General features: G+C 39.2%; 1 protein-coding gene, 1 long non-coding RNA gene and 1 other non-coding gene across 3 annotated transcripts; 2 read left to right on the forward strand and 1 right to left on the reverse strand.

Moving 5' to 3' along the window:
- The first annotated feature begins 9,276 nt into the window (after positions 1-9,276).
- LOC120108778 (small nucleolar RNA R71) lies at positions 9,277-9,383 on the forward strand. The gene has a single exon (XR_005511859.3). It is a non-coding gene; the product is annotated as a small nucleolar RNA R71 (small nucleolar RNA).
- A 19,914-nt stretch (positions 9,384-29,297) lies between these two features.
- Positions 29,298-37,787, reverse strand: LOC149751551 (uncharacterized). Its single transcript, XR_016398130.1, has 5 exons — positions 37,763-37,787; positions 37,589-37,645; positions 31,328-31,514; positions 30,923-31,031; positions 29,298-29,437 (listed from the first exon to the last, which is right to left on the reverse strand). It is a non-coding gene; the product is annotated as an uncharacterized LOC149751551 (long non-coding RNA).
- A 20,618-nt stretch (positions 37,788-58,405) lies between these two features.
- On the forward strand, positions 58,406-59,559 carry LOC103724103 (uncharacterized). Its single transcript, XM_008815259.5, has one exon. The coding sequence runs from the start codon at positions 58,529-58,531 to the stop codon at positions 59,465-59,467; it is 939 nt and encodes a 312-aa protein (XP_008813481.3). The 5' UTR covers positions 58,406-58,528; the 3' UTR covers positions 59,468-59,559.
- Positions 59,560-68,502: the final 8,943 nt, after the last annotated feature.

Here is a 68,502-nt window from a genome sequence, read left to right on the forward strand (position 1 = left end):
ACATTCACTAGGGCCTCCTCGCTCAGGAGGTCGTTCAGAAGAATGTCTCCCCCGAGGCCATGAAGATTATCGACGATCCTCTACTCGTCCGCCGAAAGTGTGGGGAGCTTGTTAATGGCCCTGAGCCGGGGATGCCCCCATCTTGGGTCAAATCCACGAGCGCTCGGAGGAAAGAAAGAAAAATTTTCCCTTCTACCCACGAATGGAGGAAGAGGCACCTCGGAGGAACGGTCTACCACGCCGAAGGGCGAAGTAGAGCCATTCCCCGTCCACCGGGCTGGACTTCAGCATGAAGCACCAGCGGAAGATATTCACCGAGGTCGGTATCCCGTGTGCGAGGCAAAGGGATAGGAACCCGATGATGGTTCTCCACGAGTTCGGAGCAAGTTGTGCTGGGATGAGCTGATACGTCACCAAGAGCTCATTCATGAACTCGTATAAGGGGAACCGCAGGCCGGCCCAGAGTGTCTCAATGTACACCCCAATCCGACCTGGAGGAGGTCTCGTCACCCATTCCTCCAACCCCACGGGCTCAAGATGAAATTCGCTCTGAGGGAAGAACCGGGAGCGGATCAATTCCAACTCCTCCTCGGTCAAGCTGGATCCAACTTCGTCCGGGCCGTGACCCATCCCCAAGAGAAAAATGAAGAAGAAAGAAGAAGAGGAAGAAGCAGAAAAACAAAAACCCTCCGAGTAAACGTGGGTAGAAGACCTACTATGGTTGCACCGAAAATGCCGCCGACCACAAATAAGAGACCAAAACAACCGCCGGAAATCACATTGGAGCATCGCCAGGGGAGACTAAGCAGTGATCAGAAGAAAGAAGAGAAAAAGAATAGAGGAAAGAGAAGGCAATAGCAACGGCGGCCAAATCAGGATTTTTAGGGCCAAGTCTGGGGTTTATATAGACCCTCCCGACGGCCCAGATCGGCAGGACCAGATCTCACCTTCCGTCCAGATCGCGCAATGTGTCAGCTCCAAAAATTGAAGCGGCGTATCAACCTAGATCGACGCTTTAAAAGCAGAATCGAGGCGGCATCCCATCGGATCCCGAAGCCTCATCATAAGCCCACGGCCCGGAGCAACCTCGAGAAGTAGAAGGGCGTCGCCCCGTCGTCTCTCATTAAAGACGTCCCGAAGCACGCAGAATGGCGGAATGATTTAAAGCTGCCTGGCCCCACCAGCATAATGAAGGCAACTACTTCATTCGCCCAAGCTCGTAAGCGGCTCGAACTCGGAAGTCGGGGGTAGTGTTGGAGGAAAAACGGATTGCCCCGAAACACGTGGACGCATCGCCAGCATGTGATGGCAGGCACCTCGACAACAACCCTCGGATGTGCCTGACCTCCAGGCGCTCGACCTCCAAGCGCCCGACCCTGAAGCAGACCTCGAGGCGCCCGACCTTCAAGCGCCCAACCTCGGCATCTCTGCTACGATTTTAATCTTGCTCTTTTAAAAAGGGAAATTAAACGTAGGATACCCCAAGTATAGGGTGTAGCAAAGTAATATTCTCGGTAAGTCCGAGATCGAATCCACAGGGATTTGATAGTGAACAAAAAACTAAAGGCTAAATAATATTCAGATTGTCAAAATATAATTAAGGCATCAGGATTCAGCCTAGCACTTCATCATGTTTTTTCTAAAATCATCTATTATCTCAGTTAAATAGATTTAGTTTTATGGGCAGCATTACAGTAATTCTATTTTAAACTACAGGGATTTCTAAGCATCTGTTATACCCGGGGGAAATAACAAATCAAAGAAAATATATAAGTTTGAAATAATTTCTATAAATTTCCTGCACCATAAATTAAATCAAAAACATTAAAATCCCATTGATGATTAAATGAAATACATGAAGAAAATACTAGGCTTTTCCCTAGCCTTAGCTAGAGGAGATTTAGCTACTCATATGAAATGGGAACATTTTATAAAAGGGATTTGCATAGAATAAATAAAATAAACATAAACCCCTTTTTTTATCTTTCTTCTATCAAGGAAACAGAGCACTCTGTTTTCCTTGAATCTTCTCCCGTGGCCTCTCCTCCTTCGTCGCACGGCTAAGAGGAAAGATCGGAAGAGGGAGCTTTGCTGGTAGATCCTCCTGTGGCCTCTTCCTCCTTCCTCCCTCTCTCGCTCGAACTTGGATGGATCCGTCCGGCTAGCTGGTTTGTTCCGTCCGGCTGGGAATAATGCCGATAGATCCTCCTCCTCTTCTTCTCCCGTGTAGGAATGAATCCCCCCCCCCCTCTCTTCTTTCCGTCGGCTGCTGCTCCTCTTATAGCATGTTCTTGAGATGCGGGATGAAGTTGAATCGCTTGAGACTCTTCAGCTGGGAACGTTGCAGAAATTTGAGAATTGATGAGCCATGGGGTGGAATGATCCGTTTGGAAGATGAATGCTGGGACGTTGCAGACGTTTGGGAAGCTCCAGATGTTGACGTTGGGAAATTAAGAAGACTCGGCTTGGGACTCTTCTCCTCCGATGGCTGCTGGCCTCCTCCTCTTCCGTCGCACGCTCCATCGGATGGCTCCTCCTCTTCCGTCGCACGCTCCATGCTGAGCTGGGAAGAAAATAGGGGAAATGGAAAGATGATGAGATGCCGCTTGGAATTGAAGAGCTGGTTTAGCTTAGGTCCCTTGGGTCTGATTTAGGTCCCTTGGATTTGGTTTAGGTCCCTTGGATGAGATGCCATGATGCTTGGAATTAAAAAGTCCGTTTCCACGGTCGGTTGGAAAATTAGAAAATTTCAAAGCCCCCATGCTGTGGATGTTTGGAAAATTTATTGAGCTTGGGCTGCCAGGCATTGGGCTCAAATCCAGAGTTACTGGGTCTCTTGGATGAATTTCACTCAAACACAAATAAAACATTAATTAATTAATTTTATTAATAAAAATTAACTATAATACTAATTAAGATAATATGAAAATTTCACTTTTGTACTCTCATCACACCCCCCAACTAGCTTATTGCTAGTCTCTAGCAATTTAGTGTGAAAATGATAGAATGAGAGTGCAAAAGTATTATTTATTTTTATTAATATATATCAATATGCATGAATTAAAATAAATACTCACTTTCGTAGAGCATTACGATTGCACTTAGCATGTGCAACAAGCCGTTAAACCCCTAGGTTACCCTAGTGGACGAGTGTTGTCTCGTGAGGGTTTGCAGTGATGTTACCCACAAACATCATTTTTTTTTTTTTTTTTTTTTTTTGAAATCAAAAAGATACTTTAAAACATAGCAATCCTTAAGGCAAATGTAAATGTGATGTTTCAGAATACCTATACCTCCACCACAATTGGGTACCCCTTGAGTTCTAGGTGCACTACTCAAATTCACAAGTGTTAACTACCATTTGTTAGCTTCCGACCCACTAAATTTTCCGAATATCACATGTTATTTATCCAGAATGGTTCGCATATAAAAAATGAAGCTATCAATCCCAACTAGACATCCCAAGTACACAGAGTTCTAAAACAATGGAGTCAAACCAGTCATCCACATGTCACTTGGTTTAAGTTTAACTAACTCACTCATGTTTAAAATATTATTATTTTTTCTTCTTTTTTTTTTTTTTTTGAAATATATGACTACAACAGTCCAACTCCATTAGGCTCTAGTAAGGTCCATGTAACGAGCTTTGGGTCAATGACTCTTGATCCAGTTGGCTCAAGGCATTAAGTGAAATACCCCTCGGACTTAATTACTCGAACCAGACTACGCCACGAGGCCAGACTAATCACTTATTTCAGTTATTTTCACCTTTTTACGCGAACACTCGCTGCTTTGTAGGCAAGAGGCCCGGTTACTCAGTGAAGACAAACTGTATTATTTCTCTCTCTCTCTCTCTCTCTCTCTCTCTCTTTATATACATATGTAACGTGACTGTATTGTGACTATAGGTCAACCAAGGTCAGAACATAAGGCACCCAGGTAATCTAGCCGGGAATTTCAAACTCAATCTTTATGTGAAAACCAAAACATGGACTTTAAGACAAGGACACTCGTACTTCTTTTGCGAATAAGGTCAACAAACAAATAGGTAACACAAGTGAACTTCTGAGGCTTTCCTATTGTTATTGAATACTTGTGTGGGGATCTAATAATAGGTCTCTAATAAGTCATAATATGCTCCTTGCCTTAATAGCTACACATGTTTATTTCTGAAAAATATAGTGGTAATTAAATGCAACAAAATATATGTTTGTTATTATTATTACTATTATTATATTTTTGTATTATTTTATATATATATATATATATTTAAATAGAGATTTTTTTTTTGAAATATATGACAATTGGTATGATATATAGAAAAATATAGTAATCTCTCCCCCCAACTTAAATTCAACATTGTCCCCAATGTTTCAACATGAATGCATTAAATATGATAGTATGAAGGATAATAAGGCTGAAGGTTAGAATTTACCTGATAAAATGACTGCACACTGTTGTTGCTCACCAATTGTCATATGAAAGAAAGAAAAATTATGTACAAACAAAGGATCTCTAGCAGATATAGAGATCAATCCTGATAAACAGGATCTCCCAGATTGGTCGATTCAACTTCTGGGGTAAAGTTGTCCAAAAATAACTTCAAACGTTGGCCATTTACTTTAAAAATATTACCGGTGTTTGGATTCTCTATCTCAACGGTTCCATACGGATAAACAGTTTTAACTATAAATGGACCAGTCCACCTAGATCTCAATTTTTCTGAAAATAAATGAAGTCTTGAATTATACAATAGAACTTTCTGGGAAGGCTCAAATGTTTTTCTCATAATATTTCTATCATGAAAGACTTTCATTTTATTCTTATAAATTCGAGCATTCTCATATGCTTCATTCCTGATTTCCTCTAGTTCATTAAGTTGAAGTTTGCGTAGTGAACTAGCCTTATCCATATCAAAATTAAATCTCTTAATAGCCCAGTAGGCTCTATGCTCCAATTCCACAGGCAAGTGACACGGTTTACCAAAAATAAGACGGTACGGAGACATACCAATCGGAGTTTTAAAAGCAGTACGATAAGCCCAAAGTGCATCAGTTAAACGCAAAGACCAGTCTTTGCGATTTGGGTTAACCGTTTTTTCCAGAATATTCTTAATTAATCGATTTGATACTTCAACTTGTCCACTTGTTTGTGGATGATAAGGGGTGGCGACTTTATGGGTGATCCCATATTTTCGCATTAAAGCCTCAAAAGGCTTATTACAGAAGTGTGAACCCCCATCACTGATGATGGCTCGAGGCGTTCCAAATCTGGAAAGAATGTTTTCTTTTAAAAATTTTAAAACAGTTTTGTGGTCATTATGTTTGCAAGGAATTGCCTCAATCCATTTGGAGACATAATCTACAGCTACTAAGATGTACAAATTTCCGAATGAAGGAGGAAATGGACCCATAAAATCTATTCCCCAACAATCAAATATTTCGATAATTAAAATTGGGTTAAGAGGCATCATATTCCTACGAGTTATCCCATCTAACTTTTGACAACGCTCGCAAGCTTTGCAAAAGTTATGGGAATCTTTAAACAAGGTGGGCCAATAGAAACCGCACTGTAAAATTTTTGCAGCCGTTTTCTTAGCAGTGAAATGACCACCGCAAGCTTCAGAATGACAAAAGGAAATGACACTAATAAATTCGTCATTAGGTACACATCTCCTAATAATTTGATCTGGGCAGTATTTGAAAAGATAAGGATCATCCCAAAAAAAATTTTTTATTTCAGTCAAAAATTTTCTTTTGTCTTGTTTATTCCAATGACTTGGTAGTTCACCTGTGACTAGAAAATTTGCAATGTCTGCAAACCAGGGTGAAGATGTGATCTCAAACAGTTGCTCGTCAGGGAAAGTGTCTTTTATGGGTGAATTGTCTAAGGAATCTGGAAGAGTGAGACGGGATAAGTGATCAGCTACTACATTTTCTACCCCCTTTTTATCTCTTATTTCTAGAAAAAATTCTTGGAGCAGAAGGATCCACCTAAGCAAACGCGCCTTAGCATCATTTTTTGAAAGAAGGTACTTAAGGGCAGCGTGGTCAGTGTAGATAATGATTTTGGATCCAATCAAGTAAGACCTAAATTTGTTTAGTGCAAATACTACGGCGAGTAGTTCTTTTTCCGTAGTTGTGTAATTCATTTGTGCACTATTTAAAGTCTTACTTGCATAGTAGATAACATAAGGCTTTCTTTCTTTTCTTTGCCCTAGAACTACCCCAACTGCATATTCACTAGCATCACACATAATTTCAAAAGGAAGTGACCAGTCAGGTGGTTGCATGATGGGAGCAGAGGTCAGCAAGCTTTTAAGTTTATCAAAAGCTTTTTGACATTCTTCAGACCGCACAAATATGGTTTCCTTTTGAAGGAGATTACATAAGGGTTTAGATATTGAACTAAAATCTTTAATGAATCTCCTATAAAATCCTGCATGACCCAAAAATGAGCGTATATCTTTGATAGTTTTTGGGTTGGGTAAGTTAGCAATTAAGTCAATTTTAGCCTTGTCTACTTCAATTCCTTCAGATGAAATGACATGCCCGAGAACAATTCCCCTAGTTACCATGAAATGGCACTTTTCCCAGTTTAAGATTAGATTCTTCTCCTCACACCGAATTAAGACTAGCCTTAAATGGTCTATACAGTTTTCAAAAGAGGAGCCGAAAACAGAGAAATCATCCATGAAGACTTCCAAAAAACGCTCAACCATGTCAGAGAAAATACTGAGCATGCATCTTTGGAAGGTTGCAGGAGCATTACATAATCCAAAAGGCATTCTCTTGTAAGCAAATGTGCCAAAAGGACATGTAAAAGTGGTCTTTTCCTGATCTTCAGGATCAATTGCAATTTGGTTGTAACCTGAATAGCCATCTAGGAAGCAATAAAATTTGTGGCCTGCCAACCTTTCTAAGATTTGATCAATAAAAGGTAGAGGAAAATGATCCTTCCTAGTGACAAAATTAAGTTTTCTGTAGTCAATGCATACACGCCAACTAGTGGGGACCCTAGTTGGAACTAATTCATTGTCGGCATTTTTGACTACAGTAACACCAGATTTTTTCGGGACCACTTGGGTTGGACTTACCCATTTACTATCTGAAATTGGGTAGATCATACCCGCATCCAGAAGTTTCAGAACTTCTGCTCTAACCACATCCTTCATGTTTGGGTTTAATCGACGTTGAGGTTGACGAGAAGGTTTGGCATCAGCTTCTAGGTAGATTCTATGAGTGCAAATTGAGGGACTAATTCCCTTGATATCAGCAATTGTCCACCCTATTGCTCCCTTATGTTCCTTGAGAATTTCTAACAATTTTAATTCCTGATTTTGTTCGAGTTGGGATGATATGATCACAGGAAAAGTCTCTTCTTGACCAAGATATGCGTACTTGAGCTCAGATGGCAAAGGCTTTAGCTCAAGTTTAGGTGCTTGAACACTAGATGGTAGAGGACTATTGTTGCGTGTGGGCAATTCTTCAAAACGAGATTTCCACCTATCTGTATCCAACAAAGAAGCTGAATCTAATATAGCACTGATTTCTCTAAAGTTTTGATTGATATCTGTATTTCCGAAATGAGTTAGGCATGTTTCTAAAGGATCAGAAGAAAGAGATGGGACAAGAGCATCTTCTACAATGGAGTCGATCAGATTAACTCCATGAATTTCATCATTTTCGTTATCATTATCGGGTTGTTTACAAATGTTAAATATATTAAAATCTATAGTCATATTCCCGAATGACATTTTCATTATTCCATTTCGACAGTTGATCAAAGCATTAGAAGTAGCTAGAAATGGGCGGCCTAGAATGACAGGTATTGGAGTGGTACAGTTCATGACAGGCTGGGTATCTAATACTATGAAGTCGACTGGAAAAATAGAATTTATCAATTTGGACAAGTACATCCTCGACTACTCCTCTTGGTATCTTTATAGATCGATCGGCAAGTTGGAGAGTAACCTTGGTGGGTTTTAGTTCACCAAGTCCTAATTGTTCATAAACTGAATAGGGCAGTAAGTTAACACTAGCACCTAAATCCAGAAGGGCTCGTTGTATCCTGAAGTTTCCTATGATGCAAGATATGGTAGGACAACCAGGATCTTTATATTTAGGTGGGGTGTTGTGTTTGAGAATAGCACTCACCTGTTCAGTTAGAAAAGCTTTCTTTTGTACGTAAAGCTTTCGCTTTATGGTACAAAGATCTTTTAAAATTTTTGCATAAGATGGAATCTGCTTAATGGCATCTAATAGAGGAATGTTAATCTTTACTTGTTTAAAGATATCCAAAATTTCTTGATCAGGTACTCCTTTTTTAGCTGCAAGCAAGCGCTGAGGGAATGGAGCAACTATTTTATGATGAGGTATTGGATCATCTTGTTCGGTATTATTTTCATTCCTTTTCTCAATGGATTTTTCAGGTCTGTCATCCTTCGTTGGAATTTCTTTGTTAATTATTTTTTCGCTACGGAGGGTTGTGACAGACTTAACTTGTTCAAATTTAGGTTGGGATGAACTTGCTTCATGGACCTCATGTTGACCCTTTGGGTTAGATTGAGGTTGGGCTGGAAATGTCCCTTTTTTCCTAACATTGAGTTGAGCCTCAATTCTACCTACAGAATTTTTAAGTTCTTGAAGTGACTGCATGGTATTCTGATTTATCTAGGTCTGCCCTTGCATGAATGCCTGCAAAGTATCCTCAAGAGATCTCTTATGGGGTGGCACATAGGGTATGGAATTCCCTTGAGATTCATTGGCAGTGGGTCCATGTCTCCAACTAAAGTTAGGATGGTTTCGCCAGTTAGGATTATATGTTTCAGGAAATGGTCTCTTATAAGCATTTGTAAAATTCGCTTGATCATGCAATACTTCTTGGAAGGCGGGGATTGTAGGACAATCCTTGGTTAAGTGTGCATTACTCTCACAGATTTCACAAATACTTTCATCTATAGTAGGTGCCTTTCCTGTATGGGCTCTGCTTAATTCAATGGCTTCAACCTTCCTAGTTAGATTAGCAATCTTTAAATTTACATCATTTTCTTCTTTAACATGATACATTCCTCCTTTAGTATTAGTCGATTTTTGAGGTTTCTCGTTCTTATCTATTGTATCCCAGGCTTGTGCATTTTCTGCCAACAGATCAAAATAGTCCAAGGCTTCCTCTGGTTCCTTATTCATAAATTCACCATTACACATCATTTCCACAAATTGTCTCATATTGGAGGTCAAACCATCATAAAAGAAACTGATGATTCTCCAAATTTCGTATCCATGATGTGGGCAAGCAAGGAGAAGGTCCTTAAATCTTTCCCAACACTGAAAAAATGTTTCTCCATCTTTTTGTGCAAAGTTCATGATATTTCTTCTAAGTGTGTTTGTTTTATGTGTTGGGAAGAATTTCTTTAAAAATTCTCTTGTCATTTCTTGCCAGGTGGCTATGGTCCTAGGCCTTAAGGAGTGTAACCATGACTTAGCTTTTTCCTTTAAAGAAAAGGGAAATAACTTAAGCTTCACTACCTCTTCATTGATATTATTAAATTGAAGTGTTGAACACACTTCATCAAATTCTTTTAGGTGCAAATAGGGACTTTCTGAATCAAGTCCATGAAACTTTGGGAGTAATTGGATTATTCCTGGTTTCATGTCAAAAGCTCCCGTAGCAATAGGAATAACCATACAGGATGGGGTACTGGTCCTAGTGGGTTGTAGATAATCACGAAGCGTTCTAATAGGTAAGTCTTCTTGAAATTCATTGTCTCCCTGATTACTACCATTATCTTCCATTTGATTATTTGAACTTTTATCCCTAGATTCAACTCGGACTAATCTTTTCGTTTTATCCCTTTGCCACAACCGCATATACTGACCAATTAACCAGTCGACTTTTTTTTATAAATATTATTATTATTAATTATTTATTTATTTATTTTGTATATATATATATATTTTTAGAGTTTTGGATGAGTATGAATATTACCTAAAGCTATGAATATTGACACCCTGCTACTAAAATTATTCACAATCAAATAGTATCAAAGCATAGCACCCTTATTTCTAATGTTTTTCTAAAAATTTCTAGTTAATGGGTTCAGCCCTTAGATTATTTTATGCAAATGCTTTATACTATATGCAACAATCAAGAAGATTTTTAACATTTTATGTCATGACATTAAATTGCATTTGAATAGTTGATCAAGCAAACTAGCTAAATTTTTTTTTTCTTTTTATTTATTTATTATTTTTATTATTTTATTATTTTAATTAATAATAATTTTTTTTTTAATTTTTTAAAACAAGAGTAAAATTCTAATGTAGGAAAAATAGGACTAGTATGAACAAAATAGAAAAATTAATTTAAATACTCACGGCCGGAGTTCGTTCACTCCGGGAATCCAAAAATGTGATCTTGATCTTCTTCGTTACTGGTCCTGCTTTTGTTGCCCTTGAATCTGAAAAGATTTGAAATTTTAGCTGTGTTAAAAATAAAGAAAAATTGAAGAACTAGAAATAAAGAGTTGAAATTTTCAGCCTTGTTCTCGTTCGCACGTTGCAAATCCCCGGCAACGGCGCCAAAAACTTGCTACGATTTTAATCTTGCTCTTTTAAAAAGGGAAATTAAACGTAGGATACCCCAAGTATAGGGTGTAGCAAAGTAATATTCTCGGTAAGTCCGAGATCGAATCCACAGGGATTTGACAGTGAACAAAAAACTAAAGGCTAAATAATATTCTGATTGTCAAAATATAACTAAGGCATCAGGATTCAGCCTAGCACTTCATCATGTTTTTCCTAAAATCATCTATTATCTCAGTTAAATAGATTTAGTTTTATGGGCAGCATTACAGTAATTCTATTTTAAACTACAGGGATTTCTAAGCATCTGTTATACCCGGGGGAAATAACAAATCAAAGAAAATATATAAGTTTGAAATAATTTCTATAAATTTCCTGCACCATAAATTAAATCAAAAACATTAAAATCCCATTGATGATTAAATGAAATACATGAAGAAAAATACTAGGCTTTTCCCTAGCCTTAGCTAGAGGAGATTTAGCTACTCATATGAAATGGGAACATTTTATAAAAGGGATTAGCATAGAATAAATAAAATAAACATAAACCCCTTTTTTTATCTTTCTTCTATCAAGGAAACAGAGCACTCTGTTTTCCTTGAATCTTCTCCCGTGGCCTCTCCTCCTTCGTCGCACGGCTAAGAGGAAAGATCGGAAGAGGGAGCTTTGCTGGTAGATCCTCCCATGGCCTCTTCCTCCTTCCTCCCTCTCTCGCTCGAACTTGGATGGATCCGTCCGGCTAGCTGGTTTGTTCCGTCCGGCTGGGAATAATGCCGATAGATCCTCCTCCTCTTCTTCTCCCGTGTAGGAATGAATCCCCCCCCTCCTCTTCTTCTCCCGTGTACTGCTGCTCCTCTTATAGCATGTTCTTGAGATGCGGGATGAAGTTGAATCGCTTGAGACTCTTCAGCTGGGAACGTTGCAGAAATTTGAGAATTGATGAGCCACGGGGTGGAATGATCCGTTTGGAAGATGAATGCTGGGACGTTGCAGACGTTTGGGAAGCTCCAGATGTTGACGTTGGGAAATTAAGAAGACTCGGCTTGGGACTCTTCTCCTCCGATGGCTGCTGGCCTCCTCCTCTTCCGTCGCACGCTCCATCGGATGGCTCCTCCTCTTCCGTCGCACGCTCCATGCTGAGCTGGGAAGAAAATAGGGGAAATGGAAAGATGATGAGATGCCGCTTGGAATTGAAGAGCTGGTTTAGCTTAGGTCCCTTGGGTCTGATTTAGGTCCCTTGGATTTGGTTTAGGTCCCTTGGATGAGATGCCATGATGCTTGGAATTAAAAAGTCCGTTTCCACGGTCGGTTGGGAAATTAGAAAATTTCAAAGCCCCCATGCTGTGGATGTTTGGAAAATTTATTGAGCTTGGGCTGCCAGGCATTGGGCTCAAATCCAGAGTTACTGGGTCTCTTGGATGAATTTCACTCAAACACAAATAAAACATTAATTAATTAATTTTATTAATAAAAATTAACTATAATACTAATTAAGATAATATGAAAATTTCACTTTTGTACTCTCATCAATCTCCGACCTCAGAGCTCGAAGCCCTGCGGCCTTGCGGTCCTGGTCTCGGCCAAGCCAAACCTGACCGACCTCAACTCCGAAGAAAGCCCAATCAAAGAATGAAGCAGGGCTCTCCACTCCACCGGAAGTCAAGCCTCTCTCATCCTCATCCGGGATCCAATCCCGGAATCTCCGCCTGAACGACTGTTAACAATTAATATGTATGGTCTCCACGGATCTTCGGCTTACTCAACAATTAATGCGCATGGCCTCCACGGATCTCCGACTTACTCAAAATTCCAAGCCATCCACGATAACCAGTTGACTCACTCAACTCCGTCCGGTCACCCACAGCAGTTCATTAATTCACACGATCATGCCCAATCATGACGGTAACTTATTTGATTTGCCCAGTCACATCACAGGTAACCCTGTATCCCCCCTATAAAAGGAAAACTTCCTCCCTTTCAAGGGGGATTCTGATTTTTAGACTCATGCATACAGTCCACCTTATTCTTCAAATCAAGCCCCCTCTGACTTAAGCATCGGAAGGTCAGCGTCGGAAGCCCCGGCCACTGGCTTTTTGCAGGTCCCCCGGAGGGCATAGCCCGCCGACGTACCATTCGCACTGGAGCTCCTTCTTCTCAGCCAAGTGGTCACCCCCGGGTCCAATTTCCAGCAACAATTATTATCGTCTTTTTGGTTGGGATTGCCTTTGTTTGTGGGATAACTTAGTCTTGCAATGTGAGAAAGAACACCCTAACAGTCTCTATAGCTATGTGAATTCATAGAGTTTCATTTTTGAAAATTGTCACTGTCCTTTAAATGACTATAAATAAAACCAATGGGGGGTCAATTGAAAAGGATGGTGTAACCAAAGCCATTCCACATGCAGATCGAACGGTTGGTAATATAAAGTATATCACGGAAATTACTGAAAACACTTTAGGCATATTTGGTTAGAGAAAGTTGGGCCCTGGAATGAGAATAGGATTGAGTGACCTCTATTTCAGTAGTTTGGTTGAAGAAAGTCATGTTCTCATTCTAATTCTAGAGGAAATAAGAATTTGCTCCAATTCTCTAAAATCTAATCTGGACTCTCGTACAGTATTGAAATTCTATTCTGATTCCAATTCCAATTTCAATCAAGAACTAAAGGCATTAGATAATATGTCCAATCTAGAAGGGATATTTCCGGACAATCTTGGAAATAAAAATTAGATAGACGAAAACCACCTAGGCTTTTACTTTTCTAATTTTGGATATAATATAATATAATAATGAATGAAAAAAAGGAGAAGAAATACCCTGAATGCTAATGACTTCAATAATTCTTGAAATATGGTCTAAACTAATGATCATTTCACTAATATCATGAAATAACAGAATACAAGGTTTCAATGTAAATTATTGTGTCTTTCTCTTATTTATATTTTTCTTTTTGAGTAGGGATACAAGTGGATCGGGTAAGATCAGGAGGGACATAACTCAGACCCAATCCATATAACCCTATTCCATTTAATTTGGATCAGATTAGATTCCATATTTCGATCCATTGAGAGTAGGTCAAATCAAGTGAAAAATATTAAACATAAATCATAAGAAATATATAGATTAGTCATCTAATTATATTATAAATATATGAGGAAATAAAGATATAGTAAACAACATATAAATATTGTCAAAAATATTCTACATAAGATTTAATTAATAAGCCCACATAGATATAATCACAATATCTTCAAAATTTTGGATCAGAGATCAGCAATGCAAATATTATCATGAAGAAAAGACTAGTTCTTCCATTCACGGAGGATTTTAGAATATATAGTATCCTACTTTTGAATCGGCTTAGATTGGTTTGGGTTTATGTTAGGCATTTAAGGATCTAAGTTCAATCAATACCTGAAATGGCTCAAGTTTTTTAATTGGAGTCAAATCCAAATAGCTTTGGTTCAAGTTGGATCGGATTAAGTTTGAACCAGTTCCAGATTGCATGCAAGTGGTTCAATCCAATCTATCTGCAGCCAAATTTTTGGGTAAATGGTAATAAAGATGTTTGAAGTTTAAAACAGAGCCTTCCCCATACTTCCAATTGAAAATGCTGTTATCAAGATATAAAGTTCCATGTTCTTTCATTTTTATTTTTTTTTTGTACCCCCACCTGTGAAAAATTAGTGAGGTATTTGTTATTTGCAAGAATGCACCATCCAGCTTCTTTAGATAATGTGTAATCTTTTCTACCCAATATGTAGTCTATATAAGAATTTACTTGATTATTGATTTTGCAAAAAAAGTTTAGAATTTTAGAATAATGAATATGTCACGCCCCGCCTCTGCGAGGCACGTGAGGCACCTAGTGCCCACGTGGGGGCCGCATGAGGGGGGAACACGAGGCTCCCCTGCCAGATATTGTCCGGTTCTGGGGCTTCACGCAAGCGTCCTTCACCCCTCCTCGGTTTTGTTTTCCTCCCAAAACACGTCTGCAGGATTAGGAGACACCCGCCTCATATGCCCAGGCTCTGGAACGAGTCTTTCCGATGTGGGACTATTGGGCCTCACACCCTTCCCACCATCGGACAAGAGCCGTCCTCGGCTCTGATACCAAATGTCACGCCCCCGCCTCTGCGAGGCACGTGAGGCACCTAGTGCCCACGTGGGGGCCACATGAGGGGGGAACACGAGGCTCCACTGCCAGATATTGTCCGGTTCTGGGGCTTCACGCAAGCGTCCTTCACCCCTCCCCGGTTTTGTTTTCCTCCCAAAACGCGTCTGCAGGATTAGGAGACACCCGCCTCATATGCCCAGGCTCTGGAACGAGTCTTTCCGATGTGGGACTATTGGGCCTCACACCCTTCCCACCATCGGACAAGAGCCGTCCTCGGCTCTGATATCAAATGTCACGCCCCCGCCTCTGCGAGGCACGTGAGGCACCTAGTGCCCACGTGGAGGCCACATGAGGGGGGAACACGAGGCTCCCCTGCCAGATATTGTCCGGTTCTGGGACTTCACGGAAGCGTCCTTCACCCCTCCCCGGTTTTGTTTTCCTCCCAAAACGCGTTTGCAGGATTAGGAGACACCCGCCTCATATGCCTAGGCTCTGGAACGAGTCTTTCCGATGTGGGACTATTGGGCTTCACACCAGACTCGTTCCAAAGCCTGGGCATATGAGGCGGGTGTCTCCAAATCCTGAAGACGCGTTTTGGGTGGAAAACAAAACCGGGGAGGGGTGAAGGACGCTTGCGTGAAGCCCCAGAACCGGACAATATCTGGCAGGGGAGCCCCGTGTTCCCCCCTCATGTGGCCCCCACGTGGGCACTAGGTGCCTCACGTGCCTCGCAGAGGCGGGGGCGTGACATTTGGTATCAGAGCCGAGGACGACTCTTGTCCGATGGTGGAAAGGGTGTGAGGCCCAATAGTCCCACATCGGAAAGACTCGTTCCAGAGCCTGGGCATATGAGGCGGATGTCTCCAAATCCTGAAGACGCGTTTTGGGTGGAAAACAAAACCGGGGAGGGGTGAAGGACGCTTGCGTGAAGCCCCAGAACCGGACAATATCTGGCAGGCCAGGGAGCCCCGTGTTCCCCCCTCATGTGGCCCCCACGTGGGCACTAGGTGCCTCACGTGCCTCGCAGAGGCGGGGGCGTGACAGCATATCAAACAAATCTCTAGATGTTTTTGTTCTTAGACCTATGTACGAGACATGTGATTCACTAATATAAAATATCTACTACATATTTGTTGAGTGTTCCATAGATATTATTGAATATTCTATCTACATTTGTTTAGACTACCACATATCACTCATGGGGAAAAAATCACTAAGGAATTTCATAATTGTGTATCATTTACAAAAAGAAAAAAAATTAACTTTTCTTATAGAATAAATAATTAAATGAATATTTTTTGCAAAATCCAACTAGCCCATGACAATGCTCAAGATGATACAAGGTCTAATCTTGTCAATAAACTAACACTTGTCCATATTGTAAGTAGAATTTGTCCGAGTTCTAATAATTTCATTTCTCAAGGTAATATGCATTAAGCGGGAAAGATATAAAGTTCTAGAATATAAGTACCTAGGTTTAGATTTTTGGAAATGCACCATCCCAAAAAGTACCCAAAACCCCTAGTTGTGTGTCACCACCAAGGCAAGCCCCAATTTACAATAAAATGCATTATGTTTCATCAAAAGGAATTTTCGTGAAAAATAAATATAGTTTCTTTTCGATGGAGAATAGACTTTAAAACTAAAACCAATTATTGACACGCATAGAATCATAAATCTTGTGGTGAAAATTACCATGATCCATCTCTATCAGTTGTGGTTGATCTATGCTATAAAATGCGCAACCCTTTTCCTTTTTAATTATTTTGACTATTAAGCAAGATTAATTATCTTATCGTGTGAATCACAAACTTAAGGCCAATATGGACAATAGGTATTATCTTGCTGCCAAGTGGGAGCATTTCAACTTTCTTTTTCTTTGTCTCATCCACTAAGTCGTTGGTTTATCTCAGCTTTCTGGCTACTTAGGATTGCATCTTCCTCCGGAGCTATACCACTTGATAATTTAAAATCAAGTAGAAAGTGATGAAATAACACGCAACCTTGTTTAGACCAAGCATTTCATCATTATTCTCCATTAAATCCATCATATCACAACTTTAAAACCAAGAATTGCTGATCACAAATTGGACCTACTCAGATACTCCACTAGCAAATCCTTGCAGCGTTCATGCATATTTCTAATTATACTTTACTTTTGTCTATTTGGAAGGTGGCGTGGAAATTAATCTCTCTCAGCTGCTTGAGAGAAAACAGACTTGTCTCTCACTTAGCTACAATTATTCTTAGAGTCAGTTTAATCATTCTGCTTAAATAATTTAAAACGCTAATGATTTGTCCTATAACATGCTTAAAATACTCGAGCGGAGGGTGATGGGAGGTGGGTGTCATTTTCCCATGCAAGACACGTCTCGAGAACTTCGAAGTCAATTGCTATCAGAGGATACTAGCATTCCTCATGTATTCTGCGCGTGCAAGGATAAAATTTTTTATATAAATTTATTTTCATTAAAAATAATATATTAATTTATATTTTAATCCACAAAAATTATATCAATTTATATTTTTAAGAATTTGATTTTTAATCTCTTGGATTATAGTAGCTTAGTTGTAATCAAAAACAGATTTGTATAAGTGAAACTCGGAATTAGAGAAGGTAAATTAGAAAAGATTTATTTCATACAATTCTAGAAAAGTTTTTTTTTTTTTTTTTGTGCTGTAGGGTTAAGGAAGAAAAGTCCACTTAGTTTGAAATTGATGACATGACATGCTCAATTTTTCTATAATTTTTTAATAGTTTTGTTGAATTTTGGAGACGGTAGAGCTTTCTCTCTCTTGTCCATTTAATAGGTATTGATTGATTTTTGATTGCCCAGAAATAGGCAGAGGGAATTGATTTCTCCTAGAACTTGCCATTTTAAATATTTGGTTGGTCCAAAATTAGTCAACACGCATTGGCTGAATTCTGATGAGCAAAACATATCTTAAAGAGTGGCAATTTTTGGTCTCAACCCTTTCTGACTTGTCTCAACTAAATAATTTTTTTTTCTTTGGCGGATTCTTCATACAATACGTATATGAATACACTCAATAAAATCAAAAAAGCGGAGTGCCTTTAGCATCTTCCCCTCTTCTGACTAAAGAATGTATCCTAAGTGGTGGGCCGCATAGGCAGCCATCCAGTCGGCCGCCCCATTAGCTTTTCTGAATACATACCCTCATCCCTCATCATCATTTCTATGTTCCGGATCAGAGGGGTGGTCCGTGCCCCCCCCCCCCCCCCCCCCCCCCCCCCCCCGCGCGCCCGAATCCGATCCGACTAAATAGATTTCGATGATGTCTTTTTATGATTCGACGAGGTTTTATGAATTAGCTATGCACGGGTTTGGCTCTCCAATCCGATTGGCCATCACCAGTTAATGTTAAACAAACACTTCTAGATAGTGGCAATTATCCAGCAGGCACCTAACAAATAATTGCTTTGGATAATTATGGAGTCTACATAACTAATAATGAAGAAAATATGATAAAGAGAGAAAGAAAAGGAGGGAATAATATTTTAGGATTTATTTTACTTCATGCATGCACTTACTTCTAGTCTTCAATTGCTCATTTTGTTTGGATTCCCTCTCTATATGCTCAAGAAAGCATGTGAAATCTGGATCTGAAGTCTTTGAGGGTCTCCTAAGCTGGTAAAGTCTTCATGAGGGTTGTCTCTTTCAAGCTTGTAGGGTCTTGATGAGAGTCCTCTCTCTTTCTCTCTCTCTCTCTCATACACACTCTCATATATGCACATGCTCATGCCTCCTCTTCTGAGTACAATAGTCTGAATGAAAGTAATAATGTTAAACACCTAATGTTTGCATATATCATCTAGCTACCCTTGGTCCACCCACATTATTGGACCTTCTTTTTACCGCTAGCAAAAGATTTTGATGTCTTTTACAAATGTTCTTTATTAAACCTTATGATGTGCGGTGTGCGATGGCAAAGAAGTCCAATCCTTATCAAACTTTGGTAAAAAAAAAAATTTGAATTCAAATATATTTATTTACAATTGGGTGGCTAATATCGTATTAGAAGTTCAAACCCAATGCTCGATGCATGTCTTCATTGGCTTGGTCGGTGGATCATGGTTGATAGAAATATATCAATGTTTCGAAGAAAAAAATAATAGTAATATCTCTTTTTTCTAGATACTAATAATATGCTCGTGCAATGCATGCTAATAAAATAAAGTAATAATAAAGGAATGGGTTTTAAAAAAGTCGAATGGATTGGGAATGTGGAAAAAGTGCATAGAGATTTTTTAAATAGAGTTCAACTACTTTAGGATGTCTAGCGGAAATCATGTAAATTAAAAATAAAAATAAAGAAACAAATAAAGATGCACATGGTTCATATATCTAACTTTTTTTTTTTTTTTCTTTTAGATATTTGTGAAAAGAGGGATGAAGGCTAGATTTGGTTCATTAGAAAAAATCATAAAAAACTCGAAAGTTTAGAAAATTCAAGTTTTCTAGCTATTTGGATAACAAGAAAACTAATAGACTGTGAAAAAAAAAATAATTCTAGATTTGATTTATTTCTTTTATTATTCTTGAAATTTTTTTCCCTTTCTTTTGTTTAGATTTTTGGATAACCAAGCATACCTTAAGTTTATTCTAATCAGAAAATTTAATAGATGGAATCTAAAATGATATATTTCTCTCGTAGATACTTAGAGGGGAGTTGCGAACTAGAGCTTAGAAATATACTCCTCTACTTAGAAACATGATTTATCAATGTCATGATGGGGACTTCAAATGCAGTGTATCTAAACATGATCATCCGATTCCAGAATTTGGTTAAAAAAAAGAAAAAAATTTAAACATGATTGCTTACAATTGGGCTGGGTTGGATCTCATGGAGAGTCCAACCAAAAACCTAAAGCAAGTGTTTGTTGAGGACTTCATTTTTTCTTCTTCTTCTTAAATTTCTTCCGTTTGAGGGAATATTAAAAATAAACTAAATAGGTAAGTTTGAAAATGGCAATAGATTACTGGTCCAAGTTAAAATTTAACAGCTAATTGTGGACCCTAACCTGATTTCCTCTTCTTCTTCTGCATTAAGAACAACCCTTTTCTTCTTTTTTCTTTGAGCGAATATTGAAAACAAATTAAATAGGCAAATTTCATCTAAAGTGGCAATAGATTACTGGTCCAAGTTAAAGTTTTACTGCCCATTGTGGACCCTAACCTGATTCAATAGATAATCAGGTCCATTTTTGGACTCAAACCCAAGTTAGTTCTTCTAGCTAGCATAGAGCATTAGCCCCCATGCCATCTCTACTACTATCATCGCATCTAATGCTCTGGTGTTGGTATCATTTCAACAAACATGCATGTTAACTGGCAAACAAGATTTCATAACAAAAACAAACGTTGGGAGGTGGAACGGAACAAGACAGCTTTATGGGATGGATCGAGTTCAGATTTGAATCTCTGTCCATGATCCTCTCCAAAAGCTAATTAAATTGACACAATTTTCCTTTTTGAAGCCCAACCAATCATCAATTCTTCTTTAGTTATGTGTTAGAGAGAGAGAGAGAGTAGAAAGGAAGTACAATGCGCACCTTACCTTTATCCCTTCCTACCAAGAGAGAGAGAAGTTCCCAAAAGATAAGGGACAATGGGGACCCTAGAGTCACAATTTTCCTCATGCCTTTGCAATAAAGTGAAGGCCCATTGGAGGTAGATTTTTCGCTATAAATATAAGGTAAGATCTACTAGTTCATGGATGGCAAGATCTCTATGGGCATGACATGATGAACAAAGAAATTGTAGGTCCCCCCATGGAATATTGATTGTATGCTTTTAGTAAAGGAGGGTAAGCTAGAGTGAAAAGAACAATTCACTCGAGTACTCCATGCAATCTTTGTTGATCAAAAGCATCCTATGATGGTATCTAAGAGTGAGTCCTCCAAAAGTAGGCCAATTATGGGATACCTGAGCAAGGATTGGGATGCCAACAAGTGATCAAGTTGAGCAAACTTTGTGTTTGCAATCTAGATCTAGCTAGTATTGACCTATTTATTCTTTAGCTATGTTTATATTTTATCTCTATTTTTCCGAACCATCTTAGATAAGGTCTAGTTACACTTTAATGGACCGAAAAAAGGCTAGGAAAATTTTGGCAGCATTAGGCCAACTTGCTGAGAAAAGGGGAGATCTAGGTTTAAGATTCAAGTTCAATTCATGGGTCTAGACTTGATTTTCATGTGTAAGAGCGATGGAGAGCCTCTTTCTTTCTTTCTTTATATTTTTCTTTTTCTTTTCCTTTTTTTTTTGTTGTCAATGTGTAGGGGCTTGCATATTGGGGACAATGAACTCTCTATGATTAGTTAAAACCATGCCCTTATATTATTATTTATTTAAGAGTTAAGCTTGGTGCGCTCTAATTGGAACATGAAATCTTCCCCATAGGAGAGAAGAATGACAACCATTGCTATTTTCCCAATGGCTTCTGAACCCATTTACTACCCCATAGAGAAAAAAATGCACAAGAAATGCAAGTACGACATGTTCATTGTTGAACTATAAGCCATGAAGTTGCAACCTAGATATCCATATTTTCTTTTTCTTTTTCTTTTTTCCTTTGTAGAATAGCCGTATGAGGTATCATGAGGCATTGTCCACCATTGGACTAGGAACCATGAAGTTGCAACCATCTAATAATATTGGTAACAGATCATTAGTTCTCAAAAATTTACACACACAAAGAATGGATTGTTAATAGATACTGTAGCGGAGAATATTCATGTGGAGAGAGAAATGATTTAAAATACAGAATGAATCTTGCATATAGATTTACTTAATTTTTAATTTTGTGAGAAATTGTTAAATTTATATTTTTTTCTCAAATAATATCTATTTTCTCGATGATTTTGCTTTTGTAAGATAGATAATAATCCGATCAAGTAGAAAAAATGATTTCATTTAACTCGTGCCACTTGAACCTCTCAAAAGAATAATAAGAAAATTGACTAAAATATCTCCATTTATATAAATGATGCCCGCCTTTACAAAATCTAGGCCGAGTTCCTTTCCTAGTTGGGATAGGTTACAATTTTTCTAAAATAGACATGATTAGTGAATGATCATGGAAAAGCTTAAATAATTTGTAGCTCTAGATGTCAACTTCTACATTGATTTTGTTTTGAATCTTTTTGCTTGATTCTTTTTTTTTTTTTCAGATTGTGAGATAGGCCCAACCAAAGTGTTTCTTGAACATAAAACTTTTACTTAACCAACCAATTTGGAAGTCTCGACATTGTCCAATAATACCGAATGCTACATGTGTTGAAATTTTTAGGGATGGATGCAGTGTCGTAGATCTAAAAAATCATATTAATTGGAGGTTATTTGAGGAAGTTACAACCTTTGGATGTTTTAGTGTGCAATTTGGTCCCAAATGTTATAGATCCTATTCCTAAACTAAGTCCATACCTTACCGAACTAGTTATAATAGTCCACTGTGGGTCTAGTGATCCTCCTTGATCGGGATAGTCGTCTAAACAAATTGAGTATTAAACATTCAAAGTACGTGTATTGCATGTGTATTCACTAAATATGTATCAGATGTTCATTAAATGTGCACCACCCAAATCATATATAGTTCTAGAGGCAAAATCATTCACAAACATTAAAGTCATCATTTTACAAAAGAAAACTCTTACATTTTCTAGTAAAATCAATAATTACATAGTTGATTTAGAGGAGATTTGAATGCATGATCATCAACAAACTTGATTCTAATACCATGCTATAAACTTGCTAATAAACCCCTAAAAACTCTATGTTTTAAGCTAATAAGAAATAGATCAACGATATGTATCAAACTTAACAAACTATATGGTCAAAGAAAAATCTCATGATCAAAGTTTATGTATTTTGACACAACAAAAGTTGAGATGTATTTCATGGAGGATTGTTAATATTTACAAAGTATTCTTTATTATTCATTAACTGTTGATTCTCCTAAATATAATGAAGGATTATTTGGTCGAACCCTATGTATAATAGGAGAGAGCATGTTCAGTTATTCACCTTAGATCTGATCTTGATGACAACAAAAGGCTTTTTCTATTTTTTCATATTAATTGCTTATAGATATGCTTCTATTGGCTCACATATTCTTATAACTCTAATAGAGAAAGGGAGATTAATCCTCAGCCTAGCAAGAAGAATATTGGCCTCAAGTCCTACCCATCTTTGTGTTTATCACCACTAGATATGTTCTAGTGGGAGGGAGGCCTTCCATAATACTCCATGCTACTCTTATCATATCAAAGGATAAAAAAGCACCAAGATAGCAGAATGACCAAGAAGCCCCGTGTGAAAGGCCAATGTTCCCTTTTTTTTCAAATAAAAAAATAAACTATTAGAGTTTGGCATATACGTGTACGTGAGCTGTAATATGAATGGTTGTCATTAAATATAAATATTTTTATTTATATATTTTTTTTAATTTTATATTTAATTTCAAGAGTTGCACTCTCTTTTTTTCCTTTTCGCTGGGTGGCTGCCTTTGCGGCTCATCATTTAGGATACACCCTCTGGGCGGAGGAGGTGAAGCTGCCATTGGCACTCCGCGAGTTAGTATTTTTTGACTTTATTAGGTATATTCGTACACGAATTGTATGAAAACTCGTTTTCAGCAAAAAAAAACAACTGAAAATACACCTTATAGGTGTCCTTTAATACTAGAATAGTTAATTTGGTCATCAGAAAAGGTATGAGATTCTTTCTTGGGTTAGGCAGTGAGGATTTTGTTGGTCTGAGTTGATGGTGGATTCCTTGGATTCTGAGACCGTGCATTTAGTGAATATCATGAAACATTATCAAAGTTGAGCACTTTGCTTGGTACCAAAATCAGAAAGAATTAGAATAAAAATCAAAAAATTATATTTTTTAATATATTTAGAACGTAATTATAATCAAAATTGAAATTGAAATTGAAATAAAATTTAAATTAAACAAAAAAATAGTTTTGAATAACCAATTGAACAAAGAAAAATTTTTGAAAATCAATTTTTAAAGTAAATTTCATGAAATGCGATTTGAATACAAAATCGGAATTGGATTTTAGAGATTAGGGTAAGCCATTCTTCCCTCTAAGTCGATTGTTTCTATTCTCATTAGAGTCCAACTCTCTTAGACAAACAAACATGCGCTAAATACATAATATAAAATGTTTTGTCTGCCTCAAAAACTTTCTTAAAATTTTTTCCCACGGGTTTCTCAATATAATTGGCGTGGTTGGAGCCAATTATCACTTCAGTTTTAAGAGGACTCGGTTCCATGTGGAAGACTTGGAGACGACAACCGAGATCCGCCATTTTAGCACGGTAACCTTTCAGTCACTTCGAAATGATTTCTTCTTTGTTTTTTAGCTCGCACGCCTATGATGTTGTCCAATTGATTAGACAACTTGTTCAAACGAATGATAAATAAATTTGAGAAAAGCCTTGGATGATTAGTTAGATAACTACGCGAAGAAGGCCAGATGCGCGTCCGCGTGCAAAGTACACGACCCCCTTTCTCCTAACAAGCCTGCACTTACTAAGCCCACACACGTTAGTAGAGTTTTTTTTTTTTTTTTTTTTGAAAGCTGAAGAACGTATATAGCTTTCCTTCTCAATGATTCTCTTTCAAGTGTTTGGTAGCTAGCCAACCTCTGCACCTTTTTCTTTTGAACAATATAATTTGAGTTGAATTCTAATCGGGCATGAGTCAGATCCGGACCCACTTGACCCACTTGCATCTCTATTTTTTTTTTTTTTAATTTTTTCACAAGCTTCTTATTAGATATTCAATTATACTTGTTTATTTCGAGATTTCGTGTCTCATCTTATATCAACATCCAAACCCTAGCCACTCTCAAAAAAGTGTTTCATATTGGATTTTCGTTTGTTTCAAGACACCAGAGAATCATGTAATATAGATAAATGTGACCCTTGACGATAGTATAGCCAAGACAAAATGAAGTGTTACATCCTTTGGAATAATGCCATTGGTGAGGTTAGCGCTGATGATACCATTAGCATGCGGTTGTTATTCTCAAGGTCAAATTATGATGCAAGTTGTCAAAATACATCGTGCGAAAGCTCAAACAAATCCATCGAATGCTTGACGAATGGAACAATGTTAAATTATAAATCAAACTTATATAATAGTTTTAGTGATTTTGTGAGCTCCCATTGGCAATGATTCTTTTTTCTTGAAACCAATTCAATGTCATCAAGGTTAAATTTTTTTAACAGCGAGTAAGCCCACAGGTTTTGGGATACCGAGCACCAAAATATCTATCACATGGCACAGTAATCTCTCAATCTCGGTGTTCAGAAGAACCCCACCTTCCATGGAATCAATGATAGCAACTAAGTTAGGTGTTAGCTGTGGTGGCCGGGAAACCAAACAAATAAAGGATAGCACCCAAGCGCAGCTACCCATATGCGACTATGATAGCACGATAGTTGCATTGTGGCAGGTGGAGGGCTCACAAAAACGAGACATTTTTTTGGATGCATGTTTCGTACAATCCCGAGAGGCATGCACGGTCCGGCTTTTTAACCCTTTTGGAGAGAGATCTTGAGAGAGTGAGAGAGATCTTGAGAGTAATGGCACTTCATCTAGAGAATGGGTGCTCTGGGCCTAGCAGTGTGCCCCCCCACACGTGTGTCCTTCGCCGGACTACGTGGTTTTGGGCCTAAGCCCTAAAGATGAGTTTGGTTTGCAAAACAAAAATTTCTCCGCTTAAATTTTTTTTTTTTTCTGAAATGATAATTTCTGAAAATAGGATGTCTGATAAAATAGTTTTAGTATGTTTGATTGATCGTTGAAAAGTGGCACATTACAGAGTAGTTTATATTTGGTTGAGCATCTACTTTCATGAGAAAATTGTATAAAATACTTATTATATTCTTAATAATGAAAAATACTTTATCCGTAGATTTTAATGGTTTAAGAATATTTTTGAAAAAAAAATTAATTTTTAACTTGTGGAAAAGTAGCTTTTCCATATCTCTAATGGATTATTTTTTCATGAAATATAGAAAATTTATTTCTATGAGAATGCTACTTTTTTTCCTTTCTTTGCAAGCCAAACAAGTCCTGAGTGAAGTGAGATAGCCGCCCTAACAAAGAAAAAAACTCCGGGAGATGGAGGATGCCTCACCTTGACTGCTGCCTCTCCAGTTCTTTGCATCCGATCCGTCGACCCTGCTGCTTCTTTCGCAAGGACTATAGCGGGTGGTGATTTGATCACTATTATAGTACTATAACGGGTATAAGACCCAGATGATTGGTTCATGGAAATGGACATCAAAATATTGTATGCTCTGGTATTAAAGTCTATATGATATGACCTGATGGAATTGCTATGGAAGGTGTGGTTGTTAGCTTTGGAAAATAATCCAACTTAGGTTTATAGCCTATACCTATATGCACGAGTAGGATGGCTACGTGGGAGTCGCACTATTTTAAAATATTTGAAAATTACAAAACAAAAATTTTATAAAAACACTTAAGCTTACTTGTATACACAAACATAATGTTAATAACATTAGTCAAATTACTTATGACAAAATATTAGCATAGTTCACAAAGGATATATATATATATAGGGATTGTTAACCTACTCTTAGGTTATCAATCTATCCATTTTTTATTGGACAAAAAATACCTTTACTTTTTATAACTTTTAAGGGTATTTTATGTCTTTTTACAATCCCACATTAACTCATCCTCTCAATCCCTCAATTAATACTCTCTCTCTCTCTCTCTCTCTTATACACACACACACACATATATTTATATATAAACATATATACAAACAAACATATAAACATACATACATACATACATATATATATATATACATATATGTATGTATATATGTACATGTATATATATAGATGTATGTATATATATAGATAGATATATGTATTTATATATACGTACGTATATGCATATATATATATTTATATATATATGTATGTATGTATGTATGTATCTACATATATGTACATGTATACATAGATATATACCGAAGAGAGAGAGTATATTAATTGGGGTGCTGAGAAGGTGAGTTAATGTGGGATTGTAAAAAGACATAAAATACCCTTAAGAGTTATAAAAAGTAAGGATATTTTTGTCTACGGAAAAGTAGGTAGATTGATAACCTACCATAAGAAAGAGTAAGTTATCAATCCCCATATATATAGAAAGATTAATATCGGTTAATGAAGCTTTTTCTTAAAAAAAGCTTCTCGAGGAAAGAGAAAATAATATTGGCAAATAACTTTTTTTTTATAATAAAGAGTTTTTAGAAGAACACTTGTAGACCTATTGATAACAACGAGAGCAAGATCTTTAAAATCCAAACCATGATGTACAACAAGAAAGAACTCTATACTAAAACATACTTTGGTAATATGCAAGTCTATAAGAGAGATTCATAGTCTAAAATATGTGCAAGCAAAAATAAAATTTTCTTCAAGGAGACCCAAAGATCAAAAAGGAAAAGGCTAATGATTCCTCGTGGAAAACCAAAGACAAGGAAAAAAAAGCCAAATGGTTCCCCCGATGGAGACCCAAAGATAAGGGAAGAAAATCCAAATGGTTCCACAATGGAGTCCCAAAGATAAGAAAAGAAAGGACAAATGGTTCTCCAGTGGAGATCCAATGATAAGGAAAGAAAGGATGAGTAGTTTTTAATTAAAGACAAAATCAAAAGCAAGACAAATTTCCAATGGAGATGCATCAAAAAACAGGAAAAAAATCTCTAATGGAGGCCAATCAATGCCTAAGCAGTAGTTCTCTGGTGGATATACAACAAAACAAAACTCATCCTTGGGAAAAGATGCAAAAACCAAAATGAGTCCTCAGTGGAGAAATGAATCAAGAAGAAAGACATCATCAACCATTTTAACACATGCCGCAAATAAGGGCTATCCTGTTATTCAGCAAAATGAACAAAGCATCCACCTTCTTCTCCCATTGCTTTGCTGGATACCAAACCATGCACCTATGCAAATCCCTAATCATACGATGAAAGACGATGAATTTCTAGGATTCCACTTATCAGTGGTAGCTCTATGAACCCTGGTTGGATCCTTCAGGGCTATCAAGTTATCAATATTGCATAGAATGTATGGATATTAATCCTTAAGGAGCGGTCAAAACACCAATAAATCAAAAGATACAAGCATTTAAATTCCTCAAAAATCCTTTAAAAATTCTTAATATCTTCAAAAAAATTGAAGAACTTTCCAAAATTCTCAAAAATTCTAAAATTTCTAATGGAGCCATCCCTCTCTGCTTTAAATAAACCTATAAAGGACTTCAGCTTTAGCGAAGCTTGCTTTTTCAAATTTTTGAAAATTTTCAAAATCTTAAAAATTTTGAAAATCCCCAGCGAAGTCTTCCCTTCTCAATTTCCAAAATAATCACCTACAAAGGTTGCCTTTTCAAAATACCCAAACAAGAAGAAAATTCTAAAAACTAGGAAATTATAAAAGTTTTCAAAAACCCCAAATTACTTTTTTTTTCTTCAAGTGAACCCTAATAAGCTAGAGGTATCCTTATATATATTCTAGAAGGATTTACTTCATAATAATAATACTAGTTTATATTTGACCTAACTTTCACTACAGGAAAAAGGACCTTTCCCGACGCATTTTTGGAGCTTTGCCGACGCTAATTAGCGTCGGCTAAAATACCCCCGACGCAAAGCCAAGCGTTGGCAAAGCGTCGGATATACCAGAGTGGGAAAAGTTTTTGCCGACGCTTGAGTAAAGCGTCGGCAAAAACATGGCTTTACCGACGCTTATATAGCGTCGGCGATGTCGGTTTCCCCGACGCTTTTAAGCGTCGTAAATTCCTCAATTGCCGGTGGTGCCACTTCCTTTTTTACCGACGCTTTTTTGCGTCGGCCATTCCTGATTTACCGACGCTTATGTGCGTCGGCAATTCCTGATTTTCCCCGAGCGTTGTCCCAGATTAAGTTTTCCCCGACGCTTTAAAGCGTCGGAAATTGCTCAATTGCCGACGCTTACGAAGCGTCGGCACAAGCATCAGGGACTTCTTTATAAAGCGTCGGCACAAGCATCATGGACCTCTTTAATCCGTGTACAGAGAGCAATTAGAAATTAGTTTCTTTTGGGTGGTAACTCTGAGGAAACTAGTGAACTTTACTCGATCTTATATGCCCGTATTTTTTTCTTTATAGGCTTTCTCGGGATTTACAGCACTTGAGACCATCAAAACAAAATTTTCATTTCACAGAATAAGCAAAATCATAACTACCACATCTACCAAAGTCATGCATAAATTTTCAACCCATGGCAATAAAAATTTAAGGCAATGAAGGTTCATCAGTTAAAGATACATCAGCAGCAGGTATTTCTTATCATTATTTTTCTCATAAGAGGAAGCCAGTTTATCCATGACAAACATTGACATAAAAGCCACAGCAGCAAGCAGCAACCAAGAGGCATGACAATAGCTCCAAATATGAAAATTTGTTCAAGCCAAACAACATCATAATTTTAAGCCTTCGATTGAGTGGAAGGTTCATCCTTTGGAGCAGGTTTCGACATTACCGCCTCCAGCGTCTTGTAGAACTCTTCTGGAAGTGGAGCAAGTCGGTGTTGAGGAACATGTTTCGGAATTGGAGTATCATCCTCAATGACTTCACATTCGTAATCATCTGGAACACCCCACGGATCCCATTCTGCATTCAAAATAACAAAACTTAAGCTGCAGCATAACAGTTTACATAGGCAATGAAATAAACATGACTTCTTGCCCTGTGAACAACTTGTTTGCTAATTATCACATGGAATATCCACAGCAATTTGACAAAGTTTCTTGCAACTATAGCCTAGAAGGCAAGTGTTAAAAAGCAATGGTTAGACCTCTGCCTATATCAGCTCAAAGCAATGCAAACAATACAGTGGAACTGCAATGCTTTAACAGCGCCTCTCTGCTGCTAGTCCTCAGTACTGCACAATGACAAATGTTCTTGCTTTCTAATAGGCCGGGAGTGGGCTGAGAAACTCAATTTTTTCAATATGCATATTTCAAGGCCTGGCTCAATATATCCTAAAACTAGGCCTGTTGGCCAACCTCGTTAACATATAATTGCAGTTTGGGGGAAGAGTCATGGAAATAAGATTGCACAAATGAGAAGCTTTATACTAGGTCCCATTGCATATAAAATGCAGTCCAATAATTAGAACCAGAAAACCACAAAAGATTCTTTCTTATATTTTGTATAACTATGTAAACGGATTCTCAAATCCCTATAAATCATCAAATGTGGGGTCAAGTTTCATGACTACTTCACCAGGCTATAGATTGAACTCCCTGTCTGGTTAGCAATCTCTTTGATTCTTACTCACAGACTTGCGGTAAAGCTCAAAGCAGTGAACCCACCATCATTTAATGTATCACTGCAAGCAATCAGTTGGACCTACAGCTACTACTTCGCAGTTTCCGAGCCATGCAGCTTCGTCACTCCAGGTATAAAAGATTAATTGTGATCCAAGATACAGAATTAGACTAGCATGGAGAGGGTTTAATAATCAAGCACTCACATCATCTTTTAAGGCTGATATTTGAGCAATCCTTATATTAGTTCTCTCAAAAGGGCGCTAGAAGCTCCTCACAATTTTCAGGCTTCCTCCAACATTTGGGTTGGATTTGGGTCTGAGAAAATTTAATTGAAGTGTTAGCAAAAGAAAAAAAAGAGCCAAATAACTGGTTTAATCTGATTACTGCTTCGGGGAATCCAACACACAACCTCTTCTAAGGCTGATATTTTAGCAACACTTCACAAATTTCTGATTCCTGGGCTTTATAACTCAACAAAGACAATTTTTAATTTCTGAAACATTCTAATTACCCTGGGGGAAAACTATTTATAATATAAAAAATCGGAAAGCCTTCATTCCCGAGAAAGCCTATAAAGAAAAAAATACGGGCATATAAGATCGAGTAAAGTTCACTAGTTTCCTCAGAGTTACCACCCAAAAGAAACTAATTTCTAACACACCAATATAGGCATAAACCACAGTGAGCCTAGGACCAAAGTACTTCATATTATATGATAAGAACATATATTAATTTATAAGTTGACTCAAATTGTGCAAAGAAAGCTCATATATTCTAAAGTTTTTTTTTTTCGGGATCTAAGGCATGTTTGCTGATATTTTACCTATTGCCAAGAAGAGCTTGGAGATGGATTATGAGCTTCTCCACTTGTTCTGTGAAGTTGCCTCGCTTGATCCATCTTAGCCTACAGCTCTTGTTGCATCTCATCAGCCCTACCAAACACAAGAGAGGATTTAATAAACGAATAACTACACAGCGTAAACAAAATTGGACACTAAAGACCACCTTTTTAGATCTAGAGTTGTAGACCCTCTGCATCCAAACTAAATTAGGGTCTCAATTAGTAACAAGCTCACCATGTGGAAGGAGAGATTTAAGAAGAAGTCAAGAGGATATCTAATCAACACACTAACACATCACGACAGAATCAAGAAAACTAACCAAGAAGAACTCAAAAGGATATCTAATCAACACACCAACACATCACAATAGAATCAAGAAAACTAACCAGTTCACGGAAGGCCACCCTTTTTGGTGATCCAAAACTACATAAAGCCTCAGCAAATAGCTAACTCATTTTGGATATGATGAGAGGCCATCCTGTCAAAAGGGGACGCAGAAGGGCGTGATAGAGAGGTTAGAGGAGCTTAATTACCAGTACTAGTAGGCACAGCCCTCCAGTTCCCAAGGAATTCCTGATTTAAAAAAAAATAAAACAATAATCAGTATTATAAAATACAAATTACAAAACATATATTATAACAATATGAACCTGTATTACATTGATACATTGATACAAATACTCAGATCAGTCAAAATATGAATATTGATATATCTGATTAAAACTCCATGTTTTTAACTCATGTATCAGAAAAGCTGCCATACAAATTACAATGTACTCTGAAAAAGCAAATTACAATGTACTCTGAAAAATAAGAAACATATACATATCAAACTCATAAAAGATAATCTAGAATGCATCAGGGACGGGATTCAGCTCCATCATCATCATGTCTAGTAGCGTTTGAAGAATCAGGAATCTACAACAAAAAAGAAAGAGAAAACATAAAAGTTAGGAATAATGTGATACATCAACCCATATATCATAATTGATAATATGTAAAGTATTGAAATATAATAAAGTTAATTACCTGAGAAGGGAGAAACCGTTGTAACATGGAAGAAATATTCGTAAGCTGAGACTGCAAATTTGCTTGGTTTTGCTTCAACTCATCAATAGTTGCTTGAAGCCGACGAACTTCTACAGTGTTACTAGATTCTCTGGCATTTCTTGTATATGTGCCCACTGAAGACAACTGAGTGGGGGTAACTCCAACGCCGTAATCCCGCACTCGACCATAACGCTCTGGGCCCATCAATTCAGCGAGCACTTCAGCTTCAATATTATGGGTCGCGTCGGATGATGATGACCCCCCGACGCGCTCCGAAATAAGATTTGTTGCCCTATCCTATACACACACAGTGATATATACACATCTATACACAGTGATATAATGCATCTATACACACACAGTGATATATAAAATGCAAAAGCATACACAATGTGGGGCACATGAATCAATATAAATGGATACATGCAAGCATGTAATTTATGACAGAGTAGATGTCCTCAAGCTTGTGTGTGCCATTTAATTATCCAAAATCATTAAATATGCCATATGTAATGTACTTTTTTAAAGGCAAATGATTTAAAGGCAAAGGATTGTAAATCAAATTACCCAGGACGTCCACATCATCCGTGTCTGGACGATCTGCAGGTGGAGCGTGCTCCGACTGGGACCCGGACTGAGTATGGGGCTCATCGGGTTGCTGGGAACGATCAGAAGTAGATCCCACGGATGTGTGCTGAAACTCAATATTCCTGAAACGTCTTCCTCGCGGCATATTGTAATCTAGTATGCACAAAAAAGAATCAGTATTAGTTAAATATTAAAAGTACATTACTTTTAATATTCTTAGAAAAGAAACATTTGATGTAGAAAAGAGCTCTCCTTGTCATTTGTTAGGTTGCCTGTACTTGCAGTCACACATAATAAAGAACTCCATCAACAATATAAGCAAAAAAGTTACGATATCTGAAAATCCGGAATAAAAACACAACAGCAAAGATACATGACAAAAGCTGAAGCCTCCTTTGTCAAACAGACATCTCGCCAAAATAGATATCTCGTAACAAGTGGGTTTAAGGAATACTACCATCCTCACACATATGAAAAAAATATAATAAAAGTTGTTCTTTTTGAAGATCAACATTGGACTTTTGATCGAAAAGAATGCCAATTGTTTATTAATTTTTGTATATATGTCTTTGGTCCCACGGATGTGTGCTGAAACTCAATATCTCTGAAACGTTTTCCTCGCGGCATATTGTAAACTCAATATCTCTGAAATTATTTGTTTTGAATAATATATCTGATATGACAGTAAATTGTGATTTGTTATAACCATACTGACCTGCGATACTCGGATATTAAGTCACTGTGGAGTAAGACATAACGATGTGCCTGTGCCAATAATTTATGATGAATTACAGTACTTTCAGCTTTCCCCACAAATCTTCCACCAGATGAGAACTTGTACTCCTCTGCATTATGTATAATATCGTAATTCCTTTGTGGTCGATTAAAAGCAGTTTCAACTCCTTCAAGGTATCTCGAGCAGAATGTCAAACACTCATCAGCAATATATCCCTCCGCAATCGATCCCTCGGGATAGGCTCGATTGCGTACATATTCCTTTAAGCGCACAAGATACCTTCAACAGTAAATTTTAATGCTCAACATCAACATCGAGGATGATAATAGGATATATATTCATATTAATAATAAATATGGACATTAGAGTTTAGAATATTACCTCTCAATAGGATACATCCATCGGTAGTGAACCGGTCCACCAAGTTTAGCTTCCGCCGCTAAGTGAATGAGTAGATGAACCATAATAGTAAAAAACCCAGGAGGAAAGATCTTCTCCATATGGCACAGTGTTAGTGCAACATTAGACTCCAATTGATCAAGCTCTTTGGGATCTAGAACTTTAGAACATAATGCCTTAAAGAAGGATGATAACTGAGTCACAATTGCAAGAACTTGTTTCTGTGTTGATGATCTTAAAGCCAATGGGAAGATATCTTGCATCAAAATATGGCCATCGTGACTTTTTAGATTCGTAAGTTTTCGCTCTTTAAGATTAACGCATCTTGAAATATTCGATGCATACCCATCTGGAACCTTCATATTTTTCAAAACCGTTAGAAAAAGATATTTCTCTGGAGTAGACATTGTGTAACATGCAGGAGGTATAAAATATTTATCATTGGGTTGTTCTTTCGGATGAAGCTCTTGTCTTATGCCCATGTCTTTCAAATCAAGACGCGCTTTCAAGTTGTCTTTAGTCTTTCATTCAAGATTTAACATTGTTCCAATCAAATTATCACAAACATTCTTTTCTATATGCATGACATCAAGATTATGTCGAAGAAGATTATACTCCCAATAAGGTAATTCAAAGAAAATGCTCCTTTTTTTCCATAACTGCTTCTGTGTAGATACCGAGTTTGTGCCATCGTCATTTTCCTGTTCATAAATACTGTCATCATTCTCGAAGTTGTCAGCGTCCTCAAAAACCTGTGTCACTGAGCTGCCAACATCCCCTCTTCCCCGCTTCTTTGAACTGTTGAATGCCTTACCAGGTATATAGTTAGTGCCATGAGTTTGTTTAAGAACTTCAATTCCAGTTGGTGGAATAGGTGCAGATCGCAACTCTATGGTACCATCAAACTGATTATTCTGATGTCGAAATGGATGATTGGCTTCTAACCATCTTCGATGACCCATATAACAGAATTTTCCTCCATGTTTTAACCAATATGAATGAGTTAAATCTCCACAACAAGGGCATGCAATACGCCCCTTAGTGCTCCAACCGGATACATTAGCATATGCAGGAAAATCATTAATTGTCCAGATAAGAGCTGCACGCAATTTGAATGTTCAGCCAGTGAAAGCATCAAATGCATCAACACCCTGCCATAGCTTTTTCAATTCATCTATTAAACGCTGCAGAAAAATATCTATATCATTACCTGGGCTCTTATCACCGGGAATAACCATTGACAGAATGAGTGAAGATTGTTTCATACACATCCATGGTGGCAAATTATATGGAACCAAAACAACTGGCCAAGTGCTGTATGTAGAACTCATCGTTCGAAATGGATTAAATCCATCTGTTGCCAAACCCAGCCTTACACTGCGAACATCAGAAGCAAATTCGTGATGCCTATCATCAAATGCTTTCCATGCTAAACTATCCGCTGGATGTCTTAACATTCCATCCCTTGTACGTCCTTCATCATGCCATCTCATTGAGGAAGCCGTCTTTGATGATGCATACATCCTTTTCAATCTAGGTATGAGAGGAAAATACCTCAAAACTTTAGCCGGAATTTTTTTAGACTGTGTAGCATCCACTTCATTCGACAAATCATGCCCGTCTTCATTTTGTTTTTTCCATCGTGAAGACCCACATGTTCGGCACGAATCTTCATTAATATTATCACCACGATATAAAATACAATCATTTGGACAACTATGAATCTTCTCATATCCAAGATTTAAGTCTTTTACTAGTTTTTTGGCTTCATAAGAAGTTGACGGCAAAATAACACCTTCTGGAAATGCATCTTTTAATAATTGAAGAAGCATAGTAAAAGACTTCCCGGACCATCCATTCAAATATTTCAAATGAAATAAATGCACCATAAAAGAAATCTTCGTAAATTTCTTACAACCCGGATATAGTTCATTATCACAATCTTTCAGTAAGTTATGATACCGAGTTGTGTTATCTTCAGAGTATATAGGTTTCTCAACATGTATAGATTCAGTAACGGTATGCTCATCACCTATTGGAGCTCCTTCTTGCTCTCCACTAAAATCTGTTAAATTTCTAATATTATGTTCAAGAGCATCTCTGAGTAAGCCCCTCATATCATCTTCTACAACAGGATTTCTGTCTGTGTTACTAGATCCAATACTAGCAGTGTGTTCTATAACTAAGGGTTGGTTAGATGAAGACGACAATTTAGACTCTCCATGAAATATCCATTTCTGTATAACCCTTCAGAAAACCATTCCATACCAAATGTTCTTCAACAATTTGTGGAGCGATAGCATAACAATTTACACATTTTTGACATGGACAAAAAATATTCCCATTCATTTCAGATTTCTCAGAAGCAAATTTAACGAAATTCTGAACTCCATTCAAATATTCGGCACTGGATCTTGACTTATTTATCCAACTTTTGTCCATTCTATTAAAATACTGATTGAACTGCAAGTAATATAAAAAAATATTAAACGAAATTAGGGTATGAATCACCAATACGAAATCAAAATATAAAATCTTTTTGAGTCATTTTTTGGATCATTAGCAATTTTTTTATCACTTGCAAAGTACAATATTATTCTAGGTTTTCAAAAAGATGCAAGTAACCTATTGTTGTTCATTTCTAATATATATGCTCACCTAGATATTTTGTTATGTATAGATCAAACAGGTGGAATGAAATAAATCCATTCTTATAAATGGTCGTCGTGACAACCAAAGTAAAGTCTTCAGAGAAAGTGGACTTGTTTAAGGTTTATCAGATGTTTAAACTATAACTGGGAAAAAAAAATGGAATTTAAACTGGCTTTGAATGAAAGACTGCACAGAGTGAAATCAATAAGAGGTAAAATTTGATGTGAGGAGAGGATATTGAAATTGTCATTCTCCTAGTAAGAAGTGTAAATCTGTAGCCAGAAGTGAAAATCAGTTGTTTTTAATAAACAAAGAAGATGATAGTGAAAAATAACTAGTTTCTCCCTTCTGGAATGAACTGGATTTTCAAGAACAATAGGACTATGATGTAGAACCAAAACCTTTTTAGAATAGTTATCCTGGGATAAACAAGTTTGACTGGAAAAAGTATTTTATGCTCATACCTATTTCCAAAATGCTGATTGATTTCAAGCCTCATGCCAGTTCTGTTCCCGACCCATATGCTGCCTAGAAGATCTTAAAAAAGTTCTCAAGAAGCATCTAAAAACTGCACCCAAGTATTGGCATAAACACAAAAATCCAAATAGATCTACGATCAGACATTTTTCCTCGACTAATTCCGATAAAACAGTTAATGATTGCAAGAAAAATATCCAATTCATGTGCGCCATGAATGTAAATGTGAAGGATCCAACAAACCATATAGACCCAAACCATAGGAGATATCCTTATCACTTGGCTAGGCGAGGGCCAAAACAATCCTTAGTTTCATACAAGTTCAGGGATGCATCAAGTGAAATCGGACATGACAAAATTAAACCTGAATGAGCACAATTTATCACAACAGCAATCAATTTAAGACAACCAGTTCAGTATAGATATCAAAGTAAGAGTTATATATTATTTTATAAATCATGCTAGTTTCTCTTCAGAAACAGGATGTAAAGGAAAGGGGGCAATTACAAGTCTGTCAGCTTGAAAGCATCAGACATGTAATCTTCAACTCTATTAGTCCTTTGACATTTTACAAGCAATCAACTAGTTTCAAGTCTTTTGATGCTAAAAACCAAAAACACTATGGTTCCAGATTATGCTATAATGCTTTTGACGGCTGTAAATCACCAGAAACTAGTGACTATCTAGTTCAGTAATTCTAGAAAGGTTGTCAAGAATCTTAAAAGAGAGTATGAGGATCACTTACCTCAGACGACCGCCGAGTAGCTAGGGCTCGGGATGGAGGTTTGATGTCGGCGCGCAGCTAGGGCATCGACCGAGAGAGGATGAGGAGAGGGGGCCGGGCGAGCGTTAAAGACAAGAAGAAAACAAACAGGAGGAGGAGGAGGAGGAGGAAGAGAAGGAGGAGGAGGAGGCTTACCTCAGACGACGGCGAGGTCGACGGCAGCGGAGAAGCGGAATCTTCGATCGCCGATCGAGGCTACGGATGGAGGTGAGATCAGTTTGCAAGCCCTGAAAACAAAGAAGAGGAGGAGGACGAGAAGGAGGAGGAGGAGGAGGAGGAGAAGGAGGAGGAAGACGGCAGCGGGGAAGCCACGGATCGCGACGGAGCTGAGAAGACGGCGATGGAGCTAGGGCATCGACTGACTCGACCGATAGAAAATGGAGGAGACGGGGCCGGTTGGGGGGTTTAATGTTTCCTAACGACGCTTTTAAGCGTCGTAGATTCTAAATATTTGACCGACGCACCAACGCGTCGTCGTTTCTTTGGATTTACCGACGCTTATTAAAAGCATCGGCAAAGGTTGGGCTGGGCCAAACTTTCCCGATGCTTTCCATAGCGTCGGAAAAACACAGTCCCCAAAACTCCCATTCGTTGTAGTGTAAGGTTTCTAACGACGCTTATAAGCGTCGTTGTTTCTCAAACTTATAACGACGCTTTATAGCGTCGTTGTTTCTTTCGCTTTTCCAATGCTAACCCAAAGCGTCGGGAAAGGTTGGCTGTGAGCCAACCTTTACCGACGCTTTCCCCTAGCGTCGGTAAAAGTAAGTCGGGAAAGGCCTAGTTTCCTGTAGTGTTTCTAGGTTTGTCAGATACTGATGCAAATATACCTTGATATGAATTGCCATGATGCCTACAAAAGCTATTGTATGATTTGTTTTCAAAAATCACCACCACACACCTTAATATGGTATGCATTTTGGCTATGGTTTTAAGCAATGATTAATGTAGCCCATACTCTATGATCATGGTCCATGCCAAAATAGGTTGACGCTACACATTATCAAGTAATGAAGCCATGTAATGTAAGCACCAAGCACAACCCAATATTCTTGCCTAAGTGTCATGGAGCATTGCTTTAGGATTGGCTATACACCTAACGACTAATAAGCCTCCCATTCCTTGAGTCAAGCTCTACACCAACATGAACAAACTATTAGTTTTTCACAATTACTAGGGCAACTAGTATGGTGCATATTACAGTCTTGAAATAACTTTTACATTGGCATTAGCATTTGCGTTGCATTTACTACACATTTTCAAAAATGAGAATCAAGGCAAGCCTATCCAAGTGATTGTTGCTTCCTTCTACCTTTGTAGCTAGGTGATGTCATTATTTTCTTGGATATTTGTCCACTATATGGCCTTTGTCAAAGTGGGGCATACTGTCAGCTATGGAAAGAATAACTTTCTTGCTTAACGTTAGCAATCCTAGACCATCCAACTAGAATACTAGTTCATTTGATCAAAATTTTTGTCTATCCGACCTAAGCTCTAGTTCATTCGGCCCCTCGGGTCAAATGCTTTTCCATCCAATCTGATCTTTTTTTAAGCTATCTCATCTTTCTTAACCTAATTTATCCAGATTTTAGAGCTAAACCTAGTGCATGAGCCCAAGTTGCTCCTAAATCCTACTTTTGCATCCAAATTGAGCTTCACATGAACTGATGTGAGATTGAGCCAAGTTTAGCATCATTGGATCTCTTGGTATTCTCACCCCCATGATCGATTCCTTTTTATGAGCGCACCCCAAGAAGAATATTCTTTTACTTATGAAGGTGCAATATTATAAATCCATTTCTATCTTAATCTACCGTCTTCAATCTTTTGGGAACCATTTGCCAAGTGCCATCCAAAGAAGCCTTCACCTCAACATTCTCCCTAGCTAACTTGTGTCCTCTTTTGCTTTTCTATTACAATGCATCCATACTCACAAAATCCTCACATGCTCTCTCCCTCACATTTAATGCCAATTTTACTAAATGATAACCCTAAGATTTTCGCTCATAATCAACCTTATCCATTTGGATGCCAAATCGTTGACTTGTAATAGCTTAATCATGGTGCCTCATTTTTGGCCCTTACATTCTCCCTAAAAGATCTAACTAATCCTAGATTCTCCCTCTAAATTTAATAGTGTTCACACCAATATCATGACTAACCTACACTATTGGATTTCTTTCCCCCTCTCCTACAATACTCTAGCCATGCATCCATCCTCCGCATCATGTATCCTTATGAGGAGATGAAGATCTAATCAAATTGCTCCATCTAGCAGCCCTCTTATCCTTAGATTAAAACCTCTCTCCTAATCCTAGCCCTATCCTTCCTCATCTAATCCCAGCCTTTCAAAAAAAATAATAAAACAAACATATCCTCCTTAAATATTCAACACCCATCTCTTCAGCTCCTCTTTTTATACCTATCAGTTAATAAAATCTTGCCACCTTAAATCTATCATAACCCTTAGATTCCCTTAGATTGAATTGTAGATTTGAAACTAATTTCACTTCTTTGTAAACAATCTTAGCCCTGCAAAAAAATAGACTTGAAACAAATACGTCCTTCTCAAATCCTCACCATTCACCTCCTCAATCCTTGCCTCATACCTATTAGGAAATAGAATTAGGCGTCTCAAATCCATCTTGATCCTAAAATTTCTTTAGATTAAATCATAACTTTCAAACCAATCCCTCCCCTCTCTCTCTACCCTCCAATTATGCCATCTATCAATCTTCCATCAAACTATTTAGCTGATAAAAACAAGCTACTAAAGCCCCCTCTCCTAACCCTTAGATGTAGGGCAATCCCATCCTCATTAAATCCTCATCTTAGAATCCATCACCTCTCCCCATTAATACTCATTCTCCTCTCTCAACTCCAAGAAGAAATCTAGACAAGAAATCTATTAGAATTAGGCTAGAATTGAAAAATCCTCCAAAAACTATTTTTCTTGAGCCTCTCCAAATTCGAGTCATCTAACTCACCACCTTGCTTCTCCTTTTCTTACCAAAACCTTAACCTTAACCTCTGCTAGCCACTTGACAAGAAAAAAAAGAGCTTTAAAAGAGCATTAGATACTACAACCCTTCCCCTTCTTTCCCTCTTCTTCCTCTCTTCCTTTTCTCTATTTTTTTTCTAATTATTGCCATGCATGCATAAACCCTAAGGATATATTAAGAGATCTATGGCCCTTTAGGATCTCCTGATGATGCACGCTCATAAGCCTTGATCCATCATTAACTAAATCTTGAAATATAAGTCTTATCCCATTACTTGAATTCTTAGCATCTTAGTTACATGGCAATTCCAAATCAACACAAAAAAAAGCTTCATTCCAAAAGAGAGTGTAGAGGAAAATAAAATCGATTCAAAATTTTAAATTGCGCCTATAAACCAAGAAAAAAGATTCCTCATAAGCAAGACCATTCAACAAGCAAAAGAACTTGATCCCAAGATAGAAATGCGATGCTCAATAAACCAAGTATGCTAGATCGATAGATCATTAGGTAGCCCTTGATCGTCAAGCTAGTCCTAGAATCATTATACAAGGAGGTCATGAATACTAGTAGATGTATATCATGACTGAGGCATTCTAACTATTAGTTTTGGTCTCCATGGCAAACATTAGTAGTGTTTCAACAATTGCCATAGCATTTCCAACAACTAGCAATTGTGTTATGCGCGCATGAAATAAGAAGTATGCATTTTCACCATCCATCAAACAAAATGGAAGGTTTATATCATGCTTAGCAAATCCAGGATACACGATAGCATAAGTTATTTGTTCCACCTTATGAGTAGGTACTAGGGAGGGATGCCAGCCAATCGAGGTTATGTTGAATTTGGGATGTTTAATTGGACTTGGTTCGATCATCCTGTGGGAGGTCTTCAAGCTTGGTGTGAGCTTGAGCCAACTTACTCATACATGTTCAAGAATGGCTTGTGAGTGACTTAAACCAATATTATTTGAGCTTGGTATGAGCTGTTGGAGACTGGGTTGTTCATGCTTTTGCCTTAAAACACAACTTGATTTGGGTTTATATTTTAAAGGAACAAGTTTAGATCAAGCCACTTGACTTGCCAGTAGGGTGATGATGAACTTAGGTCCTACTCATTTGCAATGCTAGCTCTATTGGGGGAGACAAGGATAAAAAATTAGGTTAAAATTAAGAGTCGGATTAGAGGATATAGTTAGTTGTGACAACATAAAGCTTGTTACACATCTAACTCCTAGACTACCACAATTATAGGGTATATTGGAAACTCAGGGCTTGTCAAATTTAGTCTGAATCCTATTGTCCAAGGCATAGAGTGATTAACCTCTTTCAGATTCTCAAGGAAGACAAGAGAGGAAAGCGTCAGCGTAGCGATCCTTAATTTCAGTGATTAAACACCTTTTAGATTCATCAACAACTTTTTGCCAGTTTTCTTGAGTAGATGTTCTTAATATTAAGTTTTCATCATAATACTGATTTATTACCAATGGTATTTATTACCGATTGCCTCTCCAACAACATCGAGTCAATCTTATATTAAAAAAAATTTAACATCAAGTCAATGAATCTATATAGTCCAAAACATGTTGTATTTTACGTCCTTTAAGGATTCCAAGATATAACTCATGTTACATGTCCTTCCTTATGACTGATTTATTTTCATTAGCGATGAAATTTTTGGAAGCCAATGACTGGGACCAAAGTAATGTAAAGGCCTATATTTCTAATGTTTTGTTTAAAGACATCATGGTTGATACATTAGACTAAGTATCTTCTTGGTGCCATCAAAAACATCTTTTCTACATTGTCAATGGCCGGCCTACATGACCAAATCAAAGTCTTGGCTAGTACTTCCTCGAAGATCCTTGACTTCAAGGCATCTTATCCACTAGTTCAATTTTTGGCTAGAGATCATCCATTAGAATTTCACCGACTATAGCACGAAGACAAAAAAAAAATTTAGTTCATATCATTAAAATTGCTGACAAGAGGAACTACCATTAAATATAAAAAATCGTTCACAGTCTAGATGATCAGAATAAAATTCAAAAAAATATTAGATTTTTTGCATGAATACTCCCATAAAATGACTATTTCTATGTGTATCCTCATAAAATACTTGTTTTGCATAAATATCCATCTTTTTTTTTCTTTTTTGCATATGTACCTATACCATCTAATGTCATTAAAAAATAAATAGCTTAAAATTAAAATGACTAAAATACCCTGATGGGTAGACATGTAAAAAAATTATAAGGATATATACGCAAATAGCAAACTTGTGAGGGCATTTATCCAATTTCTCATATTTAGAAGGGTATACAATCAAGAAATTCATTAAAAAATGATCTTGGTTGAGACTTGCCGAGTCTTTCATGATTTAATTGGAGTGACAAGTCAAAAAAAAAAAAGAGGCCAAGTCGCATTGTCAATTTTTTTTATTTAAGATCTTAACTAGATCAAGTTGAAATATTAGGTGATTATTTTGGTAATACTATTCTCCATTTGATTTTGATATAATTATCATTATTGAGTCTATAATATCTATATATTCTTTAGCATTTTTAAAATATTAAAGCATATCAAATTTGAATTAATTATAGATGCTTATATTAGAAATATTTTTTAGTGATTTCTAAATGTTGATTTATTATTTATTTGTAGAGACAAAAATTTTGTAAAAGCAACATGATTTATTCTATGATATGAACATGAGATCATGCGACGTGACAATATTAATCTTTTTTTATCATCTTCTCTTATTAAGAATAACTGAATTATCTTTACCAAATTTTGATCATTTTTTATTAGACATTTTAAGTGTATACCCTCCTAAATATGCTAAATTATACGAATATCCTCGCAAACTTATTATTTGCATGTATATACTTATAAATTTTTCTTTTTGCTTGTCTACTCATAAGGGTAGTTTGGTTATTTTAAATTTAAATTGTATATTTTTTAACAACATTAGAGGGTATAGGTACATATACAAAAAAGAAGAAAAAAGAAAGGTATATATGCAAAATAAGTATTTTATGGGCATATACATGTAAATAGCAACTTTACGAGGGTATTTATGTAATTTTGTATATTTAGAAATGTATATATATGTAAAAAATCCAAAAATATTGAATTCAACAACTAGAAACTGCCTCCAAAAATATAAACCCACTTTAACTTACCGAGATAGATAACTACTTGCTTCATGTGAAATGTAGAATGAATCCATAAGCATCCACTTCAAGTAGCAAAATGAGCATTTTTTTTAATTATGGTTGAAAAAAATGATTCGCCATTTATTCATATTTCAAATTCAAAACATTCTCATTAAGCTTCTCAACATTCAAATTCAAAGTTCGACTTCGTGTTATAAAATGAAACCTTGTTAATTGTAAATAACCATATAATCGTGCAATCTTAACTCATATATGTATAAGTCAACACATTTTGTAAAATATCATTACAATAAACCAATCACTCTCAAAATTCAACGCATAAGAGATCATTTTCCATGTTCATTTGCTTTCATGGCATACAACCTTTGACCTGCATCCTTCGTATTACACCAATGGCTTCATTTTCCTACTTACCAACTTGTTGACCTCCATCATGCATTCTTTGGCTCTTTTTCAGCAAATTCTAAACTCTCAGTACCGACCAATACAACTTATATGACATTATAGGGTACTTCACAATCTTCATGACAATGATCGATCTCTAGTAATACATCAACTGAAGTTTACTATGTCATCATGTGATTTCCACAACATATACACTCTTCAAATGGTAATCAAGATGACAATTGGTTGCCCTACAACTCCAACGTACAATAAATGGCAAAGGCAAGATCAAGAACTATTGAGTTAGAGACTACAATATTTCACAGGATTTCTAGCCCTGATTGTTGGGTGTACAACATTTTAAGCAATGCAGCATGCTCTTAAATGGCCATGAGCCTGCACTATGCAATTGACTCTTCAAATTCAGACAATTAATAAAGGGTGGTGCTTATCAATGGCTGATTATCTTCTAAGGGTAGGCTTGGTTGGAGAAAGTTAGGCTTTAGAATGAAAATGAGAATGAGTGACTTTCATTTCTGTCATTTGATTGGAAGGAGTCCCATTCCTAATTCTGATTCTAAAGGAGAATGGAAATATCCCAATCCCTCAAAATCCAATCCTGACTCTCTCTTAGTATTCAAACTCATTCTAATTCTGATTTTGATTTCAATTACGAATCAAATATTTTGAAAAATATGGCCATTTCGATTCCCATTCCAATTTCGATTTCGATTCCAATTTCGATTGTAAACCAAATGCACTCTAAATGAAGTTAACAACAAATAATAGTAACCAACCTTGCTAGCATTGTATAAGGAATTTCTTATCAAGATCTCATCCTTTTATATTTTGGTTGGCTTGGGACCAAAGCATGACTTGTTTGCTGTGTCCTTTACCATGCAAGCTAAACCCTTAAGACATCAATGATATCCATGGTCATGTTATCATCCATGAGTATCACATTAAGCAACCTAACCCTCTTAATAAACCAGTCATTCTCCCATCATCAATATAAGCAATTGCAGAATTGGCAGTTTTCAAAACCTTTATGGCACTTTGAGGTCAGCACTAGCTTTGACTTTCAACAGTAGTGAAACAAACCATGAATGAGGTCATTACAGTGTTGGTTGTCCACATTCAACTTCATCAAACCACCAAATCCATAGTTTGATATCTAGAACAAGTTTTTCTAGGTAAAAAAATATGCAACAAATTCAATCTTGCGGCATTATCATGCTTTCTTCAGTTCGATCACAATCAATAGCCTTACAAAAATCCTAGCTTGATGTTTTCATCATATCACCAGCAACCACTATTGATCAAGCTAGTACCCAGATTCTAGAGCCACATATTACTTAATATCCAATGTCAACAATTTCTCTCCTCCGTTCTGAGTGCTATGGCACCAATCAAATTAAAGTTGGCAATGGTGCAAGTTTACAAGCTCATCATGTTGTTGTTGTTTCACAAATAGTCAAACACCAACTTCTCATATTCACATTTATAAGATATGTTTCACAAATGGCTCTTTCATTCATGCATTGTTGGTCATCATGACCCCATTAAACATTTGGCAGTAGCTATTCGGTTAATCCTATAGCAAGATTAAAAATGAAAGTCTCTACAAGCAAACTGCCAATTGAAGGGAATAAAAGGGTGCAATAATTATATCGATGTTGCCAACTTTCTGAAAGACATAAATTACCATTTCATCATTCTATACCTCATTTTTCTGCAACTTTGCAAATTGTAACTTATTTGATGCATTGGTTAAAAAAATTAAAGCATATATATACACTCTGATCGGGGTGGCAGACATCCTAACATGCCCAACTTTCATATTTCTAGAAGAACTTTTAATCACCCTCTTCATAAACTCATGGATAAAATGAGTCTGAGGAGAGAATGTATTTTCAAATAGTTGAGTCCATGCATTGCTCATGGTAAATGCCTCTACACTATTTTGGTATTGGGATGATGGACTTAATGCCTCTATATTTCTCTTAAATTGCACATCCAAGCTCATTCCTAGCAATATTTCTCCATGATAGTGTTTCTTTGGGGGACCACAAGAATATCTTAATATCTAGATTTTGTATTTTCAAGTTTGCCTATTTTTCTACATCTCTAATATGTTGCAATACAGATTAACTGAATGTGTAGAAAGTGTATAAGTTCATTCGATTTATATTACTCAGCCTTTTGGTGACTTGAACTTTTGATTTGATGGAAAGCATGTCTCACCTTCAATTTCTATGCTGGTGTCCTCTTCACCAACTATATTGATGTCCCATGTTCCTCCTCACAGTTCTCATCTACTTAACCTAATTATACCCCCATAACTGCTTGGCCAGATCTACTTCTTCTTAGCTCACTAATTCTCTATTGTAACATGCTCCCAACCTTCAACTATTCATAAAGTCGCACAAACCCTACTCACCCACCATTCAGCATGTCTAACCCCCATTACCATAATCTCCATCACATCAAGGTCATTTTCTTTCTGCTCATACCAATAATGATCATCATTAGAGAATAGCTATAAATACAATGGCTCTCATTTGAAATAGTATATAAATTTTCTATCCTCCATCTATTTGCTAAAATTTGTTCAGTGTAAATTAGTTGTCTTAAACACAGTCTATGAATTCATTGATTGAAGTATAGCACCATTAGTTTCAGATGATTCAATCAAGCAGCCAACATTGATTTTAATGAGACAAATGGTCAAGCTCACAGGAATCAAAGTACATCAAAAATGTCATTTTACATGGTTTTTTTGCTTTTGGAGCAAACTTGTTCTCGCATTCTTTCGTTAACCCTAATAATCCACTTCATGTTTGTAATTAAATAAGGCTTTGTATGAACCTTAAGCGGGCCTCAAGGGTCTAGATTCAATGACCTAGTTTCGAACTTCTTGAATTGAATTTGCTCGGGTCTCATGTTCGTTCATCTCTCATTTTAAAAATGTAGATGGTGCCACTACTATTTTCTATAATACACTATGGCATCACTATCTCAAATCATCTCCAAGCTTATTTTTCATTTAAGCCCTTTTTTGCTTTCATAGAGTGCAATAATTATACTTCTTCTTGGGCATTGAAAGCCTACAATACCTGAGATTGGCTCTTCTTATCCTCAGCAAGTTATGTTGAAAACATTCTTAGTCAAGTAAAAATAACTAAATCCCAAACTCAATGAAACTCTAATATTGATAGCTTCTTGTTTCTCTTAATCTACCAGAAATCTGCATCCTAACCAACACTCTGTAGAAGTATGGCCATATGCTCTAATATTTGACAATTACATGGAGAGAAATTTCATAATAATAAGGCATCCTCAATTCATATATCTACCAATTGGTGTTCAGTTGATAGCTATGAAGAAAATATTACGCCATCTAAAAGGAGTTGCAAATTATTACTTGTATCTACAAGATTCATCATCCTTTGCTCTTCAACTGCCTTTTGATGCTGATTGGGCTAGATAGTCTCATAATCATTATTCCTTTTGTAGGTCTCTAATGAGAGCACAAAAGTGCGATCTACATACTACTTAAATAAGTATTATTGCCAATATATAACGATAAAATTGCTGATTTAATATTATATTTTCATTTGGCACAGGTTATCGCAAATCAGAGTTTAAATGTACATTTGGTATAGATTGGGATGATTCATGACTTCAAGCCTGATTACACTAGAGCATAATTGAACCTGGTCAAGCACACTTGCACCCGAGCAACATGTGTCTATACATCACAATCCCTAGAGTGCATTGGAATTCTGCATTAGAATTCAAAATAAAGAAAGAAATCCGCAGCTTTTCAAACTTCCTTCCCGTCTCATCCCGTGCGCCCATTTGAAGAAGATCGCGATCCAGCCGTCTGCGTCAAATCCCACGCGTCCGCCCGCATGGAAGAGATCCCGATCCCTCTCAATCGGGCCACATAATCAGCAATCTCCCGAGTCCCCTGCTTCCTGCTTCCGGATTCCCTCCCCATCCGCGTGTCTTCCAAATTCACGATCGTCTCAGCATCCCGTTCTTCAGCCATTCCTTCTCCCGCGTGCAATCTTCCGCTATCAGCTCCTTCCCATGACACATGCCAAAGATCCCGTGGCAGATTCCTTCAATCATCCAAATCCTAGCATCCTCCGCGTCCAGTGCCTCTCAGCCTCCCCTAGTCTTCCGGATTCGCGATCGTCCAAGCTTCACTCGTCCGTCCGAGCCCGCAATCTCAGCAGGACCCGCATCCGAGCTTCCCGCGTCCGAATATTCCGTGGCCAGCCGGGATGTACATTTCGAACGACTGCCCAACCTTCCAGCCATCCACGGTGCATCCAGATCGACGTCCGTCCGAATCCCCGCTCCTTCCGGATCAGCTCCCTTCCGCGCTTCCAACTTTTGGAGACGATTCACAGTGATCCCCGCACCCCATCTGCCTCCTTCCAGCATCTTTCATATCTCCCCATCCAGATGGAACCGCATCCGAGCCTCCCGGATCCCGCATCCGGGTATCCCGCGGCCAGCCAGGATGCGCATCCCGGATGATCTCCTCCTCCCAGCAAAATTCCAGCATCCTTAGTTTGGAATTTTTGGGTTTTGAGTGGTGAGGAAGTTCTATTTTGAAATAGGAGAGATGTTTCATTATCAAGGGGGATCTTCTTCGGCTCTTTCTCTTACGTTGTTCTGGTTCCCATTCAAAAATAGAGGAGACTCTGTTTTCAAAAGAAAGAAGAGAAGAGGGGAGATTATCATATCAATGGCCAGCTAACTCCCTTGGTCAAGGGTGATGGAAGAACCCTTGACTTATTGCTCTCATGAAGTAAACTCTGAACCTTGGTTTTAATTTATTTACATCTTTTCATATGTTCTGATTCTCTCATATTTATTTATTAGATAGATTTGTTATGGTTTATATTTATTGATGCACGAATTGCTCCGATATTTAATTTGTCGTAGACATAACTGACACGATGAATGCTTAGAAGTTGAGTTCATGTATTCAATCGATATATTCCATGATTAAAACTATTTTATTTATTTGATCCTTAATCGAGAATCATCGAGTTTATTTGTTGAAAGTAATATTGTTAAGGGAGATTCTGGATCCCTAGCCATCTCCATTTTATCGAACTTAATCTATTAATTAGTTTCTCTAAACTTCTAAAAATCATCTGAAATCACATCTGAAATTACACTGATAATTCATAGACCGCTTCCTGAGGAATCGACCTCAGACTTCCGAGTTTTACTGCTTGTGCGATTCTCCTGCACTTGGAAGAACAATTTTGCGAATGCACCAGTCTCCTTTCTTGAATCCAATCTTGTTTCTCAGCCCTAAAAAAGGCAGCTTGCTTACTCTTTCTAGCATTGAATTACTTACAGGAGCCTTCCTTATGCCACCATTGATCTCACATGGTTTTGTTTTTATTTCAAGACCTTGGAATTCGACTTCATCTCTAGTTCTTTGGCGTGATAATATAATGATGCAAATATCTATCAAGTAATTAACCTAGTTTTCCATGCATGAATGAAATGCAATTAAGATTAAAATTCGTTTGGTTCATGAAATAGTTGCTTCAAAAAAAGAAAGTGCATTTCATCAACAAATCAAGTGGTTGATATCCTCAACAATGGTCTCTCAATGGTTCATATATTGAGAAATTGATGTTGGTTTGCTCCTCTTTTCACTTGTGAAAAATTTTAAAGATAGTCATGGGTGGCCACGAGGAATTTTGAATCTAGAATACAAACTTTTCTAATAGTCTTCGCAGCATTTAAATTTAAAATTCAACTTTATATTGTATTCGTGAAACCGTATGTTCACTTGTAGACAACTAGGTCATCATGGCATCTTACTACCTCCAACACAAGTGGATCTTTTCCTTCTCAATTGCTCTCTCTATTGATGGTGTATCACTAGCTGACGTTTTTGTTGGGAAAAAGTAAATTCTTTCTCTATTGACAAATTATTATTATTATTATCTAACAAAATATATGATGTTCTTTATTATACAAATATTGGCATTAGTTTCGTAAGATTGGATAGGAATTTGGAACTTACTATGAATATTATTGTTAGATTAAAAGGTCAAAAATAATTAAATTCACCATGAAAAGTATCTAGGTAGGTTGTATCAATTGTTGGTAGAATTGTTTGTCATGGATTAACATAATACCCTATATTGTATGCCACTTTGAGACTTCTCGCCTATTAATTATTAAATATTATAAATACCTTTAATTTTATGTGAGATGAATGATTTGAAACTTCTTTTTGTAAACAATAATAGAGAACTAAGAGGGCTTAAATTGCTTTTATACAAATGCATCTCCTACAGGCCTTCATATTTTGCCCAAAAGAAAGGCCGCTTCAAAGTTTTAGAGAATTAAGTAGGATTAAGACTCTATTATTCGATATATTATTTAATCTAATCCATAATTCGTAATCTGAGCAGAATGCCCAAATAAATATTTAGAACTATGTTACTCTCTCTAAAAAAATAATACTACAAATAATGATATTTCAGTAATAGGAAGATGGAATCTTTTAATATATGACTTGACCTCCTCAATGTATAATTTGATTTCATACTCATTTGTTTTTAATTATCAACTTGACTGCTATATCTATGCCTTACTTCTTGTTAGACATTTAACACCTACCATGGAAAGAAAATAATCATGCTGAAGATATCAAACCTTCAAAAACTGAACAAGAGGTGAAGCAGAAAAGGTGGAATCATCGCCTCATTTCTCATTCAAGAAACATCAATGAGCCCTATGTTCTGCTTGTAAAGGTTGCTAACCTAGTGATTGGCTTTTATGAAACCATATGTTTAACCCAATTCTCTATCATGACTTATAAAGAAAGAAAAGAACTAATAAACATGATACCAACTTAATTCCCTCTTTCCCTAGGATTTAACATCAAAAACTTATTGAAGAACCAAATCAAATCATTCAGATAAACAATGAAAACAGAGCGAATGCTGGAAGCTCTAAACAAGTGGAATTGGCCACTAAAAACCTTGGATACACTACAACAGTAAAGCAATAGAAATTATAAACTAGAAGAAGGAAGGGGAGGGACAGAAAGACTTCATATGAAAACATCTTAGATGGATGGCGAGTTGTTGTGAAGCAACCTACATGTCCAACAAACAAGGATCGCAGGCCATGAATATGGATGGGTCTCGCTTAATCCAACTAAAGTAAATTTGAAATTGGATACTTATGGACCATAATTAGAATCAACTGGTTAGAAAACAAAAAGAAAAAATTAGAGCAGCTATGATGTCAAAATGGACATTATAACAGCTTCAAGCACTTCATCATGTTATAGAAATATATAATAATGCAAAAAAAGATGTTTACGAGTTTATAACATAAATTGTAGTGTTTTATTTCTATGCATACTGTTTCTCTCAATAAAATACTAGTTGCTTTGAAAACTCAATTTTTTGCATCAATTTCCTTTCCAAGAGATGATGAGGTCTCAAGAAAAATAAAAAAACTTTTCTTATCAAGTGGATAGTGATTGAAAATAGTACATTATTATTTTTCCATTACTCTTCTTTATTTTCAGTTACAATAATATTACAATATTTATTATTTTAATATTAAAAATTGAAATAGTATGTTTCAAAGTAAATAATAGTCATTACAATTGTTGTCAAGGTCAATGATGGTTCCCAATGGGTCTATTATAATGATAAAATGTTTTTATCGGAATATTGGTTATAAAATGGCTATTCCTAGTCATATGGGACAAGTAGCTAGTCTAAGTGCTAATAATCTAATTAGTGCAATATCGATATCTTGTTCTTCAACTTCAGGCATCTTTTTTTTTCACTAGAGAGAAACCCTACCCCTCCTCTCGCACCAACATCTCCAATTATCATCGCTACATCCTTCACCACTGTCCTCATTATTGCTGCCCTTTAGTCTCCTCTCTCCAATCTAGAGGTAAAAACAGATCGCATAATTGCTCGACCGATCTGTTTTTGTATCCAAATTATCCGAATATGGATATAAAATTTAGCATCTGATTAATGTCCATATGCATCTTCATATCCGTCAAAGATATATTGATTCGGGTATATATATATATATATATATATATATATATATATATATATTCGAATAAAATCTAAATCTATTTTTAGATTGTTTAGTCTCATGCAATTTACATAAAATAGAGTTACAAGGCTTATTACTGATAAAATATAGATTCTAATTCTAGATAAAAGCAGATATGGATTTACAAAATTAAACCATATTTGATCCATTTTGAACCTTTCTCTTCATGGTTCATTGCTAGCCACTAGTGTTCTGTATGGTCATAACATTAGTCTAAGTTGAACCTAGATGAAGCTGTAAGAAGGGGAGGCTCAAACATTAGAATAACCAGTCCTAATAACCAGTCCTAACAAATATAGACAGGATGCCCCCCCCCCAACAAACACATCGAAATGATAGTAAATAAAGTTCTTCTATTCCTTCTCAAATGGATGGTCAAATTCTAGATATTCAACAATAAGGATAATTAAAAGATATACCTTAGAAATTCATCTAAAAAGAAAATACAAATAATTAACTGTAAGCCGAACTAGAAGTAGAACCAAAAGATAAAGGTAACTAGAAGGGAACTTAAAACTAGTTAAGATAATTAGTAGTTGTACATTGCTATTGGAGGATATTTCTAATTTAGCAACAATGATAAATTAGGCTATATAACCTTGGTGGCTTATAGTGATGATATTCCCATTTTCATTATGGATTATGATCCAACTCTGCCTTTAGAATCATTATGATACTACATATTATTATTTTTCATTTTATATTAAAGAGAGTAGGATTTTTTTTGGGGGGGGGCAAGGGGGTCATCATTCAAAGGTCTGTAGTAGCTGAGGTTAACAAGCTCAAGGTTGACAAACTAATATAGAGTGGGACAAAAGGAGAAGGTTGATAGCAAATTGATAATAGGGGCATAAGGCGGTAGTGGAGACATGAAGGTGAAGATCGTTTAGGGTTGTAGGAAAGGAAGATGGCGCTACTCATAGCTAATGAAAAAGGTGAGGGAGAATAGTGGAGATAGTCAATTGGAACCTTCAATCTCTATCTAACAATGAAGAGAAGGAGGAGATAATTTTTTACTGGATGAAATGGTGATTACGAGAGGAGTGGGAGAGAAAACAAAGGAGGAGGAGGCTTGCAACTAGAATATGGTTATTCACAATATATGATGATTTTGGTGGAAGCAATGAGGAAGCCTAAGGTAGGCCAAATGTATAAAGAACTGTTATTGGAGTAAGTTAAGTGGTGGAGTGATATAAAAATAGGCCAAATATGTAAGGTATTAACCAATTTATATAATTTAGTAATGAAGTCTATGTGCTAAGTTAAATGCCAACTATATCTTTTACTAATTTTTGAAGTTGTAAATAACTTGTCGGTCTAGTACAAGATATGTTTCGGCTGAAGAAGTTAGCAAGAAGCTAAATTATAGGAAGTGGTTACAATGACCTAGAAATTAAACTAAAAGTCATAAACATAAGGAGATGTAGTCGGAGTGGTATCAACTGAAGAAGATAGGTTTAAACATAGAGGAAAAATAACTATACAGTAGTTAAAAGTAGGGTGTACAAATAATAAGTTGTAACCATATATAAGGGTACCTTTCTGAATAATTAGAATATTTTTTATGTTATATGTTAACCCCATGGTTTCAATGGTTTACTATTTGATTTTGATGATAACAAACAAATAAATTTAGTTTATCATTATGATTATAGCAAACGAATGAAAATTAGAAATATTTGAGATTTCTTTTGAAGGCAAATATTAGAATTTTAAACGTGTGTTAGTATTTTTAGCATAAGTTTTTATTGAAATATAATATTAATACAATTCTTATTGATCTGGAAAGATAACTTAAAGGACAACAACTTTTATATTCAATATATTTTTAAATTTGAATGTTAGCTATGAGTCATAGGATCTGAAATCTATCTATCCATAATCGTAATTCAGGCTGACATATGTTTACTTTTTTAGTTGTACCTTTTCAATCAAATGTCCTTTTAAGATGATTCTTGTCAGGTTGGAAAGATAACTTAAAGGGCTACAAATTTTATATTCAATAGAGTTTCAAATTTGAACGTTAGCTATGAGTTATAGGGTCTACCATCTATCTATCCATAGCTGTAATTTAGACTAACATATGTTTACTCTTTTAGCTGTAACTTTTCAACCAAATGTACTTTTGAGATGATTCTTATCAGGTTGCAAAGATAACTTAAAAGGCTACAAGTTTGTCTCTAGACACTAAGTCAAATTAGGCATTTGATTTGTCAAAAAGGTACTGTAAAGTAGAAAATCAAATCTGACCCGAATCTGCCTACGTTAAATGTGTTGAAAAAGAGTTTCCAAAGCTTCAAATTGTTTCAAACGGAAAAATAGCTTGTGAAGCCTATAAAACGAGATTCATACCTCATATTGCAGCAAGAGAGTTCTATAGAGTTTGAAGAGAAATCAAAAGAGTATTGTGCTTATAAGTAAAAAGCCTTCCTTGTTGAGAAATTGAGCATAGTGCTTTTATTCTTGTTATTTTGACTAAGTATTGTAAGAGAGTTGTTGACCTCTTGTTAACTTGAGTGATATCGAGGATTGCTCGGAAGAATCGTACTCTAGATAAATAAGAAAGTGTTTGAGAGAGTAGATCAACCAAGGGTTAGCTCGGATATCACCAAGTATAAAGGTTGCTTGCACATGGAAGACAAGCGGTTTGTAAAGCTTTGAATAAGCATAGTGGATTAAATCTCGGAAAGAAGTCCTAGGAAGTGGATGTAGGCTCACAAGGAGACCGAACCACTATAAATCGTTGCGTATTATTTTTCTTCCTTTCACTCTTTATTTTTTTTATTTTTAGTTGCATATTTGTAATTATTACTTGCTATACTTGTTGCATCTAGTTTATTTTATTAGATTTAAAAACTTGAGAAGATTTAATTTTATTTTTGCAAAATTTTATTAACCCAATTCAACCCCCCCCCCCCCCCCCCCCCCCCCCCCGCGCCGGGTTGCCTAGTTGGGCCAACATTGTATTTCTTTTTTTATTCCTTGCGTTCGAGTGGGCAACATGTTAATAGTAGTGGAAGTCTTTGAAGGTTGAAGACAGTAGGATCTACTATTACTTTTATATCCTTTCCGATTTGAACTGATCGCATGCTTGTACTTTTGGTCCGACTAGTACCTTGGTTGGCCTCTGTTACAATAGAAAAGAGATCTTAAATCAAAGCTTGAGAATTTTTGGTTTAGATGTAGCAAAGGATCTGTCTTCACCTTCAGAGTCAGAAGGCAAGTCAACGTCAATACGAGCTAAGGCTATTGATACTCTCTCAAATCAAATTTGTATCATATCGAATTCCCACCAAATCAAAAAATCCTCAGTCATGGCAGGTTTGGGGATAAAGGAATGAACTAGAACTTTGAACTTGACTGATAGTAGAAAATGTTAGCCATGAAAGTTAGGTTTGAATTGGTAATCAATGACCAATTGAAAAAATCAATGTTAAGAGTAAAGAGATAGGCAAGAAATTGCTCGAGCAAGACCAAACTGGTGGGTGAAGAAATTTAGGAATAATATTCAACTGAGCACTTATTATTGCTAGATCGCTTAAGAATATTTCCTACATGGAAATATCTAGGTATAAGGAAGTGCTTCCATGAGGATCTTATGGCCTTAGGACAATTTTAGAGCTCAAGTGAAAGGAAAGAAGAAGTTGCTTCAGCTAGTTGAACCCTCATAAAATTTTCTAAAATAGTCTAGAAAAGAAAGGAAAGGACCTTCTAATCGAGCAAGATGGATCTCTTCTGTTTATGGGGATAAACTTCTAAAAAATATGCATATAATCAGAGCTCAAAGATCCATAAAGGGCCTCTACAGCTCCAAGCCCTAGAGCATACTTTCCTATGATCCTAATATAGATAACCTAAAATAAATGGGCCTAAAGCGATGGCCGATCTTTTCAATGGCAATATCCCAATGAAGGTGATCTTTGACAATTTTGACCAACTAAGAACAAAAGAATATATTTATAGATCTAAACTAGAAAAAAAGGCTCTACAGTCTTGTTTGATGACAGGCCCGATTAGCTGATCATAGATTCCCTTATAAACAAAGTAGCTAATATTTTGCCTAGATTTAGATCTAACTCATTCTCAAGGAGGTCAACAAAGGTGTTAGCATTAAATTTTTTACTGATTGGCCTAAGATTCAAAAGAATCTCCAAATCTAAAATGATAGGGGTGGACATGCCATGGTTTAAATGTAAGGTATTACTTGAAAATGACTACAAACCGAGGGCCATAAGAAGAAGGGATCTATTGATACCGGGAGGAAATCTAGAAATGGAGATGATGTCTAGAAGCGTATTTTTCTCACAAATTGTAGCCATGGCTACAATACGATGGAGCCATCGATCTTAGAGGTTTAGCTTAGTTGGCCAAGACCGGTGAGGGTTGTCATCCTTTTCAAATTGAAATTTTGAAATCTGGTCTTTCATAGAGAAAAGTTTCCTCATGATGAAGAGGGAAGATAGAAGAAAGAGATGGGGGACACCTAATTCGAAAATAGAGCAAGGAAGAGAAGACCAAAAGGGTGAGGAATCTAGGAGATCGATGCTCTCAAGTTGCTTTTGCCTCTCCTTGGCCTATTTAGCCATAGATTTGACTATGGAGGTATCTAAGTTCATCTAGGGCCGAGAGAGAGAGGAATCAGAAAAGAGGAACAAGGTTGCAGGAAGAAGAATTGGAGGAAGGAGATGGTTGTGAAAGCTATAGCTTGTTGGAGGAGACGAAAAAGAGAAAAAAGATGAGCTATATTTAAAAAGCCAGACACATCTTACCGAGGTGTACCCAGAAAAGGATTTTAATTGATCGTAGAATCTCGAAGATGGCAAGAATGCAGGTGGCACTCAGAATAGCCTCTATGATGCAGACATGTGGTGCATTAGAGACCACCATAGATGATTAAAAGAGATGTGCTAAGCTGCACCATAAAGTAAGATAAGAGACATGGAGAGCCCATCAGATAACACACTTTTGGAAATCCATCAGATGCCAATTGCTGATGTGGTATCGGGTATATCACTTCACCCTCCTGATTACTAGGTAATGAAATATGGAGGGCATTGTTAGACCACATCCTAATTAATAGTAGAAGCCAGAGGACCGGCTAAATAAATGGTAAGCCAAATATCCTAGTCAATGGAGAACGGGCCTCGTAGAGTGATCCAAGAGCTGGCCAAACATACAAAGATTTGTTATTGGAGCTCATCCAATGATGGAGTGACTTAAAAATAGGTCGAACATGTAGGGTATTACCAGATCATTGAATAGTTTACCTAGAGAAGACTGGAGGCTCGTTTGGTTTGCGGAAAAAGAAGGGGCAAAAGTATAGTTAACGGGAAAGTAATGAGATGCATCTTGTTTGATTAGAGTTTTCAAAGGAGAGAGAACGAAAAGTTGTATTTCTATAGGAATATAATTTCCATGTTTCGTGAGAAAGTTTTTTTCACGAAAAATATAGGAAAGTTACTTTTCCATGAGCTGGAAATCACTCCATTTTTATTTTTTTTCCAAAAAAGCCCTTCAACATTAAAGATGTATTAAAGATCTAATTTTTATTAAGGGTATAATAGGAATTGCACATAACTTTTCTAGAAAAGTGGATGGTCAACCAAAAATAAACATTCTGTAAATCTGTCACTTTTTCATTATCAGCCAAACATACCAAAATTCCTAGAAATCTGTTTCCGAGGAATCATATTTTTTAGGAGGAAAAATGCTTTCTGCGAACCAAACGAGCCCTAAATGCTAAGCTAGAGATCAAAATTTGTAAATCTAATTTCCAATGAATTGGGTCTATGATTATTTAACTTTCTAATTATTTATTTAAATTCAATCATCATTTCGATTTTTTTTCAATTCCAGGCCTTTTTTTTTCTTGGCGAGTAAAAAAATTCAACAGATCGAGTAGGTAAAAAAGTGCTCTAAACTTAATCATAAACGGGTCGACCTCTCTTATCCATACCCGACCTTGGAGCTTGCTGGGTCGGATCACGGGTTGACCCAACACATTTGCAGACACAGTGGAACTTAATTGTTGGATTTTAATATAGTGGTCCCTAGATGACAGGGGAATCGTAGCATGCTAACCAGATCATCAACAGATCTGCCTCCACATACACTCAGCTCTCTCTCAGCTAGTTTATTAGCTCTCTTTGCTCTTATTTGGTTCCCTGTTCATCTAGCCCGATCCCTCTCTAGCCTCCATGGATCCCTCTGCCGAGAACCCAAGGAGGAGCAGCAGCGACTCTTCCTCCTCCTCGGAGTTCGAGTTCTGGATGGTTGGCAAAGAACCCTCCTTCCCCCAGCCTCACCTCCTCACCGCCGACGAGCTCTTCGTCGACGGCGTCCTCCTCCCTCTCCACCTCCTCCCTCTCTCCCACTCCAATCCCAACTCCACCACTGAACTCCCATCCGCTACCGAGGCCGAGCCCGAGACACCACCACCTCCCCCAGAATCCTCTACTACTTCCAATATTCCCCCCGCCTCGTCCTCCAAAAGATGGAAAGATATCTTCATGGCGGGGGAGAGGAAGTTGGTGGAGAGGGTGAGAAGGAAGGAGAGAATAGAAGGTGCCGGTAATGCCGCTGAGCTCAACATCAACATCTGGCCTTTCTCCAGGAGCCGCTCCGCCGGGAATGCCGGCACTGGCACCTGGAACAGAGCCAAGGTTATGGTGGCCCGGCGCAAGGCTAGTAGCGCGCCTTGCTCGCGGAGCAACTCCCGCGGAGAGTCCTCGAAGCCGGCCACCGCCGCCGCCGCCGCCGCCGCCGCCACCACCACCTCCTCCTCAAGGAGGAGGTGGGCTCCTAACCCGGGCCGGGTTGGACTCAACGGTGGCATCTACCTGGGCCGGACCAGCCCGGTCTGGCAGCTAAGGAGGAACAGCAAGCCCGCCGAGCTGAAGGAGAAGGCTAGCGGAAGCGACGCCGGTGCCAAGAAAGGAGGTGGCAGTGCTGGGGTTAGAATGCTGAATCTGAACATGAACACCTGCATCGGGTATCGGAGTCAGGTGAGTTGTAAGGGGGAGGACACGAATGGGGTGGCCGGCGGTGAGCAGAGCAGCGGCAGCGTCGGCGTCGGCGTCGGAAGCAATGCCGGTCTGTTTAATCTCAGGACTATCTTCTCTAAGAAGGTGGTTTGATGTAAATATTATTGTATATTACGTCTGGTTATTGTAAAATCTTATGCCCTTTGTATGTAATTTCTCTGAAACTTATCTTCTCTTCGATTCCAGTATTAGATTTTAGAGCTATCCTATGCGTCCTCTACAAGTATCTCTCAGCATATTAAGGCATTCTGGTGGCGAGAGTTTCTGATGGGAAATGTGCCATGCCTTTTTCTTTATTTTGGTTTAATGGGAGGAGGATGATTGCTCCAAAGCGGGATGAGGAAGGGATCTCGGCACTAGCTACTGGCTGATTCTGTGAACTCAGCCAATAACCACTCTCAAGGCACCACTATTGTAGACAACCTTTAAGGGCATCATATCAAGTGCTAAAACATTGGAATAAACTAATTATGCTTGGTTAAATGACTTTTCTAATTAATCATAAATACTAATAGTATATCATGAAGAGATGGTGAGATGAGGATTCTCCAAAGATCTGTTGGTGTTAATGATCCTCAGTATTATCAAGCACCACCAAAAAATGGATTCTATTAACTAAATTGTTGATCGTATAAATTTTTAAAAATTTTCAAGATCATGCAGCCAAATATTCAAAAAATTACTACAAAAATATTTAGAAAATTATCAAAACATATTCTTGAAATCTATTATTGTATGTTTTCTATTTTTGTATTGTAAGCGGTTGTGCAAAATACTATAAAAAATATATAAATTTTTTTATTAAAATAAATTGAGAGAGAATTTTTTTTGCAACCTCAATTTTTTTTTCTTCCTTTCAGACCATGCAAACTGAATATGCTGCCCATTTGTTGCCATCAGGGTGTAAGAGTGGGTGTTGTCGAGGATGAGTTAGCTTAATTTAAGTGAGAAAAAAACTTGGGAAGATGCTATTTTTTGGACCCTTTGATGAAAATATTCGTAGAGGTTTGTCACGAGAATTAGCCTTTTAAAGTTGTCGCATCTCAAAAAGAGTGATTGCCATAAGTGGACGGATCTTGTGGATGACTTAGGTCTTATTTGGATGTGGGAGATCTTACCATGCATCCAATAGGATCCTCCGGATGCTAGTTTTAGGGTGGAAGCTAGAATTGCGAGGATTCCTATTTTTCCAGAATGAAATAAATCATCTTTTAGCAGTTTCTATTTTTTTTAAAAAAATACAAATTACTTGTTATCAACTCCTCCATCTGAATTAGTTATTATCATGTCCTCCAACTTTTCTTTAACTTAAATTTCAAAACCAAAAACTCCATATTCTTCGTTCCTTTTTTTTATGCCGACTATGTTCTTCCAACATATAGCTTTAGTCTTTATAGAGAAAGTATAACAACCCAAAACATCATCCCAAAAAATAACTAAAAAATATTATTTAAATTATTTAATTCTATATAAACATTCAAAATCAACCAGATGTATAGTTGATGTAGAACTAAGCATATGCCTGTCTGAATTGTCACAATCTCATCAGATTAAAAATTTAAATTTAATTAAATTTGATTGCAAATGTTATGATCGATTCGTGCTATACTATTTTTTAATTTATATAGGTTAAAGGCTGAAGTTGTCTTTCGAAATTCGAAAGAGAACCCAGTCAAAACATATTGTTTGAGTTTTTTTTTTTTTTTCTTCCTCATAGTCATGAAATTTGTGGACTATTGTGGCATCTTAAAATGTCTTGTCGTCTCATTTTCATTTTTTTTAAAAAAATAGGTGCTTTATACAGTACTTGTGTAAAGTCTCATTTTTAGTTTTTAATTATGTTTTCTCTTGGAAGGAGGTTAAGATATTGATTAATTGAGACAGATGCCAGAGAGGTACCATTTATATACATGCAACTACCAAAGGGGGCTTGTACGTTAGCTGAGGCACTCAATTGGGATGGGATTCTCTGACTTGGAATTGGGTGGCCCAGGGTGGCGAATAGCAGTGGGCACATGGGTTTGCCAAAGAATTATCAAAAGGTCACAAGGCATGCCTATGTTACGTCCACCCACTCGAACCAACGCCTGACGTTGCCTCCATGTGCTCACAGATATAACCGTCCAATCAACAGCGCCACCTCAAAGACTGCCCTTTCTTGGAAGTTGTGCGTGGGAACATTTGTCCTTGTTTCCTCAGTTACGTGTGTCCTCAACTAGAACCTTTTGGTGTTCACCTCTCAACAGCAAGCATTTTGATCGCCTAATCATAGCTGTCAATAAACCCAGGCCCACCTTTAGGTTCAATGGGGAGCAGTTTTGCTATGTTGGTAGGTACAGGAGTTACAAGGGGCATCCATTTCAAAATTGAGACAGGGGGTATCTTTCATGCCAGGGGAGGATTCACCTTTCTTTGCATGAATGCATAGTTGGATAATCAATTATATCCGATTATATCTGATCGTATTCCTTGCGATATCTGATTTGGATCGAATTCGGATATTATTTTTTGGTCCGATCGGATTCAAATATGGATCCGAATATTCAAATATGGATCGGATTCAAAAAAATTTCGAATATGGATATGGATATAGATACACCTAATTTTTCCGGATTCGAATCCGGATCCGGATATCCATATAATAAGGATAAGTGAACTAATTAAGTGATTACTCAAACCTAAACTAGAAAGAATCTAGATATCAGATGACCATAGAATACAGGATACTTAATTCGAATTCTTCGAATCACCTCGCACGTCTGAAAGGCTCAAACCTCTTGCTCATCCATTTCATCTCTCTTGATCCCGTTTACTTCGGTGACGAGCAATCTTTAGCGGTATATCCTTTATGAAATTATTAATTTTTATTATTAATAAATACTTGTCAAAATTATAGTTTTTTAATTGAATCTTTCTTTTATGAACATGTCTTCTTTGCTAGTTTTTATTATTGAATTTTGCTCAAATTTGATTAATATCCAAAAAAGTATCCGATTTATATCTGATGTGGGGTCGGAACCCCGACACCAGCCCGCACACCGGACGAGCAGGGAAAGCATCCGCGTCCTCCCCGAGGTATTGTCCGCTCTGGGATTGCCGCTTCGGGTCTGCGGGAGGTCGCCCAGGGCCGTGGCCCAATGACAGTCCCGAGCCCTGCCGGCGCGGGGGTCCGCGGAGGTACTACCCCTACCCTCACGGTTTTGTCCTACAAAAGGGCCCTCGGTGAGAAGAGGTGTTTGCACCCCCCCATTTAAGGCACAGACCTTTCCGCTGATTATCCGATGTGGGACTAAACTGGGAACCCCATCCCACAACACAGCCCCCCCAGCGGGAAGGTCTGTGCGTGGCCGGGGCCCTTCCTCTAGCGCCATCTGATGTGGGGTCAGAACCCCGACACCAGCCCGCACACCGGACGAGCAGGGAAAGCATCCGCGTCCTCCCCGAGGTATTGTCCGCTCTGGGATTGCCGCTTCGGGTCTGCGGGAGGTCGCCCAGGGCCGTGGCCCAATGACAGTCCCGAGCCCTGCCGGCGCGGGGGTCCGCGGAGGTACTACCCCTACCCTCACGGTTTTGTCCTACAAAAGGGCCCTCGGTGAGAAGAGGTGTTTGCACCCCCCATTTAAGGCACAGACCTTTCCGCTGATTATCCGATGTGGGCTTCAGGCTAGTCTGCTCCCGGGATGATCGTCGGGTTAGCCTGGCATCCGAAGGCCGAGCCTCGGAAGATTCCGCTCGTTGGTCGGCCAAGGCTGGCGCAAGCCGAGGCGACCGGTCGGGGCTTCAGGCTAGTCTGCTCCCGGGATGATCATCGGGTTAGCCTGGCATCCGAGGGCCGAGCCTCGGAAAATTCCGCTCGTTGGTCGGCCAAGGCTGGCGCAAGCCGAGGCGACCGGTCGGGGCTTCAGGCTAGTCTGCTCCCGGGATGATCATCGGGTTAGCCTGGCATCCGAGGGCCGAGCCTCGAGAAATTCCGCTCGTTGGTCGGCCAAGGCTGGCGCAAGCCGAGGCGACCGGTCGGGGCTTCAGGCTAGTCTGCTCCCGGGATGATCATCGGGTTAGCCTGGCATCTGAGGGTTGTCAGGCCTCAGGAAATTCCTTCTAGCGCCAACTGTTGCTGGTGGTCCAAACCGAGAACGATTGGCACAGCGGTGTGAACGGGGTTCCGTTTGAGTTGCCTTGGTTGGTGTTGATTGCGCTCCACCTTCCACCGGGAAACCTGCAAGCAAGCCTCGCACCACCACTGGGGTAGTGGGGGGCCTCCGACGATCAAGTCAGAGGAGATTGGAGGAAAAGGAGAGATAATAGTAGCAAGTAGGAGAATGCTCTGGAAGTTCTTGCTTACCTCCCTCCTTCTCCCCCCAGCCGCATATATACCAGGCTGGGGGGTCCTTCTGGGGGGTTGGTCATCGTGTGGCACCATGGAGTTGCCACTGACATGGCCGTTACAGGGCGTCGTGGGGCAGCGCTGGGTACGGCCATGACAGGGCATAGTGGAGCTCCGCTTTGTACGGCTGTTACAGGAGATCGTGGAGCAGCGCCGGATACGACCGTTGCAGGGAGTAGTGGAGCAGAGGGTCGCGGCGTGCTTCAGAGGAACAGCCTGTCGTTGTCGAGAGATTGCCGACTCGGGGTCGGATTGCTGGATCAAGGGGCAGCCGACTCGGGGTCGGGCTGCGAAGCCGAAGATATCCGACTCGGGGTCGGGTTACTGGATCAAGGGGCAGCCGACTCGGGGTCGGGCTGCGAAGCCGAAGATATCCGACTCGGGGTCGGGTTACTGGATCAAGGGGCAGCTGTAGTCTTCTTGGGCGCGCGTGCCGGTCACGTGGGGCATGGTGGCTGAGTTCCCCCGTAACAGTAGCCCCCCACTTCCGAGCCTGGAACCAGAAGGGGAACGGGTGAAGAAAGTGATGCTTCGAGATTGCCGCCATCCCTCGGAGAGGCGCGCGCGCTTCGAGCTCCCCGCCTTCTTTATGGCGTATGGCGGTTGTTGCTGACCTGGCAGTCTGAGGATTTCGGCGGACATCCTTCCTTAATGGCGTCGATTCGCCTTTGGGGCGCGAGCGACCCTTCGGCAGCCAGGCGTCCTCTGGCGTCACCGAGGCGTCACCCACCTTTCCGCCTATTTAACCGGGGGTCCTCCTCCGTCCGTCTTTCTCTTTACAGACATCTTCGAGTTTCTCCTTTGCGCTGCCGTCATCGCCGTCGGACTGTTCGCTTGCTCCTCCTTTGACGCTCTCGGAGCCGTTCTTCCTTCTCTTCCGGTGAGTTGCCTCATTCTTTAATTTAGGGCTCTCCATACTCTCCTTTTGTATTAGTGTACTCCAGTCGTTCCGGTCCTTTCCCCCTTCTTGACCCTGTCCTGACCGTAGATTCACTGGCCATTAGGGATGGGCGAAGTGAGAGCAGACCGCATTAAGTCGGAGTTGGTCGCCGAAGACCTAGATAGGTTCGTGGCTCGATACCACCTTCCCGAGGCCTGCAATGTTACACTCCCGGAGCCTGAGGAGAGGATGTCCCATCCTCCTCCAGGGAAGGTTGCCATCAATGAGGGCATTCTTCAGGCCGGGTTCCGCTTTCCCCCCTCAGACTTAGTCGTTCAGGTGCTTCGGGGTTTAAGAGTGGCGCCGACGCAACTGGTGCCGAACTCATGGCGCGCCAGGAAGGGGTGCCTCCTCCGACCGTTGACTACCCCTCAGGACTGTGGAGGCTCAATAACCTTCCCGCTGGGGGGGCTATGTTGCGGGAGGGGGAGGGGCCTTGAATTTAGTCCCACATCGGCTAGTAGCGGGAAGGTTCTGTGCCTTAAATGGGGGTTGGAAAACCTTTCCTCTCGAGGCGCCTTTTGAAGGGCAAAACCGTGAGGGCAGTGGTCTCCCCCCGTCTGCGCTGGACGCGCGGGCCGGAGCGCCCAAAGGGCAGTGGTCTCCCCCCGTCTGCGCTGGACGCGCGGGCCGGAGCGCCCAAAGCGGACAATACCTCGGGAGGAACGTAGTCCTCTTTCTCTGCTAGCTTAATGTGGGCTAGGCTGTTGTGTGAGGCTCCGGCAGAATGCCGTCCCCGCAACAGATGGCGCTAGAGGAAGGGCCCCGGCCACGCACAGACCTTCCCGCTGGGGGGGCTGTGTTGTGGGATGGGGTTCCCAGTTTAGTCCCACATCGGATAATCAGCGGAAAGGTCTGTGCCTTAAATGGGGGGTGCAAACACCTCTTCTCACCGAGGGCCCTTTTGTAGGACAAAACCGTGAGGGTAGGGGTAGTACCTCCGCGGACCCCCGCGCCGGCAGGGCTCGGGACTGTCATTGGGCCACGGCCCTAGGCGACCTCCCGCAGACCCGAAGCGGCAATCCCAGAGCGGACAATACCTCGGGGAGGATGCGGATGCTTTCCCTGCTCGTCCGGTGTGCGGGCCACAATCCTTACTCCAAGACCTTCGCCACAATCCGGTCATCCGCCTCGGAGGAGACCCTCAGCAGATCAGCTTGGGCCTCCTTGTGCTTCGCCTCGGCAGCGATGCGAGCAGCCTCAGCCTCCTCCAGGCGCGAATGAAGCTCCTGGTCGCTCGCGCGGGACTTCTCCAAGGCCGACTCCAATTCGCCCAGCTTGGCTTCAAGAGACCGGGTCCGGTTGCGGGCGTTGTCGGCTGACCGCTGGGCCTTCTCCCACCTCTCCCGGTAGTCGGCAGCCTTCCGGGACTGCTTCTCGGCCCGCTCCTCCGCCTTCTTGATCTCGCCCTCGAGACCCGAGGCAACCTTGAGTTGCTCCCGAGCCTCCAACAGCTGCTTCTCGAGGGTGGCGAAGCCGAGTGCCCGCTCTTCGGCCACCTGGAGCCTTGTCTCGAGGTCCCTGGTCGTCCTCCCCGCCGCAGCCTGACCTCCCTCCTCTACTGCCTTCAGTTGGCTCTCGGCCCTCGCCAGAAGCCTCGCCTGTTCCTCGTAGCACTCCTCCAGGCGGATCATGTACTGGGCGAGCTAAGAGATAGGAAAAACGAGGGCGTCAGGCGGGGATCAATAGAGCCTATAAATGATGAAAGCGACCGAAAGAACACTCACCGGCATAAGACAGACGCAGCTGGCAGCCCCAACGTCAGGGACCCTCATCTCCTGGACCTGCCTGCGGTCCTTCTCCAGCAGTACCGTCTCGATGAGGTTTCGGGCGCCGGCGAAAGTGAAGGCCGACCCCGACTTCTCCCCGGAGTCGGACGGTGGTTCTGCAGCCTTACCCTTACCCATCGCTTGGGGAAGAGTCATGCTGACCATGCTCGGGGCGGGGACCGCCCCTGGAATTGACAGGGTCCCGCTCGGCCGGGGCCTCGGCGCGTCCCTCCTCGTATCATCCGGAGCCGACCGAGTCGGAGGCTGGGCTGGGGACCGATCACGTCCGACCCGTCCATCTCGGGCACGCCCGGGTGATGCCTCCGGAGAAACGGTAGTCTCGGCATCGGAGGGCTGATACAGCATCAACTCCCGGTCCGCGCCCGCGGCGTCCCCCTGATCGGTGGGTCCGGACCCGTCTGTCGGCGTCGGAGTCGCCTGCCGGCGGGACTTCTTCGCCGGTGGGGCCCCGCTCGGAGGAGCTCGTTTCTTCCTCCGGACTGCTTCCAGTAGGGACGTCCTACCAACAGCCGTTGCCTTGTCCGACCGCATGACGTCGTCGATCTCTGCAAAAAGGACGAGGTGGTCGGAGGTTGAAAAACTGAAGGAAAGAACAAAACGAAAGAGGAGAAAAGAGCTAAAAAAGAAATGGTGGCGGGCTCACGGTCAGTGGGGACCGAGCTCAGACCGACGTTCACCAAGGTATCCTCGGAAATAAGGCGAGCCACCGGGGGGAGCCGGCCCTCGGCAACCAACTCCTTCAAGACGGCGACGCCATCGGATTCCTCCCTCGACAACCTCGATAGGCCAATCGGAGACTTCATCGGCGTCTCCCAGGTTGCCCTGATTCCCCATGAGGGATCTGCGTCAACGAAAAAGAAGCGCCCCTTCCAGCCGTGAATGGAGGTAGGAGCCTCCTTGACGAGGCCGCACCCTCGCCGCGCCGCAAAGCACCACCACCCTTTATCCTGGGGGTGGCCGCTCAGGCCGTAGCATTCCCAAAAGACATTCAGGGTGGCGGGAACCTCGTGCATGCGGCAGAGAACCTGAAAGGCCGTCAGGGCGCGCCATGAGTTCGGCACCAGTTGCGTCGGCGCCACTCTTAAACCCCGAAGCACCTGAACGACTAAGTCTGAGGGGGGAAAGCGGAACCCGGCCTGAAGAATGCCCTCATTGATGGCAACCTTCCCTGGAGGAGGATGGGACATCCTCTCCTCAGGCCCCGGGAGTGTAACATTGCAGGCCTCGGGAAGGTGGTATCGAGCCACGAACCTATCTAGGTCTTCGGCGACCAACTCCGACTTAATGCGGTCTGCTCTCACTTCGCCCATCCCTAATGGCCAGTGAATCTACGGTCAGGACAGGGTCAAGAAGGGGGAAAGGACCGGAACGACTGGAGTACACTAATACAAAAGGAGAGTATGGAGAGCCCTAAATTAAAGAATGAGGCAACTCACCGGAAGAGAAGGAAGAACGGCTCCGAGAGCGTCAAAGGAGGAGCAAGCGAACAGTCCGACGGCGATGACGGCAGCGCAAAGGAGAAACTCGAAGATGTCCGTAAAGAGAAAGGCGGACGGAGGAGGACCCCCGGTTAAATAGGCGGAAAGGTGGGTGACGCCTCGGTGACGCCAGAGGACGCCTGGCTGCCGAAGGGTCGCTCGCTCCCCAAAGGCGAATCGACGCCATTAAGGAAGGATGTCCGCCGAAATCCTCAGACTGCCAGGTCAGCAACAACCACCATACGCCATAAAGAAGGCGGGGAGCTCGAAGCGCGCGCGCCTCTCCGAGGGATGGCGGCAATCTCGAAGCATCACTTCCTTCACCCGTTCCCCTTCTGGTTCCAGGCTCGGAAGTGGGGGGCTACTGTTACGGGGAAACTCAGCCACCATGCCCCACGTGACCGGCACGCGCGCCCAAGAAGACTACAGCTGCCCCTTGATCCAGTAACCCGACCCCGAGTCGGATATCTTCGGCTTCGCAGCCCGACCCCGAGTCGGCTGCCCCTTGATCCAGCAATCCGACCCCGAGTCGGCAA

This window comes from Phoenix dactylifera, chromosome 12 (genome assembly GCF_051530095.1).
Source record: "Phoenix dactylifera cultivar Ajwa chromosome 12, Ajwa_hap1_PhDact_Kaust_v1.1, whole genome shotgun sequence".
Taxonomy (NCBI): Eukaryota; Viridiplantae; Streptophyta; class Magnoliopsida; order Arecales; family Arecaceae; genus Phoenix; species Phoenix dactylifera.

What these genes read in the sequence shown, in the direction of transcription:
- LOC103724103 (XM_008815259.5), top strand. Translation starts at nt 58,529, where the DNA reads ATGGATCCCTCTGCCGAGAACCCAAGGAGGAGCAGCAGCGACTCTTCC.